Source organism: Homo sapiens, chromosome 2, assembly GCF_000001405.40.
Source record: "Homo sapiens chromosome 2, GRCh38.p14 Primary Assembly".
NCBI lineage: Eukaryota > Metazoa > Chordata > Mammalia > Primates > Hominidae > Homo > Homo sapiens.
In genome coordinates this window covers 94556925-94628861 of record NC_000002.12, presented here as the reverse complement: position 1 = coordinate 94628861, position 71937 = coordinate 94556925, and the positions used below count along the sequence as shown (strand labels likewise).

General features: G+C 42.7%; 1 protein-coding gene, 1 long non-coding RNA gene and 1 pseudogene across 9 annotated transcripts in view; 1 reads left to right on the top strand and 2 right to left on the bottom strand.

Moving 5' to 3' along the window:
- Positions 1-6246, bottom strand: part of LOC107985916 (uncharacterized) — a 12942-nt gene extending 6696 nt beyond the window's left edge. The window contains exons 1-2 of the long non-coding RNA XR_001739599.1: positions 6118-6246; positions 3235-3274 (exon numbers count right to left, since the gene is read on the bottom strand). This is a non-coding gene — a long non-coding RNA (uncharacterized LOC107985916). The remainder of the gene's footprint in view (positions 1-3234; positions 3275-6117) is intronic.
- Positions 6247-24233: 17987 nt separating this feature from the next.
- Positions 24234-41551, bottom strand: AQP7B (aquaporin 7B). 7 transcript variants are annotated; one of them, NM_001382497.1, is made up of 8 exons: positions 41453-41551; positions 40315-40365; positions 33989-34118; positions 26247-26370; positions 25688-25825; positions 25361-25479; positions 24933-25150; positions 24234-24574 (listed from the first exon to the last, which is right to left on the bottom strand). In NM_001382497.1, exons 2-8 carry the CDS (start codon positions 40338-40340, stop codon positions 24289-24291), a joined length of 1041 nt encoding a protein of 346 aa, NP_001369426.1. In that variant the 5' UTR covers positions 40341-40365; positions 41453-41551; the 3' UTR covers positions 24234-24288. The 7 variants fall into 7 exon arrangements, with proteins under 7 accessions (NP_001369426.1, XP_006712950.1, XP_005277022.1 ...); XM_006712887.4 differs by lacking the exon at positions 41453-41551 and having other exon boundaries at positions 40315-40531; XM_005276965.6 differs by lacking the exons at positions 25361-25479; positions 25688-25825; positions 26247-26370.
- A 127-nt stretch (positions 41552-41678) lies between these two features.
- LOC100133920 (methylenetetrahydrofolate dehydrogenase (NADP+ dependent) 1 like pseudogene) lies at positions 41679-52886 on the top strand (annotated as a pseudogene). Its single transcript, NR_024443.3, has 4 exons — positions 41679-41781; positions 43389-43496; positions 45837-45989; positions 51223-52886. The product of NR_024443.3 is annotated as a methylenetetrahydrofolate dehydrogenase (NADP+ dependent) 1 like pseudogene (transcript).
- The last annotated feature ends 19051 nt before the right edge of the window (positions 52887-71937 follow it).

The window sequence follows — 71937 nt, the reverse complement described above, 5'->3', positions numbered from 1 at the left end:
TTCAAAATGTATTACTTGAAAAAATGCTCATAATATTATTTTACCATACCCATTTTACCATTTAAATATTACCAGTAGTTTTTTTCCTCAATATCCATTGATAAGCTTATTCTTTAAAAACAGAAGAAGGGAAAGTGCTAGCTTTTTTGCTTCTTATTCACAGGAACTTGTGCACCTGATGTAGTATAGCACATTCTCAAACATCTAATAGGTCACTTCTGAATTTTTCTCTGAATTTTGAATGAGATAAAAGTAATTTGAATTTAGCTATCATTTCAAAGAAGAAAAAAGTTGCATTTGCAAATTATTTACACAAGCACAAATTTTTAGAGAAAGAAATACTAGAGAAAGAAAAACATAGAGGAAAATAGGTGGTGAAAAAATTCTTTGGAAGTGCAAAAGAAAGAAAACGTTTATTGGCAATGACACATGATTATTAATCCCCATGTCTAAGTAAATTTGGGGTCTTTACCCTTGCTATAGTTTGGACATGGGTTATTCTCTCCAAAATTCATGTCGAAATTTAATTTCCCATGTAAGGTGTTAGGAGATCTTGCTTTGAAGAGGTGATTAGGTCATTAAGACAAATTAATAACTTTCTGGTGAAACTGGGTTATTTTTCATGATAATGGATTAGTTCTCATAAGAGCCAGTCATTCTAAAGAAAGTTGCCTCTTTTATTAAGCAATGTTTTGCCTGATTTCCATTTTGTTTCTCTGCCTTGCTGTGACATAGCATGTGGCTCTCATCAGAAGCTCAACAGATGCCAATGCCATAGTCTTGGACTTTCCAGCCACCAGAACCATAAGCTAAATAAACCTTTTTTCTTTATAAATTACCCAGTCTCAGGTGTTCTGTTACAGCAACACAAAACAGACCGAGACAACACTACAGCTGTAATACGTAATATTTTGAAATTAGATTTTAGCTTAGGACCAATACATACCCAATAAAGTGGAACTCAGAAGGTATCACTTAAGAATTGTTAAATAAGTGCCATCTTTTTGTTTTTATACTGAAAAACAAATGTATCGATTCTCAATTATTTTCTCCCTAATGTAACAATAATAACATAATATTGTATTTTCCAAAACCATTCCTCCTTTCTCTCAATTGTATGTATTTTTCCTTTTTTCTTTCTCCTTTTTCTTTTTGGAGTATGATAAATAGTTTTAAATCTATCCTCCTGAAATTGCATCTAGGATTTGGATATATTTTGCTATAAATCTTTGCTTCCTTGGAATAAAAATATTCTCTACATTTTTATTATTCTAATATTGATTCAGCTTTGGAGTTAATTTATATGCAAAGCAAATAATTTACCCAAAGTTGTAAAGAATATGCATTATCAGAACACAACACCTGCAGGACAAAAGAGAGGTTAATTTCATTGTTGCTCCAAAGCAGAAGGAGATCATTATGGAGCCTGCAGTAACCAAGCTCTGTGAAATAGCTGCATTAGTCATTAACTTTCCAGCACTAAATTTCATATCAAACTCAATTAACTACTACATAGCTTTTAATGACAATATTTTTTCAGATGCAGCTCTTGTTTACTAATAAGTTTTCACATCACGACTATCTGTTCCATTACTTCCTCCATGTTAATGAATTCAAGTCTTGATTTTCTCCAAAGAAAATGGGGCAATGAAAATTGCATTTCCTAAAATTCTCCTTGAATTATGTTTTAACATTTCAAGTGTGTTAATGTAATGCTTTAAGAAGCTAAAGGGAACGATTATATAGGAAGCTAAAGTCATCTATGTCTATCCTCGGGATTGATTAAGTTTGCTATTTATACATGTTTCCCCCACAACATTGCTGTGTTGGAATTTATCAGGATAGGAACCATCTAAATTGAAAATGCCCCTTCGTATATTTTTGTCACAGTGAAAGTCAAAGCCTAGAATAACAAAAAGGCACTAAATTAATATCATCAGGAAACAATTTACTCAGCTAATTAGCATAACATTCTTATATAAAAAGACAGATGGATTAAGGGATCAGGTCATTCATAGCCTGCAGCAAACTGCTTCAGTCTTTAATCCCCTGCTGTTACCTATCAACTGGTACTCTTTTTATGGATTTGGACAGATCCCTGGGAAGATTTAGATTCTCCCATTGGACTGATTCACCTTGTTCCTTTAACTTTTTATTGACGATATATTTCATTATTTCCTGACTAAAACAACAGTAAGAACTCTAAATTAGTTAGCAGCTAAAGAATTGAACTAAAGGCGTATGTCCACATTTCTCATATAGTAGCTTCTACAACACACACACACACACACACACACACACACACACACACACGATGCCCTGCAGTGCTAACAAATAGGCTCCAGCTTGAAGACAACCATAGAAGAGTTATATGTGTATATCCTAGTTCAATAAAAATTGGGATTTCATGCTACATACACAACATTCAAGACAATTAGGAATAGCACAGCAACAGCCAGTAGTAACTATGAAAAATATCAAATTCTTTACATCGAAGTAGTCAATCAGCATAGATTATAGATTTCCATGAGTCCTTTGACAAATGTTTCCAAAAATAATGTCTAAGAAAACTATTAGTGAAGATGTTTGATCTATTGTATAGAAACCAAAACCAACAAATGAAAGAAAAGGCCTCTGGGAAAAAAAAATTATTTTAAAGTTTTGGGCTACAGGGAGATAATTTATTTCCTTTTGACTACTGTATTAGCTTTCTAGGGCTGCCATAACAAAGTATCACAATATAGGTGGCTTAAAAAAAAAAACAAACATTTATTGTCTCACAGCTCTGTAAGCTAGAAGCCTGAAATCAAGGTGTTGGCAAGATTGGTTCCTTCTGAAAAGTTCTGACTTAAAGTCCATTCCACGTGTGTCTTCTAGTTTCTGGTTGGTTGCCAGCAATTTTTGGTGTTCTTTGACTTGTGCATGCATCACCCCACTGTCTGCCTCCATCATTACATGGCCTTCTTCCCTATATTTCTTTATGTCTCTCTGTGTCCATATTTTCTTTCTTTATAAAGAAACCAGTCATTGAATTAGGGCCCATCCCATTTCAATATGACCCTGTTTCAAAATAACATCTGCAATAACCTATTTCCAAATAAGGTCACATTCACAAGTATTGGGATTAGTATTTCATTTTGGAGACCCGATTCAACACACAATGACTATAAACAATCAGAATGTTAGTTTATTAATTTATAACAAGAACTATGTTATATAAAATAAAATTCTTACTTCAGCATAAACAGTACATACTTTCCACCCAAACGCACACCTGTATGGGAAAACAAAATGTAGTCACATGATAGCTGGGTATGTATTAGATCAGAAAAATAAAGTTCAATGATTAGAATATTTAACACCATCAAGCTAATATAAATGTGCAGATGCATTTATTTTTATTGTAGGAAGGCTTACCAACTTAATTGGCAATTTCACTTGCCCAGACTTCCTACCTCAGGAATTGGACTTCCACTTAGGTGGAAAAGAGATTTATGCCTTAAAGATTCATCTGTAGCTCAGTTTCCATAGGCAACTAATTCTCCTTTCATTGACAGACTCTTTCTATAGCTATGTTAATAAATTCAGTCCCAACATAGTAAAATCCTCTGACTTTACCCCCCTTAGGTTAGTTTACAGTGCTTCAGAAGGCATTCTTTCTTCTCTTAGTTTTATATATTTATAAAGGGTTATATAAAACTAAGAGGGTTGTATTTTTGTAGCCACCTTTCTGATTATCCCCATGTACTGAGAATATATGTGTGTGTGTGTATTGATACATTTTATTTATATGTGTGTGTGTGTGTGTGTGTGTATATATATATATATATATATATATATATATATGCAAGACTATATGTATATAGTCTTGTCCTATTTGGAGGCCCATTAAAGTATTTTTTCTTCCTATTCTTTTACTTCAACTATGATATACAATTAATTCTGTTATACACACACACACATACACATACATATACACATACATATATGTACGTGTGTGTATACATATGTTTTAATAATCAAAGTTACAATTTATTTTGAACATATTATTTGCCAGAATTTATATGGCATACTTTCAATTCACTAACCTATTTTATCTTTAATATCTAAATGGGATAATTATTATTATTTATTTTTCAAAGATGGGGTAACAAAGGCTTCTGTTACCCCTCAATGTTGCCCATTCTCCACAGACTGTATAATAGAAGTTAAAATTATTTTTGCCCAACATCAAATATCTTGCATCATACTGCATTCCTTTCAGCAACCTGCAATTTCCCTATAACCTGGAAATTTTGAACCTCCATGCCTTCGTGTGTAATATTTTCTGCATGAAAAATGTGTCATTTCAACTTATCTAACTCTTGCTTACTATCTAAGGTAAGGTAGAAGTGCCAACTTTTACAAGGTTTTAGATAAAAGGTGAAAATAACAGTCTCTTGGTCCACACTCACATAGCCCTTTGTTTATATTAAACACCATATTATATTATGCTATTAATAGTCAGCTGTTTATTTATTCATCTCCTTCAGCAGACTCTAAAGGCCATTAGGGACTTGCTAATTCATTTACTAATTAATTAAAGAAATTTGAGGAGAATATCAAGAATAACCCTCTACTTGTTCCCAGCCACCATTCATCACTCACTTTCTTAATTGTTCATTCACAGTGTACATATACAGTGATGTCAGAAATGTTACGCCATACCTCCATGAGAAACAACTTTATTAACTGGAGCACTGTGCTTGTATACACTTCCTTTCACCTTTAATTTTACAGTCTCCTCTCATTTCTGAAGTTACTTATTTCAACGCATTTTTCCCCACCCATCTCAGTGAGGTTGTTTCATATATTTTCAATACAGTTATAATATTTTGTCACACTCTGCATTCCATCTTGCAATCCCTCTACTTCCTAAAGGATAGTTTTTTTTAAAGTTATATAAATTAATGTTTCCTCCTCAAGCTCAAAAACTCTTATGGATTCTGAGAAATGCATAATGTTATGTCCGCCATTACAATATCATATAAAATAGTTTCAGTACAGTAAAAAATTTGTTTTCATGCTTCACATATTTAACCCTACCTCCTCTCCCCTCACCTCTGGAAGCACTAATCTTTTATACTATATTGTTTTGCCTTTTTTACCATGTCATATATTTAGCAATATATAATACGAGTCATTTGCTGACTAATTTCTTTCACAGAGCAATAAATATTGAATATTCATGTATTTATTCCTGTAGATTTATATTTATTTCTTTTTTCTGGATGTACTAGTATATCAATTCACTTATTTAAGGTTTAAGGCCATGTAAATTGCTGTCCATTTTTGATAATTATAAAAAAGAGCTCTGATAAACACTCACATTTTTATGTGATATAAATTGTCACATCATTGGGATAAATACGTAGAAGAATGATAACTGAAGTGCGTGGTGAGACGATATTTAGATTTGTAAGAAACTGCCAATCTGTCTTCCAGTGTGCAGTACCATTTTTAAAATTCCCTTCAGCAAACAGCTACTATTGCTCTACATTTTCACCAGAATTTGTAATACTTCGGTTCATGGATTTAAGCCATTCTAACTAATGTGTGGTAGTATCACAATTGTTTTAATTTGTGTTTCTCTAAAGAAAAAAAATACTGTTGAGCATATTTTTATATGCCAGTTGCCATGGGTATTTCGGGGGCAGGGGTGAAGTGTCTTTTCAGATTCTATGCACATTTGTAATTGGCTTGTTTGCTTTCTTATTATTCAGTTTTCAGAGTTATTTGTATGTTTAGATACCAATACTTTATTAGATATATGGTTTACAGATATTTTCTTCTAGTTTGTGGCTTGTCTTTTAACTCTCTGGAGTCTTTCACAGAGCAGAAAATTCCATTTTAAATTTAACAAACTCTAACATCATTTTTTCTTTTGTAGCTAGAGCTTTTCGTATTAATATTATATCTAAAAATCCATTATCAAACCTAATGTCACTCATTACATGTAAAGCATACTTTCTTTTTCAACTATTCTAGTGGTTCCCCCAGAGTATCCAATACACATTTGTTACTAATCTAAGATCACCTTCAAATAGCACTCCACCAGTTGACATATAGTGCAGGTACCTTAATAAGAAGTGACAGCGTGCTGGCAGCCCTTGCTCGCTCTCCGTGTCTCCTCGGCCTGGACGTCCACTCTGGCCGCGCTTGAGGAGCCCTTCGCCCCACCGCTGCACTGTGGGAGCCCGTCTGTGGGCTGGCCAAGGCCGGAGCCTGCTCCCTCTGCTTGCGGGGAGGTGTGGAGGGAGAGGCACAGGCGGGAACTGAGGCTGCGCGCGGCACACGCAGGGCGGCCCTGCACTCAGAGCGGTCAGGCTGGCGCCACAGGCCCTGGGCAGTGACGGGCTTAGCACCCAGAGCCAGCCGCTGCGGAGTATGCGCCGAGTTCCGCATCACTGCCGGCCCACCCGCTCTAGGCTCGAATTCTTGCCGGGCCTCAGCCGCCTCGCTGTGGGGCAGGGCTCGGCACCTGCAGCCCCCCATGCCCGAGCCTTTCCCCGCCCGCGCCTTCCCCCGTGGGCTCCCCAGAGGCAGGCGGGAGTCTCCCCAACTGCACTGCCCCCTGCTTCGCGGCGCCTGGTCCCATCAACCACCCAAGGGCTGAGGAGTGCAGGCGCCTGGCGTAGGACTGGTGGGCAGCTCCCCCAGCGGCCCCAGCGCGGGATCCGCTAGGCAAGCCAGCTGGGCTCCCCGGTCAGGTGGGGTCTCGGAGAACTTTTGTATCTAGCTGGAGGATTGTATATGCGCCAATCAGCACTCTGTGTCTAGCTCAAGGTTTGTAAACACACCAATCAGCACCCTGTCAAAACAGGCCAATCAGCTCTCTGCAAAATGGACCAATCAGCAGGATGTGGGTGGGGTCAGGTGAGGGAGTAAAAGCAGGCTGCCAGAAGGGACAGTGATAACCGGCTTGGGTCCGTTTCCATGGTGTGGAAGGTTTGTGTTTTCGCTGTTTGCAGTAAATCTTGCTGCACACTCTTTGGGTCCACACTGCCTTTATGAGCTGTGACAACCACCGGGAAGGTCTGCAGCTTCACTCCTGAGGCCAATGAGACCAGGAACCCACCGAGAGGAATGAATAACTCCAGACACGCTGCCTTAAGAGCTGTAACACTCACCGCAAAGGTCTGCAGCTTCACTCCTGAAGCCAGCGAGACCACAAACCCACCAGAAGGAAGAAACTCCGAACACTTCCGAACATCAGAAAGAACAAACTCCAGACACACCATCTTTAAGAACTGTAACACTCACCACTAGGGTCTGCAGCTTCATGTTTGAAGTCAGTGAGACCAAGAACCCACCAATTCTGGACATGTTAATAGAATAGTCCCAGTTCATCCTTCATATCTTTTGTATCATAACCATCAGGCATTTCACTTACCCACATGCTGTAATTGCCCAAAACATTTACTAATATTACTTTCAACAAACATGTAGTTTAAATAGATTTACAATAAGAAAAATATAACATTTTTTTCCTTTTTCAACATACTTGCTTTCTTTTTGTAAATACAGGTTTCTGATCTATATCATTCTTCTCCTCCATGAATAACCTCTTTTAACACAGTTGCAGGAAAGTTTTCTGGCAATATATTCCATTAGTGTTTTATTGTCTAGTAAATTCTGATTTCCCCTCTGCTTTTGAAGTATAATTTTGCTAGATGTAGAATTCTAAGTTGGTGCATTTATTCCTTTAACACTTTAAACATTTCCCGCAACTCTCTCCTTTCTTGCCTGGTTTCTTACTGGAAGTGGGCTGAAATCCTTGGTCTTTTTTTCTCTACAAGGAATGTAGTTTTCATTCCAGATTCTGTCAAGATTTTCTCTGTGTCTATTTATTGATTTATTTTATTTTCTTTTATTCTACATGTAGGAAATGTTACGTCTGGTGCTGTATTTTTGTTGTTTGTCATGAATTGTATTCTCTGAGCTACCTGGACCAGTCGTTTGTTTCATGTTATTATGCTTTAAAATTTCTTGACCATTACTCATTTAGATAGATTCTCCTCATTTCTCTCTTTCTCATCTTTCTGCTATTCCAGCTTCCCATTTTGTACAACTTTAGAAACTGCCCAGCGGGTCTTTGATGTCCTTCACTTTTTTTTTCCATTTATTTTTTCTTGGCACTTTGTTTTAAAATGTATTTTTGACCTATCTTTAGTTTCACCAATTCTTTCCCCAAACATGTCTGGTCTACTAATGAAACCATTGAAAGCATTTTAAAAAAATCTATTGGAGTTATTTTAATTTCTAACCTTTTCTTTTGGTTCTTTGTTAGAATTTTCATCTGTCTGCTTATACTAATCATCTTTTATTGAATATTTTCTACATTTTCCACTAGTGTCCTTAACATCTTAATCATAGTTATGTAAAATTTCTTGATTGCTATTTCCAAAATATGCATCATCATCACTGAGTCTTGTTCTGATGATCATCCTGTCTCTTCAGATTGTTAATTTTTTTCTTGCCTTTTACCATGTTTTGTAATTTTGTTGCCATTGTTGAGAGCCAGACATGTGGTATCCATAATAGATACTGAGATAAATTGATGCTGAGATAAATTGATACTGAGATAAAGTTAATTGAGGATATATGTTAATCTGTCTTGGAGTTGAACTGCATTTAATATTTGTTATAGCTCAAGTTTCTGAAGGTTTCAAATTCCTCTAGTGTCCTTGTTTTTGTCTCCTCCCTTAACTTTGGGTTTCCTTAAGTACTCATCTTCAAACAGTGTCTGTTTCTTGTAGCTCTTTTGTCTGTCTCCTTATATTGGAGTCATGTTGGTTTAAATTTTATGGTATGAGCAGAGAAATATGTTCTGTAGTGCTCTGATTGAATATCCGCCTTTCAGTGGGCCTATGTCTTAGGTTATGACTTTTACGAGTGTTTTGCCAGTAGTTTATCTTTTGTCTCTATTACAGGACTGCCAGATTCATATGCCCACTGAGCAGCAATAGACCAATACACTGAGACATCATAATTTGCAGCAGAAAAAGAGTTTAATAATCACAATGCCATTGGGCAAAGAGATGAAGGAATCCTCAAGCTTCAAATCTGTCTGCTTGAGGGGTTCTGGGCCAGGGTTTTTAAGGGGATTGTGGCGGGTGAGGGTCTGGAGAATTGGGGTTGTCAATTGGTCAGGTCAAGGAAGATTAAATCATCACGATGTGAAAACTGCATTCTTCCGTGAGTCGGCTCCTTGCTGGGACCTTCAGATCAACTGGCATCAACAGTTTTATCAGTATGCGTAACATAAAGGAGAAACTCAAACAGAAAGCATATCATCTCATGTGCCTTAGATCTTATCTATAGAAAAGAAAAGGAACACAGTCTTGTGACAAGGGCTACACTATCTTGGGGGAGTAAGCAGTAACTAGCTACAAGGAAGTAGGCCAAATTGGGAAGTGGATTTCATGATTGCCACTGATTATTCTGCAAGCCTAGTTGAATTTTATTTTCTCCCTTAATTGGTTTATAAACTTTTCTTTGGGACAGTTTCATCCTTTATCCCCTTTAGATGAGAAAAGGAGGTTAAATGAGGAGGTGCCAAGATGGCCAATTAGAAGCAGCTGTGGTCTGTGACTCCCATCTAGAAGAACAAAAATGGCGAGTGAATTCTGCACCTTCATCTGAGGTATCCAGATTCTCTCGCTGGGACTGACAAGGTGATTGGCGTGACCCACAGGGAGCAAGGAAAAGCAGGGTGGAGCAGTGCCTCACTTGGGAGCTGCATGGGGCAAGGGGCACTCCCACCCCCAGTCAAGGGAGTCAGTGAGTGATTGTGCTACCTTTCCTGAGGAACCATGCTTTTTCCATGGATCTGTGCAACTCACAGATCAAGAGATCCCCTTGTGAGCCCACACCACCAGGGCCTTGGGTGCCAAGCACAGAATTGTGCAGACTCTCATCACCGCTCAGGCTGTGGCCAGTGACAGCAGACTGGAGACTGTCTAAGATGACTGAGTTCCCAGGGGAAGGGGTGGTTGCTATCACTGTGGCTTCAGTTGGCTGTTTTACCCTGGTGGTGCTGGGGAGACAGGGAGGTTTAGACGGGGAGCACAGCAGCTGTGGCAGATCATGGCCAGACTGCTTTTTTAGGCGGAACCTGGATCCATCCCTACTCACTGGGTGGGGCCCCCTTGTGGGAATTTCGCCAACTCCAGCCAGAGGTTTATGGACAGAACTGTGATCTTCCTGGGCAGAACTCCTGTGGGGAGGGGCAGCCACAGTCTCTGTGGTTCAGCAGACTTAGTCTTTCTTGCCTGCTGGCTCTGAAGGGTCTGGACATTCTGGACAAGGGAGATTCCCTCCACCGCAGTGCACTCTCTCTGCCAAGGGGCAGCCAGAGTGCTTTGTTAAGTGGTCCCTGATCCTGTACATACTCCCTAACTGATTGAGACCACCAACAGGGGTCTCCAGGCACCTTATACAGGAGTGTTCCTGATGGCATCACATCAGTGCCCCTCTGGGATGGAGCTCACAGAGGAAGGAGCAGGCAGCCATCCTTGCTGTTCTGCAGCCTCCACTGGTGACACCTCCAGGTAGGGGAGGGACCAAGTGAATAGGGTCTGGAGTGGACCCCCAGCAAACTGCGGCAGCCCTAAGGAAGAGGGGTCTGACTGTTGAAAGAAAAACAAACAGAAAACAACAACAACAAAAACATCCACAAAGATGACCCCACAAAAACCCCTTCCAAAGATCAGCAGCCTCAAAGATCGAAGATAAATAAGCTCATGAAGATGAGAAAGAATCAATGCAAAAATGCTGAAAACTCAAAAAGCCAGAGTGCCTCTTCTCCTCCAAATGATTGCAACACCTCTCCATCAAGGGCACAGAACTGGGTGGAGGCTTGAGATGGATGAACTGACAGAAGTATTCTTCAGAAGGTGGGTAATAACAAATTTTGCTGAGCTAAAGTATATTCTAAAACAATTCAAAGAAGCTAATAACTATGAAAACATTATAGGAACTGTAAACCAGAATAACCAGTTTATAGAGGAACATAAATGACCTGATGGACCTGAAAAGCACAACACGAGAACTTCACAATGCAACCACAAACATAAATAACTGAATAGACCAAGCAGAGGAAAGAATCTCAGAGCTCAAAGACTATCTTGCTGAAATAAGAAAGGCAGATAAGATTAGAGAAAAAACTGAAAAGGAATGAAAAATAATCAGAGAACTATGGAATTATGTAAAAAGACCAAACCTACAACTGATTGGGGTACCTGAAAGAAATGGGGAGAATGAAACCAAGTTGGAAAACATACTTCAGGAAATCATTCAGGAGAATTTCCCCAACCCAGCAAGACAGGCCAACATTCATATTCAGGAAATTCAGAGGACATCAGAAAGATCCATGAGAAGATCAACCCAAAACACATAATCGTCAGTATCTCCAAGGTCAAAATGAAGGAAAATTGTTAAGGGCCACGTCACCTAGAAAGGGAAGTCCATCAGAATAACAGTGGACTCCTCAGCAGAAAACCTATAAGCCGGAAGAAACTGGGGGCTAATATTCAACACTCTTAAAGAAAATAATTTTCAGCTCAGAATTTCATATCTGGCCAAACTAAGCTTCATGAGCAAAGGAGAAATAAAATCCTTCTCAGACCAGCAAATACTGAGGGAATTCATCACAACCTAGCCTGCCTTGCAAGAGCTCCTAAAGGAAGCACTGAATATGGAAAGGAAAAACCATTACCGGCCACTACAAAAACACAGTAAACTACACAGACCAATAATACTATGAAGCAACAACATTAACAAGTCTGCAAAATAACCAGATAGCATCATAATGACAGGACCAAATTCACACATAACAATATTAACCTTAAATGTAAATGGACTGAATGTCCCAATTAAAAGACATAGACTGGCAAACTGGATAGTCAAGACCCACCAGTGTGCTGTATTCAAGTGAACCATCTCATATGCAAAGACACACATAGCCTCAAAATACAGAGATAGAGGAAAATTTACCAAGCAAACAGGAAACAGGAAAAGGAGGGGTTGCAATTCTAGTGTTTGAGAAAACAGGCTTTAAATCAACAAAGATAAAAAAGACAAGGGAATTACATAATTGTTAAGTATTCAGTTCATCAAGAAGAGGTAACTATCCTAAATACACATGCACCCAATTCTAGAGGACCCAGATTCATAAAACAAGTTCCTAGAGACCTACAAAGAGATTTAGACTCTCACATAATAATAGTGGGAGACTTTAACACCCCACTGTCAATATTAGACAAATTATCAAGACAGAAAGTTAACAAGGATATTCAGGACTCAAACTCAGCTCTAGATCAAGTGGACCTGATAAATATCTACAGAACTCTCCATTCAAAAACAACAGAATATACATTCATCTTGGAGCTACATGGCACTTACTCTAAAATCGATCACACAATTGGAAGTAAAACACTCCTCTGCAAATGCGAAATAACTAAAATCTTGATAGTCTCTCAGACCACAGTACAATCAAATTAGAACTCAAAATTAAGAAACTCACTCAAAACCGCACAACTACATAGAAATGTAACATCCTGCTTCTGAATGACTACTGGGTAAAAAATGAAATTAAGGCAGAAGTCAAGAAGTTATTTGAAACTAATGAGAAGAAAGAGACAATGTCCCAGAATCTCTGGGATACAGCTAAAACAGCATTGAGGGAAATGTATAGCACTAAATATCCACATCAGAAATATCTCAAATCAACATCCTAACATCACAGTTTAAAGAACTAGAGAACCAAGAACAAACAAACCCCAAAGCTAGCAGAAGGCAAGAAATAAGTAAGATCAGAGCAAAACTAAAGGAGATAGAGACGGGAAAAACCCTTCAAAAAATCAACAAATCCAGTAACTGTTTTTTTGAAAAAAATTAACAAAATAGACCTTTAGCTAGACTAATAAGAAAAGAGAGAAGATCAAATAGACACAATAAAAAATGATAAAGGGGATATCAACACTGAGTTTACAGAAATACAAACAACCATCAGAGAATACTATAAACACCTCTATGCAAATAAATTAGAAAATCTAGAAGAAATGGATAAATTCCTGGACACATAAACCCTCCCAAGATTGAACCAGGAAGAAGTTGAATCCCTGAATAGACCAATAACAAGTTCTGAAATTAAGGCAGTAATATATAGCCTACCAACCAATGAAAGACCAGGCCCAGATGGAATTATGGTGGAATTCTACCAGATGTACAAAGAGGAGTCAGTGCTATTTCTTCTGAAACTATTCCAAATGATTGAAGAGGAGAGACTCCTCCCTAATTCATGTTATGAGGCCAGCATCATCCTGATACCAAAGCCTGGGAGAGATACAACAAAACAAGAAAACTTCAGGCCAATATCCCTGATGAACATCGATGCAAAAATCCTCAAGAAAATACTGGCAAGCCAAATCCAGCAGCACATCCAAAAGCTTATCCACCACAATCAAGTTGGCTTCATCCCCGGGATACAAGCCTGGTTCAACATACGCAAATCAATAAATGTAATCCATTACATAAACAGAACTAAAGATAAAAACCTCATAATTATCTCAATAGATGCAGAAAAGGCCTTTCAACAACACTTCATGTTAAAATTCAACATCCCTTCATTTTAAAAATTCTCAGTAAACTAGGTATTGAAGGACCATACCTCAAAATATTAAGAGCCATTTATGACAAACCAACAACCCATATCATACTGAATGGGAAAAAGCTGTGAGCATTTTCATTGAAAACAGGCACAGGACAAGGATGCCCTTTCTCACCACTCCTATTCAACATATTATTGGAAGGTCTGGCCAGGTCAATCAAGCAAGAGAAAGAAACAAATGATATTCAAATAGGAAGAGAGGAAGCCAAATTGTCTCTGCAGATGACATGATCCTTTATCTAGAAAACCCCATTGTCTCAACCCCATTGTCAGCAAAATCTCAGGATAAAAAATCAATGTGCGAAAATCACAAGGATTCCTACACACTAACAACAGACAAGCAGAGAGCCAAATCATGAAAGAACTCCAATTCCACAATTGTTACAGAGAATAAAATACCTAGGAATACAGCTAAGAAGGGAAGTGATAGAAAGAACCAATATGATTAAAATGGCCATACTACCCAAAGTAATTTACAGATTCAATGCTATTCCCCTTATACTAACATTGACATTTTTCACAGAATTAGAATAATCTGTTTTAAAATTCATATGGACAAAAAAGAGTCTGTAGAGCCAAGACAATATTAAGCAAAAATAGCAAAGCTGGGGGGATCATGCTACCTTACTTCAAACTACACTACAAGGCTACCAAACCAGCATTGTAAACAAAACAGCATAGTGGTGGTGCAAAAACAGACTCATAGACCAATAGAACAGAATTGAGAACTCAGAAATAAGACCACACAGCTACAACCATCTGATCTTCAACAAACCTGACAAACACAAGTAATGGGGAAAGGATTTTCTATTTAATTAATGGTGCTGGAAGAACTATGGAAGAACTTTAGCCATATGCAGAAAATTGAAACTGGACCCCCTTCCTTACACCTTATACAAAAATTAGCTCAAGATAGGTTAAAGACTTAAGTGTAAAATCCAAAACTATAAAAACCCTAGAAGAAAATCTAGGCAATACCATTCAGGACATAGGCATAGGCAAAGATTTCATGACAAAAATGCCAAAAACAATAGCAACAAAAGCAGAAATTAACAAATGGGGTCTAATTAAACTAAAGAGCTTCTGCTCAGCAAAAGAAACTATCATCACAGTGAACAGACAACCTACAGAATGGGAGAAAAATTTGCTATTTATCCATCCGACAAAGGTCTAATGTCCAGAATTTACAGGGAACTTAAACAAATTTACAAGAAAAAACCAGACAATCCTATTAAAAAGTGGGCAAAGGACATGAACAGGCACTTCTCAAAAGAAGACATTTATGTGGCCAACAAACATGCAAAAAAAAATTTCAACATCACTAATCATTAGAGAAATGCAAATCAAAACCACAATGAGACACCATCTCACACTAGTCAGAATGGTGATTATTAAAAAGTCAAGAAACAACTGATACTGTTGAGGCTGCAGAGAAATAGGAATGCTTTTACACTGTTGGTAGGAATGTAAATTAGTTCAACCATTGTGGAAGACTGTGGCAATTCCTCGAAGTCCTAGAGCCAGAAATATCATTTGACCCAGCAATCCCATTACTAGGTATGTACCCAAAGGAATATAAATCATTTTATTATAAAGATACATGCATGTGTATGTTCATTACAGCACTATTCACAATAGCTAATACAGGAAATCAACCCAAATGCCCATCAATGATAGACTGGGTAAATAAAATGTGGTACATATACAACATGGAATACTATGCAGCCATAAAAGGAAATGAGATCAAGTCCTTTGCAGGGACATGGATGGAGCTGAAAGCCATTATCCTCAGCAAACTAATGCAGGAACAGAAAACCTTGAAATATGAGCTAGAATGAGGGGCACTAGAAGTACTTGGCTTTAAAAAGACATAGGTGCAGTGACATGATGTTAGTTACATAGCCTTTGAAGCCATGTTGTGTGAAAGAGCAGTTGGATATTGACGTTGGCTACCAAAACCAATGGGTAGGCATTTAGATTTTGGTTCACTAGAAAACCTGAACTATCTATTGATTAAGCTCTCAAAAACTAAATAGACTGCTGCCTCCTAAATAAAATATGTCTCCCACTGTGGAAATGTCATTGATTTTCAATTTGTATAGCTTTTATTATTATTATAATTGTAAGGTCAGGAGTGACAACTTCTGAGCCCTTCACATGTTGGTGATAAATCCAAAAGTCCTGTAATGTGTTTGTTTTCTCATTTTTTAAAACCAAATATTTGAAGCTATTTTATTAAGGGTTTCCTTTTCCTCAAAAAGTAAATGCATTAAATATAATCTAGATATTCTACACTCATGAGAAAGATATTTCATTGTATATAACCAGAGCTATAGGCCTACAAACATTTGGACTTTATCAGAGGTAAATAATAAGAGATCATACTATTAGTTAAAATTAAAGTATAAATTTAGATAATTATTTTTAATTGGTTATTTTTTAAAGCTGACATAACTTTAATTTACAATGTAAACTCAGGAGTGAAAGAGCATTAAGTAACTCATGATCTGTAAAGAAAATTTCAAAATTTAAGGTAAGTAATGAGATTTCCCCATATTTCTGTGTTTAATTCATCAATGTTTTTAAAATACTTAAACCAGCTAAGAAGTGTGTTCAGGTTTCTATTTATTTTAAGAGTGACTTATGTATTTTTCTCACAAGGGAGGATGATTTTAGAGGAGTTTAGAGCCTGCATCGTGGTTCCAAGTTAGCATCACCGTTCCTGGTCCTTCCATCTTTCTGCTTAGTCATATTTAACTTGTGTTTATTTCTTCATGATCAGAATATGTGTCTTTCTCAACTATCATATGTATGTTCTAGGTAGAAAGGAGAAAAACAAGAGTTTATGTTGTTCTGTCAAATTATAGAAAGTTTATTTGATAATAAATCAACTGTTAAAAAGTACCCTTTAAAAGTATAATAAGTATACAATATTAAAAGAAAGCATGGGACTTTGCACAATTGTGAAATCTATTGAGAATTTTGTAAGTTTTTAAATTTTGATCTGTGCTGTCATTTATTAATTCAGTCAAAATTTGCTTCAAAAACACGTAGTTGTCAGAATATGTAAGTGCCTTAGAAGAGTGCAATCTATAAGTAAAATAATTCTGAATATTCATCTGAAATAGTTTGAAAAGGTTTTGAAAATCTACCGTCTCTCTTATTTCTTGTAATCAACATATTTTTCAATAGGAAAATTCACCATTTGCCATCAAAATGTATCATCTGAAACTTCCACTGGAACCTTCATATGGCAAAATATTTAGGCATTCTGAGGAGATGCAAAGTTTGGTAAGCAGAATAAATATGTTTTAATATTTAATAATTATAAATGATATTTGGAAAATTATAAAGATGTTCTTAGTTCAATTAATAGAGTAAGATTTATGTATCTATTAAGGCTGCTGGGCCAGACAGGGTGGCTCACACCTGTAACCCCAGCACTTTGGAAGCCCGAGGCAGGAGGATCACCTGAGGTCAGGAGTTCGAGACCAGCCTGGCCAACATGGTGAAACCCCATCTCTAATAAAAATACAAAAATTAGCAAGGCATGGTGGTGCTTGCCTGTAATCCCAGCTACTGAGGAGGCTAAGGCAGGAGAGTTGCTTAAACTCGGGACATTTCAATGAGCTGAGATCTAGCCACTGCATTCCAGCCTGGGCAACACAGTGAAACTCCGTCTCAAAACAAAACAAAACAAAAAAAGTGCAGGCAACACATTATAATCAATATTAAAAGTTTTTATGTTGAAAGATGGATAAGAATTAAAACTTTGATTTTTCAACTGAGAAATTTAGTTGAGATATTTGAAATTACTGGAAAGCAAAAGGAAATTTTAATGTACTGCGGAGTAGCCTAGGGTAGTATGTGTATGTATTTCTACTAAATGCAAAAGAAAGTACCAGATAAAAATGCAATAGGCTTCTACTTCTAGTTCAGGATGGGAAAAGATGGGGAAGACCAAAAAAGATCTGCATAATGCACAAATCCATGTGATTTCTGAAGGGAGTGGACACGATCAGTCTTGATAAACTGATAACCAGTTAGTGGATCTGCAGGTTTCATCTGTGGTATTTTCTTTTAGATGATTTGTGTAGTGACTAAAAAACAGTCAATACATTTAAATAAACTGCACATGGTGCACATGTACTCTAAAACTTAAAGTATAATAAAAAAATAAATAATAAAATAAATAAATAAACTTTCTTTCTGGTTTAGTAATTGAGGTTGGCCAATGTCTATTATTAATTGTTAACTATTTCCTAATCAATAATCTGTCTTATATTAAACTGTACATACACATTACAAGAAATTTGAGTTACACTCACACATAACTGAATAACATATTTAATGCTTATATAGGCATGCATATAATGTTAAAATCTAGATATAAAAATAAGAAAATGAAACCATGATTTTTAAGTAATGGAACTTGTTCCAAAAAATCAAATGTGGTTATGCATTGGTATGACAATTCTGAATCCTGCCCTCAGGCAGCATCTGAACACTGTTTTATTAGCTATCAATAAATTGTCTGCACTGCAGGCCGATGATGGTTTAAGGACAGCAGTGTTAATAATAATGTTCAAAGTGTCAGTCTGGAGGGGAGGCAATAATTGACTGTATGAGACTATTAAGCTATAAAAACAATGTTTTATTTTGAGCATCAAAATATGATAGAGCTTCAAATGCTCTTGGTGAAGTCATTATTAACACACACAAAACTGATTTTCATTCAACGTTTACTGTAGAGAAAATTATATTCCATCAGGCTTTAAAATTGAGAAGAAAACAGAAAGAGTAAGTCTTAAATGCCTTTCTTCCTCACCTTCCTCCTTCACCTAGTTTGCCTGCGGACCTACACAGTTACATTCCCACATACCTCCTGTGTTTATTTCTTTGCAGATCATTTACCTTACATTTCTACATTTCCCCTTAATTTTTTCCTCATCAATAGATGAGAAAAAAATTTGTTAAATCATGGTAGATGAATATGGACCAGATCATCCCATGAACTACGTTCAATCGTTGGTTTTACCTTTCAAAAAATTCTGAATGAAATATGTAATAATTTAATATTCTAAAACTTTATTTTTTCAGGAATATTTACATATATTCACCCTTCCTTCTAAAACAGTGGCCAGAGCAGTTAGAAAACAAAAGCATGAGAAACAGTAACTCCTACAGTTGTATTATGTCTGTATGCCTCCCCAGTTCTGCAAAGATTATGAGGATTTTTTTTAGGTCTGTACATAGTTTTAAAATATCCTAAAACAATCCACATAAATAAACTCATTACCATAATAATCTGCAAGATAGACATGGTCATCCTCAAGTAATATCAAATAAATCTTATTTGCCTGCGAGATCTGAATCTGAAAATCCAAAAGCTCAAGTTTACCTAGCTAATAGGTAGTAAGACTGGGGCCTCAATCTGGTTTATCTAATTCTGAAAACTGTTTTGCTATAAAAGCACTATAGGAAATAAAACATTAGACTGTATACCTTTAGATAATAAGAATATTTATGTCATTGAACCTGAAAAGATACTGTTTAACTTTCATGTTCTACTTGTCATTTTTCTTTTCTGCTTTTATATGTAATTTAGGTAATAGATACCCAGGAATCAACTTAAATTCCCATCAGTGGTAGACTGGAAAAAGAAAGTACGGTATATATACATCATGAATTACTATGCAGCCATAAAAAAGAATGAGATCTGTCCTTTGCAGCAACATGGATGGAGCTTGGAGGCCATTATCCTTAGCAAAGTAACACAGGATCAGAAAACCCAATACTCCCTATTTTCACTTATCAATGGGAGCTAAATAATAAGAACACATTGACAGAAAGAGCAGCACAATAGACACTGGGGTGTGCTTGAGGGAGGAGGATGAGAGATGGGTGAGGTTCAGGGGAAAAAAATTGTTGGGTACTATGCTTACTATTCAGGTGACAAAATAATCTGTACATCAAACCCCTGAGTCACGAATTTACCTAAAGAACAAACCTGCACATGTTCCCATGAACCTAAAATAAAAGTTAAAATATTTAAAATAATAATAATAATTTAAAAATGTGAAATGTTGTGATAATTACTAAAATGTCAAATAGAGACACCAGGTGAGCACATGTTGTTGGAAAAATAGAATGAATAGACTTGCTTGATGCAAGATTGCCACAAACCTTCAATTTGTGAAAAATGTGTTATTTGTGAAGAGCTATAAAGTGAAGCACACACAAAAAAAGTGAGTTTGATTAATGCAATTCATTGTTGCTGAAAGATACCTTGAAATATGAGCTATAATGAGGGGCACTAGAGGTACTTGGCTTTAAAAAGACATAGGTGCAGTGACATGATGTTAGTTACATAGCCTTTGAAGCCATGTTGTGTGAAAGAGCAGTTGGATATTGACGTTGGCTACCAAAACCAATGGGTAGGCATTTAGATTTTGGTTCAGTAGAAAACCTGAACCATCTATCGATTAAGCTCTCAAAAACTAAATAGACTTCTGCCTCCTAAATAAAATATGTCTCCCACCATGGAAATGTCAAGCTAGGGTCACAATTCAAGTAATGTAAATATGGATCTAATGACTTCCAAGATGCTTTTCCAACTTAAAGTATTAGACAAGTACCTTTTAAAACAGTATACCATTTGAATTACCTGTAACCATTTTAATATTTCTGAGAGGGTTTTTTTTGTGTGTGCTCCCTCTGTCATCACATGGAGAGTTATTTTGCCTTTTAGGGTAAAATATAAAAACAAATGCACGTCACAATATGATGCGGCAAACGTCACCCAGAAGCCTTAGTGATGTTGTTGCGATGGTATTAGCATGCACAGAGTATGCAACTCGCAGCTCTGCTGTGTGCGCTTGTTCTTTTGCTTTCTCTCATGTGTTCTGCTCCACATATTTTAAGAGAGTTTAATGTGGGTGTTCCAATTCAATCCCATTAGAGTGCTATGTATATTATTGTTACTAAACCTTGCCTTCATAATCATTCCTAATTATGTGGTCTATTGGAAAGCAATCATTTATATCTTTAGGAGGATGAATGGGAAGTCACAGATCTAGAACAATAATCAACTTGAACTCATGCTGCTAGCCCAGGTATGGATTTTTAATATAATCTCAGGCAGGGAAGTGCTTGCAGGCATGTTTTCTCAGTCAACAGTTGAGAGCATATGCACGATGGCGGACACAAGGTAACTAGCCTTTGGCTGGTTGAAAGATGTAGTCATTATAAAGCTGGATTTTAAACCAAATGTAGTGCTGGCTGCTGTCTGGACTTACCTAAAACATACACTATATTTTAAAAAGAAGGCTGAGAGTCACAGAAGTAAAACAAATAAATTCCAAAGTTGGTGTTTTACATTATCATTTATCTGCAATAAGTGATAATTGATATTCCAAAAATATACTTTGCTTTGAATTCAAATTGTTTATTTTGAACAATTAGTGAGTTCATCTCTGCACATGCCTAAAGAAGATAAATCAATAAATAAAAGAATAAAAATTAAAACTCTATATAATAAACACTTGATTTCTTAGTCCTGATTTCTCTTTTATTATGAAGACCAGAAGCAGAATGTTATTCTATTTTACCTAAAAATATATATATTATCTTTAGAAACTCCTTGTCAGCAATCATCTACATGTATGTGTGCGTGTGTGTGTGTATATATATATATATCTCATACAAACAATATGTATCACATTTTTATGTTAACAAGCACAATCATATAATAAACCCACAAATGTCCAACTCCAAAACTAGGAAATTATTAATAGCTTGTACTACTCCTGTGTTCTTCCCATCTGCCTGTAGGAATTATTTCTTTTTCTAAAATAGTTTTCTTACATACATATATATAGCAAAGAATGTATTTTTGCTTATTTTTCAGCTACAAGACTGTGTCACACTGTATATAGTCTACTGTATTACTTTTTTTTTTTTTGAGAAACAGTCTCACTCTGTCACCCAGGCTGGAGTGCAGTGGCACAATCTCCATTCATTGCAACCTCCGCCTCCCAGGTTCAAGGGATTCTCTCCTGCCTCAGTCTTTTGAGCAGCTGGGATTACAGGTGCCCAACTACACCAGGCTTTTTTTTTTTTTTTTTATGACCGAGTCTTGCTCTGTCACCAGGCTGGAATGCAGTGATGCGATCTTGGCTCACTGCAACCTCCGCCTCCCAGGTTCAAGCAGTTCTCCCGCCTCAACCTCCCGAATAGCTGGGACTACAGTTGTGTGCCATAACACCCAGCTAATTATTGTATTTTTAGTAGAGACAGGGTTTCACCATGTTGGCCAGGATGGTCTCGATCTCTTGACCTCGTGATCCACCCACCTTGGCCTCCCAAAGTGCTGGGATTACAGGTGTGAACCACCACGCCCAGCTACTGTATTACTTTTTATGCCTCCAGAATTTTTCTGTGTTGTTGCAGGTGTCTGTTGTGCCTTAATTTTTGCTATTGTAGAGGATTCTACTATGTGCAATTGCACAGCAGTGTATGTATCTGTTCCCCTGTGGATGGACATTTGGGTTGTGTCCAGTGTCTCTTGACCACCTACCTTGTGCCGTGCCCCCGACCCTCCTGTCATTACTCCACACTCTAGCTACATCCACAAAGCCATGACTTCACAAAACCCTGTCTTCCACTTCTGAGCTCCAGACCATATAAAAGGCATAACTGTGTTTATTGAGCACTTACTCTGAGCTAGAAACGATTCTCAACATTTTACATGTGGTAGCGCACTTAATATTCACAGCAACACAAATGGGAAGTAATATTCTTATCATCATTTTACAAATGAGAAGACCAAGGCCCAGAAGAGTTGAATATCTTGCTCAAGATCACACACCTTTTTCCACCCCCCATTCCAAGTCCCATAGGCAACTCAGACTCAGCACATCCATGATGTAACTTATCATCTTTCTCTCCAAACCATTTCCTCACTTGTGCCCTACTCTCAGTGGGGACATCTCTAATCCCCAGGCCCAAGCTGGAAACTGGAAGCCATTTCTGACTCCTCCCTCTCCCTCACCCACTCCATCCAAATGGAACCCAAGTCCTGTACATTGTACTTCTCGGGTATTGATCAATCCCGGCCCTCGTCTCCACGCCCATGGTGCTGACCCATTGTTAGGTGCCTGGCTGCTGCTCCTGGGTCATCACTTCCCAGCACTCTCTTTGCAGGCCCATCTCCACCATTTCCAGCATCCTACACACTGTGGCTCAGGTGTGCTTTCTAAACCTCACCTTACCATGTCCCCACCTCCAGAACGAAGCCCAGCCTCCTCTGCCCATCCCCTCAAACTGTAAAGTGCAGCTCCCAGCCCCAAAAAGGACACCCCCCACCACAATACCCTGCTCTGTCTCCTCCTCTGGGAAGCCTCCTGGCCTTGGCTCAGAGGCTGGATGTGAGCTCTCCCACCCCAAGCCCCACTGCCTCCAAGCCTCCCACTCTGCACTCACCTTCTTCCTTATAATTACCTGTCGCCCATTAAACTGCAGCCCTCAAAGGCAGAGCCCAGTGCATCCACTGCGCATCCCCAGTGTCCAGACAGGGCCTGCACACAGTAGGTGCACAATAATTGTTGAAAGGCAAAATGCATGAGCAATGACAGGAACCATGGGTGATGCTGCCTTCTGAGCCCCAGGCAATAGAGTGTTTCCTGCCTGGCCCCAGGGTCAGTGGATCCTGGCCCCCCACCCCACCCAACCTCTGCAGCTGCTTCCCTGGAGCCCTTGGAGGCCTATGAGGCCTCTTCCTGTGTCTTCATGTGTTCGAAGGATTTCCCTCTTTGCATCTTCCTTTCCTATTCCTTCATGTGGGAGCACTCTGGCACCAGGAAGAAGAAAGAGGAGCCCAACCCCTTACCAGCCTTCAATCTATAACAAGCATTCTCAATGGAATTAAAACTGATTCTTAAAAGGGGAGGTGAAAAAAAATCTTACTCTTTTTTACGTATAAAGCACAGAACATATACAGAACATAAACAGATATATAGTATATCTGTGGTATTAAAATTTCATGTGATTAAGAAAAAAAAAATCTAGAAGAATACTAGGGAAGGCACTAATGAAAAAAGGCTAAAAAATTCTGATCTACCTTCTTGGGCCTTGCCTTGTCTGGTCCAAGAACCGGCCAGAACTCGGGGAAGGGAAGAACCAGGGGAGAGTCTAGAGTCCAATCTCAGGATCCCCTCAAATTATTTCCAAAGCCAGCCCCCCACCAGTCAGCTACGGTCCTTTCACCAAAACCGCCCTTCCTTCCCCCTTGCCTGAAAATCCCTCATTCTGTTTCTGTCATTCTTTCATCTCACCTTGTTCCTACTGAGGGCGCAGGTCAGCTCTTCCCCATTCTCCCCCTGGGGCACCCCAGTTCCCAGGGCATGAAAGACTTGAGGCACCTCACCTCTACACCTTGGGCTAAGACATAGCCCTAGAGCTCCTGGAAGAACCCAGGAGGGAAGCCCAACCACAGGAGGCCCCCAGGAAGTGGGGGTACTGCTGTGGGACAAGCTTTGCTTTATTGGGGAAGGGATGGGATCACAAATAATCTCTGCTTAGAAGTGCTCTAGGGCCATGGATTCATGTAAGGGTGGGGCAGAGTGGACTGAAGATCTGTTGGCAAGGCTCACGGAGATGAGGGTGAGGGGAGAGATCATGGGTTCATGAGATCCCATCTTGGGCAATACGGTTATCCCGTGGTCTTCATACGCCACAGAGTCCTCCAATTTCAGGGGCTCCCGTGGGATGGTGGAGCCAATGAAGACCAGGTAGATGATGCCACCTAGAGAGGCACCCAGAAGTGGTGCCACCACTGGCACCCACCACCAGTTCTCCCCATCGCTGCAGGCAAGAGGCAGAGGCCTGCTGAGGGGGCTGATGCCCAGGACAGCACCCTCATCCACCTTGGGCGAAGACTGGTTGAGCAGAGGAGTCATCCCCAGGCTACCCCAGGAAACACCCCCAACCCAGGGCCCTGGTCAGCCTCAGCCCGATTCAGGGACAGGGTTGATACTCAGTGCAGGTGCAGGATCTGTATCTGTACTGGCCTGGGGAAATGTTGGGACTCACTCCTGCTCCCCAGGCCACCTGGGGGCTCTGCAGGACCCTCCTGTGCTGCCCCTCACATCACCCCCCACCCCTCAACACACAGGAGCTCCACAGAAAAACTCAAAGGAATGGGCCTGGGCAGGGGCAGTACCTGAAGACCTGTTTGCCCCAGCCAGCAATGAAGGTGAAGATGCTGGGGGGCGGGTCCCGGGATGGATTGATGGCATATCCTGTGTTTATGCCATGGGACACCCTGATGATGACCACGAGGATGCTTATCACCAGCGCGTGTGTTCCTGGCAGTGCTGGGTTGTTCTCCTGGTCCGTGATGGTGAAGAGACACAGCTGGAGCATCCTGGTCAGCCACTCCTGAGGAGCAGATGCTGTGGCAGCTCACCTGGGCCCCTCCCCAAGCCACAGGACATCGGCAGTGGCCCAGACCCAAGCCCACCAGCAGAGAGACGTCTCAGTACAGTCTCCATCCAGAGTTCTTGTCCTGTCTATCTGGAGGGACTCCCTGCTGGCTCTGTCCTGAGGGGTGGAGGGCAGGGGGAGGGGTACTCATCCTGGACCACTGACCTCATTCAGGAAGCCCCGCCACAATGTCATGTGATCAGGAAGGTAGGTGGCAAAAATGCCAGCTGTAGCAAAGGGACCGGTCACCATCAGCTCTCCACCCGAAAAGTGGAGAATGGCCGCTGCGGAGACACAGACTATCATGCGAACCTGCCCCCAACTAAGCCCCACTGGGGTCCCAGAAATGAGGTTATAGGTTAGAGGGTGGGGGAGCTCCAAGGCTTTTTTCTCCCAGCTATTTTTTACAAATCAGGACACTGAGGTCCAATCTGCCCATATTTCATAGGAGGCGGCTGAGGCCAGAGGTGGACACCCAGGCAGCACACTTGCTGTAGAAGAGACTGTAGATGGTGGCAGCTGCCAGGAAGGAGCCCAGGAACTGCCCCAGCACATGGACTGGAAACTTCCTCCAGGGCACGCGGCCCAGCGCACAGTTAGTGAAGGTCACAGCTGCATTCATGTGGGCTCCTGCGGGCAGCAGGCAAGTGTGTCAGGGAGTGAGAGCAGAACAAACAACAGTGACAAACAGTATGAGAACAACGATGGCTAGTGTGTATGACAGCATGCTCTGTGACAGAGCTCTCTCCTTGAGCCCTCACAACCACCCCGTGAGGCAGGGGCCACCTTCACTCTTAAGGAAACTGAGGAACACAGAAGGCGATGGCTTGCCTAAGATGACCCAGCCAGTGAAAATGGTAGGTCAGGGGGGCCCAGAAAGAATCTGGGGCAGACAAGTCATAGGCACGGGGTTCAGAGGAGACTTCCTCCTGCCCGGTGGCCAGGCTGAGGCACTGGCTGTGCTGGGAAAGGAGCTGGCTGAGGTGGGCAGGAAAGAGCCTGTTGGGGACACCTGGTCTTGCCCAGTCTGGTAGGCCCTGGGCTCACTCACCAGAGATGCGGCCTGCCACGTGGACTCCCATGGTGACCCCGAAGCCAAAACCCAAGTTGACACCAAGGTAGCTCCCATATGTTTTATTTAGAACCATATGGGCCACAGAACCAAGGCCGAATACCTACAAGGGAGGGCCTCTAAGGGGGCTGCCTGCCCAGAAGCCCCAACCTCAGAGGAGGGCTCAGAGCTCAGTTCTAGCTCCTCACCCCCATGCCCTGGGCCTCCCTGGCATTGCCTGGAAGACCCTCTGCCACGCCCTCTTCCTCCAGAGCCTTCCCTCCTCACTGCCTCCTCTCCTTGCCCCTGCTGAGGCCTCTCAGTCCTGAGCCACTGAGAGCCGGGTGGAGCAGCAGAGTTAGAAGCTCTTACGACAAACATCCAAGCACCTCAGCCCCAGGCCCACCTGAAGTTTTGGGGTGAGGCAGGGCTGCAAGGAGGGGATGGCTGGCATGCATTGCACCCCCTCAGAGTCCCTCACACTTCAGGCTGACCTGAAGGAAGTTTCTTCAAGGGACCTCCAAATCCATCCACACCTGACTCTGCCAGGAACCCTTCCCTGCACACACACACACACACACACACACACACACACACTCCGCCGCAATTCCCACAATGCTGGAACAGTGGGGCCCTAACTGTCTTGCCCTCAGCTTCATTTCCACTGACCTCAGGCGGCATTCCCAAGCTGTTGCTGCCCATCCCTCACGGCTCCTCAGATAATGCCGCCTTCACAGGGGAAGGGGCCTACCTTCAGGCCCATTACCCTCAGTCTAGAGCCACTGTTCCCTTCAGTCCTGGCTCCTGTGCTATCCTCTCCCTCTGCAGAGGCCTCCGTCTCCCCCATACCTTCCATTCTCCCATTGATCAGCTCCCACACACTGGAGTCTCATCCTTCCCAGCAAACTGTCCCACCCCTGCCCAGCGTCCTTCTCCAGCTGTGGGTTCCTGGTTGCCCCCTCCCTGTTTCAGTCATGCTGCAGGAGAGAACACACTGGCCAGCTGCTTCACCCCTTCCCTCGCACCCCCTCCTCAATCTGGCTTCCACTTCCACATGTCACAGACACCAAAGCTCTCTCCAAGGGCTCCAGCAACCTCCTGATTTTCCAAAGGTCTTTTCAGGCATGGTTTTACCACGTAGACAGTTTCAGCTATGCCTGATGCGCTAAAATTCCCGTCACCTCTGTGGGGGAGCCAGATGCCTATTTGCAAATCCCCATTGGAACTCTCCTGGTGTTCCGTGGGCGTCTCAGGCTCTGTTGAAGGTTTGCCATCTCACAGCACACCTGCTCCTCACTCTATGTTCCCCATCCCCGTTGGCCGAGCCAGAAACTCAGATGTTGCAAATGATAGTTAAGCACTATTATTCTCCCCTACTTGACAGATGGGTAATCTGAAGCTTAGAGAACTTGAATGGCTTGTCCAAGGTCACACAGCCTGTACATGGTGAGCCAGGATTAAATCCAGGCAGTTACCTGTGCCAGATGGCCTCAAACCAAACGACTGCGCTGCTCCATGCATGCCTTGCTTTCTTGTGCCTCTGTTTTATTTGTTTGTTTGTTTGATGCTTGAGATAGGGTTTTGCTCTATCACCCAGGCTGGAGTGCAGTGCCATGATCAGGGCTCATTGCAGCCTCCATCTCCTTGGCTCAAGTGATCCTCCCACCTCAGCCTCTCAAGTAGTTGGGACTATGGGCATGTGCCTCGGCACGCAGCCAATTTTTTTTTTTTTTTTTTTTGAGACAGTCTTGCTCTGTTGCCCAAGCCGGAGTGCAATGGTGCAATCTCGGCTCACCGCAACCTCCAACTCCCGGGTTCAAGTGATTCTCCTGCCTTAGCCTCCCGAGTAGTTGAGATTGTAGGTGCACGCCACCATGCCCAACTATTTTTTTGTATTTTTAGTAGAGACAGGGTTTCACGATGTTGGCCAGACTGGTCTCAAACACCTGACCTCATATGATCAGCCTGCCTTGGCCTCCCAAAGTGCTGGGATTACAGGCATGAGCCATTGAGCCCTATCCCAGCTAATTTTTTCAATTTATTTTGTGTAGAGATGAGGTTTCACTATGTTGCCCGGGCTGGTCTTGAGCTCCTGGCCTTAAGCAATCCTCTCACCTCAGCCTCCCAGAGTGCTGGGATTACAGGTGTGAGCCACCATGCCTGGCCAGAATATCCTAATAATTTTACATTGACTGCATCTTGAAATAGGATTTTGGATATATGGGTTAATTATTAAAATTAATTTCACCTGTTGCTTTTTACCTTTTTAATGTGGATACTAGAAAAATTTAAATTATACAGATGGTTTGCATTGTATTTCCCCTGGAGAACTCTGTTCTAGAGTTGATAAAGGAAAAAACCTGAAGAATTGTAGACATAAGGGCCGAAGTCAAAGCCGTCAGAGGAGAAGGCCCCAGGAGAGGGTACAGGGTAAGAAGGCAGACCAGGCTGGGTGCGGTGGCTCATGCCTGTAATCCCAGCACTTTGGGAGGCCGAGGTGGATGGATCACTTTAGGTCAGGAGTTCAAGACCAGCATGACAAAACCCCGTCTCTACTAATAATACAAAAATTAGCCAGGCGTGGTGGTGCTTGCCTGTAATCCCAGCTACTCAGGAGGCTGAGACAGGAGAATTGCTTGAACCCAGGAGGCGGAGCTTGCAGTGATCCGAGATCACGCCACTGCACTCCAGCCTGGGCGACAGAGCAAGACTCCATCTCAAAAAAAAGAAAAAAAAAAGAAAAAAAAAAGAGTTGAAAGGCACCAGTGTAGACTCCTCTTCGAGAACTTGCCTGAGGAGCGGGGAAGAGAGAACATGATCCCGTGAAGGGGCTGACAGGGTGAAGGGAGGGATGTTTCATTTTGTGTTGTTTTCAGTGGAGAAACTTCAGTATGTTTATACGCTGAGAGAGGGACGGGCTGAAGATAAAGGACAGAGAAAAAGGACAGAGTAAAGTACCTGAATAGGCTGGACAGCTGGATTGGTGCAGAAGTGGAGGGGTCCTCCAGGAAGGAGAGGACCCCGCCCCAGCCAAGGGGTGATATGTGGATACACGGGTGGTTAATGGGTCTGGTGGCAAGAGGGACAAGAGGGTGAGCTGAACATATGAAGTGTTGATTATTTTACCTATCAAGCAGCAGATCAAGCCATTTGCTGATTTAAAAAAAAAAAGTCAGAGTACAGAGCAGCTTTGGGGATGTCTGAGAAAATGTGAAATAGCCCAGATATGGTGGGGGAGAGGCAGCTGAGCAGGGCCCACTGGGTCCCTCAGAAGCCCCAGGACAGAAGCAGGGGAGCCCAGAGCTGGGCTGGCTTTGGATCCAGGATAAGATACAGCAGGAGAGGACAGGAACAGATGGGGGTGCCGGGGGGAGTGAGGTCAGGACAGGTTGACAGGCTAGCAGGGTCAAGAGGTAGAGGGACTGGAGGAGGCATGGAGGGTCTGAAAACAGAGGGGCCCCCATGGCCTTTCCCGCATTCCAATACCATGTGCTAAAAATACTGGATGAGCATAGGCCAGGTGTGTTGGCTCACGCCTGTAATCCCAGCACTTTGGGAGACCGAGGCAGGCCAATCATGAGGTCAGGAGTTCGAGACCTGCCTAGCCAACATGGTGAAACCCCGTCTCTACTAAAGATACAAAAAATTAGCCAGGTGTGGTGGCACATGCCTGTAATCCCAGCTACTCGGGAGGCTGAGGCAGGAGAATCACTTGAACCTGGGAGGCAGAGCAGTGAGCTGAGATCACACCACTGCACTCCAGCCTGGGCAACAGGGTCAGACTCTGTCTCAAAATAAATAAATAAATAAAATAAAATACTGGGTGAGTGAATGAACCCCACATGATTCCCTGTGTCAGGGCTGCCAACTGGCAACTCATGCACGTAATTCATCCAGGGCACAGGTTTTGTTTAGATAACTTGGTTTTGAAGAACAGAAGTTTCCGTCTCTCTTGAAAAATGAGCAGCTCAGGCAACACTGGCCTGCATTCCACCCTCCATGACAACAGTCAGCTGGAGTGGCGGCAGCTATACAGCTTTGCACAGATTGGCACTCTGCAGCCAGCCAAAGTCCCCACCGCCCAGAGTTGCTGCTCTCTTGGCCCCCATAGCATGTGATCTACAACCCTTGCCCCGTGTCTCACGTGTATGGCTGGTTTTCCAGGGCCCGGATGGCTCCAGCCCCTCCTCTCCCTGATCAGTGAATGTGGCCCAGCCCATCCAACTCTCCCCCACAGCCAGGAGGCCAGCTCCAAGGGCAACACCCCTGGAAGCTGCAACACGGATCAATCCACTTCCCTCGTCCTGGCTGCAATAAATGGGGCCAAGGTCACACTAGCTTTTTTGGCAAAACCTTCACCCTGGTGACTCACTGAGATTCCTATATATATATTTTTAAAAAAAAGCCCTCACTTCTTGGCACAGCCTGGCAACTAAAAATAACAACAACACAATATCCGATATAGGCTTACACCTCACAAAGTTCTTTTACAAGTGCTACTGTCTTCAATCCTCACAACAAATCTGCACAGCAAGAATTTTTCTCCCACTCTATAAATGGGGAAACTGAGGCTGAGAGAGGCAACTTGAACTACCTGAAAGTGAGGACCTTACCCTGGCTGGGGGAGCATTAACAAGCCAGTCTTTAAAAGCTGTCAATATTTAAGCTAAGGTACAGAGCATAGAGGTTAAGGGTCAAGACTGTGATATTGGGCTGGGCACGGTGACTCATGCCTGTAATCCCAGCACTTTGGGAGGCCGAGGTGGGAGGATCACTTGAAGTCAGGAGTTCAAGACCAGCCTTGACAACATGGTGAAACCTTGTATTTCCTAAAAATACAAAAATTGGCTGGGCATGGTGGCATGCACCTGTAATTCCAGCTACTCCAGAGGCTGAGATGCAAGAATCGCTTGAACCCGGGAGGTGGAGGTTGCAGTGAGCCGAGATTGCACCACTGCGACAAAGGAAGACTGTATCTCAAAAAAAAAACAAAAAAAAAAAAACAAAAAAGACTGTGATATTAGACTGCACTGGATTTAATCTTGACTTAAAGTGTGACCTTGGGCAAAAGGCTTAGTCTCAAGGAGCCTCAGTTTTCCCATCTGTGAAACTTGGATAATAATAGTACCTACTTCACAGGGCTATTGCATGGATTTGGGAAGATGCTGCACATAAGGGGCTTAGCATCACAGAGCCCGGGATGCATTAGGTGCTCAATGAAAATCTCAACAAAAGGAAGAGAAACACAGATGTGGGCAGGTATCAAGCATGTGGGCAGTGCCTATTTCCCTAACAGCTCTCAGAGGATGCACCCTCCTGCTTCTGAGGTTCCAAGGGTTAACAGCCCTCATGGGGCTGGAATGTCTTGTGGTAAGTGAATTACTTTGCCCTGGATTAAGGAGGGACAGGATCCAACTGCTGTCCTCACAGCTCAGGAGCCAAAGCAGGTGGGGAGGTAAGAGAGGAGTAGGGGAGGGCCAGAGGCAGAGAGGAGACAGCAGCTAGAGCACCCGTCCTAATAACAAGGGAGCAATACATGGGTACCACACTGGGTGCTGAGACTTGGCCTTCTTCACACAAGTCCTCCTGTTAACCAATAAGGAAGCTAAAGTTGTGGGCCAGGCGAGGTGACTCACGCCAGCAATCCCAGCACTTTGGGAGGCCGAGGCAGGAAGGTCACCTGAATTCGGGAGTTCGAGACCAGTCTGGCCAACACGGTGAAACCCCATCTCTACTAAAAATAGAAAAATTAGCTGAGCACAGTGGCACGTGCCTGTAGTCCCAGCTACTCAAGAGGCTGAGGCAAGAGAGTCACTTGAGTATGGGAGGTGGGGGCTGCAGTGAGCTGAGATCGTACCACTGCAATCCATCCTAGGAGACAGAGTGAGACCCTGTCTCAAAAACAAGAAAGCTAAATTTGTGAACAGTTAAGATACTTGTGGATAGTCGCACAGCTAGAAGATAACAGAGCTAGGATTCAAACACAGCTCCAAAGCCCACGAAGGTCTAATTCTACACAATATAAGTGAGAAGTCAGGCTTTAAGCCAGGGAGAGACCTGCCCAAGGCCAACTGGTCACTCAGTGGCAGGGTCAGGCTAAGAACCCTGGTGTTCCGATTTCCTCTCTCCCTTGAGCTCCATGGGCCCCACCACACACACAAACAGCCTCTGTCACCCCACCTTCCTCTAGCCATGCACCTGGCTGCCTTTGCCTCCCTTCCCAGAGGCTGCCCCTTCTTTTTCTAGACCCTGGACCCTGCATAAGATGCAATAAACATGGCTACAGTCATGTTAAGGGCAGAGGCTCACTGGGGTAAGTGGCAGGGCTGAAGCAGGTGGAGAGGGAGCAACCTCACATCCTGCCTGCAGTCTGGATACTGTCCCAATCACACACTAAAGAAGAACCCTTGTCAAGGTTACCAGCAACCTCCACGTTGCCAAACCCTAAGGCCTCTTGCCAGTGCTCACCTTGCGTGGCCCATCTGCCGCTGCCCATGCCGCTGACGGCTTCTTCCTGGTGGAACCACTGCCCCCCTCTGTCATGCAGTCAGCTCTGGTTCTCCTCACACCTCTCTGACCGTTCCTTCTCAGGCTCCTTTGCATGCCCCTCTTCATTCCTCAGGGCTCTGTCCTCAAACCATCCTTTTCTCTTTCTGTACACTCCTTCTAGAGAGTGTTGACAACCACCACCTGTGTTGTGATGAACTTCAACTTTTTCCTTCCAGACCAAGCCTCTCCTGAGCTCCAGCCCCTTGCCTGTGTTTAACTATCTCCTGGATTTCCCCACAGGCATCTTGCCTCTCACCCTGTGCTGGGCCCCGTGCTCCAGAACAGCTCATCGGCGCTTTGCCCACATCTTCTGCTGGCAGAGTCTCCCCGATTCCATCTTCCACAGCCCTCTCAAACATGTGCTTTCTTCTCCAACCCCAGATCAGTCATCACCCTCTCTCTGTCCCAGATCAAAAACAGCCTCTTAACTTGTTCCCTCTTGCCAGCCTTGCCTGTCCTGCTTATGCTCCACACTGCACCCAAAATTACCTTTAAAATCCAAATCTGATCATGTCACTCCCCTGCTTGCCAGCCTTCAACATCACCCATTGCCCTCCAGATTCATTATCAGAGCCCAATCATCAAGTTTCTCTTCAATCTCTCTCTCTTTTTTTTTCTTTTTTTTCTTTTTGAGACAGAGTTTCGCTCCTGTCACCCAGGCTGGAGTGCAATGGTGTGATCTCAGCTCACTGCAACCTCCACCTCCTGGGCTCAAGTGATTCTCCTGCCTCAGCCTCCTGAATAACTGAGATTACAGGAGTCCGCCACCATGCCCAGCTAATTTTTGTATTTTTAGTAGAGATGGGGTTTCACCATGTTGGCCAGGCTGGTTTCGAACTCCTGACTTCAGGTGATCCACCTGCCTAAGCCTCCCAAAGTGCTGGAATTACAGGCATGAGCCATTGCACCTGGGCCTCTTCAATATCTTTACTCTGGGTTTCCCTTCTCCCCATTTCCAGCCGTGCCCCGGATACCCCAGTGCATGGTTTCATTTGACCCCCACATATTATGAGCCCTTTCTGTCCAAAAAGACTTGATGAGAAAGCCCCCACTCCTTACTTTCCTCACTGCTTCCCCAGGCTCCCAGCTCAGAGGCAAGGAATGGACAATGTGACCCATGGGGTCAGCATGGGGAGGGGGTCATGGACAGCCCTGGTGGAGCCCCACCCACTTCGTGCTGCCCACCCACTCACCATCATGACATATGTGCTCATGAACTCGGCCAAGAACTCTCGCACCATCTTCCTCTCATCTTCCTCGCACCATATTTCCTGGATCTTTGCTATCACGGACCAGGAGACCATTTTGGAGCCACGGGTGGACCTGAGACAGTGGCCCGAGCCCAGGGACAGAAAGGAGACTCAAGTTTGCCTGCTGCCCATCGGCTCTTCAACTCACAGCTGAGTTAATAGGTAACCCAGCAGCCTCGCCACACACGCCTCCTCTTGCCCGGGGCAGCTGGGACAGCTGGAATTGGAGACACTTGAGAGCCATGGGGACATGGAGAGGAACTGGGGTAGATGGCCAGGCCATGCCCCTTCTAGTTGGGACTAGACCAGTAAAAATGGCACACCAATGAGGCCACTTTGCAGACGGGCAAGTGGGGAGCTGAAAGTGCAATCCACGGTGCCAACAAGCCTCTGGGAAAAAGCAGGGTGGGAGAGAGCAGGCTGGAAAGTAGAGCTCAGTTGTCTATGTCTGTCCATCTGTCTGTCTGCCTATCTGCTAGAGCCAGAACTTTGGGGTCACAGGCCAGGGCCTGGCAACAGTGAGGCACTCTACAAACAGCATGAGGTGTGACAAAGTCTGCTGCCGAGCTCTGTAAACAGCACTGAGTGCTGAAACATGTGCCAGGTTCTGTCAAAAATGAAGGGGTCAGCAAAATGCATGAGGCTGTGCAACCAGGTCAGTGCAAACAGAGGTTTGTGAGAGAGTGAGTGAATGAATGAATGACCAAGAGAGAGGGAGGGAGAAAAGGAAGGACTGGATCTACTTCCTGGTGTATCTTCAGTGCCCAGCACCATGCCAGGCACATAGTAGATGTGAATAAATATTTGTTGAATGAGTGAAAACTGGGGAATCTGTCTTACTCTCAACTAGATCCTCAGAGCTTCCCAAAGGGCCTGGCACTTGATTTATATTTAGTTAAGTGCATGGTTAGATGGAAAGGTAGATGAAACAGGTGAGTAACAGGGCCCAAATCTGCATATAGGGAGACGTATAGGACTGGAGTTTGGGGAAGGTGGCGGGGTGGGACTGGAGGATAAAGAGGAAGAAGAGGGGCTGGGCCCGGTAGCTCACGCCTATAATCCCAGCACTTTGGGAGGCCAAGGTGGGCAGATCACCTGAGGTTGGGAGTTCGAGACCAGCCTGAACAACATAGAGAAACTCCATCTCTACTAAAAAATACAAAATTAGCCAGGCGTGGTGGCACATGCCTGTAATCCCAGCTACTTCGGAGGCTGAGGCAGGAGAATCACTTGAACATGGGAGATGGAGGTTGCAGTGAGCCGAGATCTTGCCACTGCACTCCAGCCTGGGCAACAAGAGCGAGACTCCATCTCAAAAAAAAAAAAAAAAAAAAAAGAGGAAGAGGAGGGATACAGATACCTCTAAGTGTGGCCTTAGTCACTCTGCTATCTCACTGTCTGCATGCCCGGAAGCTGACACCAGCCCCTCAACTCCTCTGGCCAGCCCATCCTTGCACATCACGTACTGCCTTAGCTGCAGGCCTTTGCACATGCCAGTCCTACACCGAGAATGGTCTCCTGCCTCCCCAGAGGCTCCTTTACCCGCCAGCCTTCTTTTCTTGACCTAAATTTCCCTTTCTCTGGGAGAGCCTCCTACCCTCTCCTCTAGGCCATTCACTTCTTCCACATGCCCCATGGTGCCCACTCTTTCAGCTGGGGCAATGCTCATCACAATGCATAGTAATTGCTCAGTTAGGCCAGGCACAGTGGCTCACGCCTGTAATCCCAGCACTTGCCGAGGCGAGCTGATCGCTTGAGCCCAGGAGTTCAAGACCAGCCTGGGCAGTATGACAAAACCTCATCTCTACGAAAAAAAAATACAAAAATTAGTCAGGTGTTGTGGTGTATGCCTGTGGTTCCAGCTAATGGGGAGGCTGATGTGAGAGGATTGCCTGAGCCCAGAAGGCAGAGGTTGCAGTGAGCTGAGATCACACCACTGCACTCCAGCGTGGGTGACAGAGCGAAACCCTGTCTCAAAAAAAAAAAAAAAAAAAAAAAAAAAAAGCTTAATTAATTAACAGTTTTTCTTCCTAAGGGCTGGGATCATACCAGTTTGCTTCACTGCAGTGCCTGAACATAGTAAGCATAGTAGATTCAATAAATCTTTGGTTCCTTGGCTGGTTGTTGCCTGCTCTGTGCTGATGAGAAAGGAGCCAGGCTTCCAGGATTCCCTTGGTGTTCTTGGCTCCCTGCTCTGTCTACCTCTCCCCTGCCTCTATGGTACCTTCCCAGGACTGTCTTTGGGCTGCTGCTTGCATTGGTAGGGTCTCTTCTTCAGGGCTGAGGAGGCTGGTCATGGGATAATGAGATCCCTATACGATGCTGCATGGGAGCTGGAGTTGGATGGGGGCCAGTGGAATATCCACGCAACTCTGCATCCCCCTCAATCTACTCATCCCTGGTTTTGTTTCTCTGGGGTAAGGAATACAGCAAGGACTGGGATGGGTGAGCTATGAACAGAGGGTCTCAGCTGAAAAGTGGAAGATGTTTTGTTCCATGCCTGGACGTCTCTCATTCCCTCTGCTTACTTTTTGCTGCTGCGAGGTCAGGGGAATTTAGGAGCCCTGAGGAATGCTGCTGCTCTCCCTAGCAGGGCGAGGTGACCCTCCACTGGCTCCCATCCAACCCCACCTCCCATGCTGGAGGTAACCACAGAAGAGGAGAGAGAAGTGGACAGAGCAGAAAGACAAGAACACCAAGAGAGTCCTGGAAGCCTGGCTCCTTCCTCATCACCACACAGCAGGCAAGACACAGTAAGCAACAGATAACCACCAACCAGCCAATGAACTCAAGATTTCTTGAATCCACTATGCCTAGAATGTTCAGTCACTGCAGTAAAGGACACTGGTACAATCCAGCCCGTGGGAAGAAAAGCAATCAATTGAGCAATTACTATGCAGTGTGATGAGCATTGCCCCAGCTGAAAGAGTGGGCACTGTGGGGCATGTGGAGGAAGTGAATGGCCTAGAGGAGGGGGTAGGAGGCTCCCAGAGAAAGAGAAATTTAGGTCAAGAAAAGAAGGCTGGAGGGTAAAGGAGCCTCCAGGGAGGCAGGGATCACTCTGGGCGTAGGACTGACATGTGCAAAGGCCTGCAACTAAGGCAGTATCCAATGTGCAGGAATGGGCTGGCCACGGAGGAGTGGAGGTGGCATGAGATGGGCAGAGAGGGGCCAGAGCCAGGTGGCAGAAGGCCTCATGGCCCACATTAGGGAGTCTGAACTCTACCAGAGGGCCATGGGCCAAGTGGAGGATTTCAGCAGGAGAGCTGCCTCCCCTGCGGAGGCCAGGATGGAGGAAGTGGAGTGGAGGCAGGGTGAGCATCAGCTTCTCCACAGATGGGTGGAGAAGTGGTGGCAGCCTGAGCCACAGAGATGGCAGTGCCAATGGCCACAAGAGCACAGTCAAGCTGACAGGCTTGGTGTTCGGTTAGAGAGGGAAGGGAGCGGGGCAGCTCAGCGATGCCCTCAGGTCCTGGCTAGGGCAGCGGAATGACTAGCGTGGGGCACAGCAGAGAAGCTGTGGGAGAATGGACAAGGAGGCCCTTTCTGGACATGTTGAGTGTGAGGAGCCCGCTAGACACTTGGGTGGGATGGCCAGTGAGGAGGCAGCTGGTCATGTGGTCTCACTTACAGACACATTTGGAGGACAGCAAATCACAGATTGTCATCTGAGCCATGGGCATAGATGAGAGAGCTCAAGGAGAGGGTACAGACTAAGAAGAGGGGCCCAAGAAAGCCAGCCTACAAAGCAAGAAACTGACAGCCAACCAGATCCCCTAAGTAATCTGCTAACCAAGGAACTAAATAGCTAACAACTCACTAACGCCTGTTTCTTTTCTTTTTCTTTCTTTTTTTTTTTTTTTTTTTTTTTTGAGACAGGGTCTCACTCTGTCACCCAGGCTGAAGTGCAGTGGCACAGTCAAAGCTCACTGAAGCCTAGACTTCCCAGGGTTCAAGTGATCCTCCCACCTCAGCCTCCCAAGTAGTTGGGACTACAGGAGCATGCCACCATGACCGGCTATTTTTTCTTATTTTTTGTAGAGATGGGGTTTTGCCATGTTACCCAAGCTGGTCCCAAACTCCTGGACTCAAGCAATCCTCCAGCCTCAGCCTCCCAAGGTGCAGGGATTTCAGGCGTGAGCCACCATGCCCGGTGGCTTACTAACCCTTTGACTAACCTATCAAAAACCAACTAACTGATTCTCCTGTTAACCAGCTATTAACTCATTGAATTATCTAATCAACCAGTCAACCATAAACTATCCAACTAACCACGAGCCAACAATTCAACCTGCTAACCAACATTTCTTCATTCAACAAACATTTGTTGGCCAGGCATGGTGACTCATGCCTGTAATCCCAACACTTTAGGAGGCCGAGGCAGGTGGATCACTTGAGGTCAGGAGTTCAAGACCAGCCTGGCCAACATGGCAGAACCCCATTTCCACTAAAAATAAAAAAAAAAAATTAGCTGGGCGTGGTGGTAGGTGCCTGTAATCCCAGCTGGGGTGGGGGCTGAGACGTGAGAATCACTTGAGCCCAAGAAGCAGAAGTTGCAGTGAGCCGAGATCATGCCACTGCACTTCAGCATGGGCAACAGAACAAGACTCCATCTCAAAAAAAGAAAAAATTTTTGTTGAGCACCTACTTATGAGTCAAGCACCAGGGATACAAAGTCAAAACCCACTCTCCACTCTTGGGTCACTCTGTTTAATAGAAGAGATGGGTAATGGCAACACCACCAGAGAGAAGCAGCCTGGGACTGGGGGAGCTCAGGGGAGGCATGGGAGGTGAGGACTGAAGGGAGTTTTGAAGAATGGGCGGGTGGTGGCCTGACATGGCCATGGGGGAGTAGGGTGGTGGTAGAAAGAATGGTGGAAGCTGTGCACATTCTAGATATTTTAGGAGATTGGTGACTGGATGTGAGGCATGGGGGAGAGGGAAGTATCAAGGACATGACCTTGACTTCTGGCTTGAGCAACTGAAGAGAAGGGGACCCCTGACTGAGCCAAGAGCACAGGAGGAGTGGACTTGTGGGGGGCGGAGGAGGCTGTTTCCATCTAGGAGCTGAGTTGCCTGTGAGACACCAGTGGGTCTCTAGAAACAGGATCTAAAGCCCTGGAAAGAGACGTAGGCTAGAGGCAATGATGTCAACAGAGGGGCACTATTCATTCTCTCCGTCCAAGTATACAACAGGCAAATATCCCTGCTTGTGTGGAGCTGACAGCAATGAAATGTAATAAGTAAGTTCATTTGTATAAGCGAAGGTACCAGCTCCTATGGAAAAAAACAGAGCAAGGAGAGGGGAATTGGGAGTGCAGGGGCTGGAGATGGGGTGTGATTTCAAATAGGGCAGTCAGAGTAATCCTTGTTGAGAAGGTGGCCTTGGAGCAAAGCCATGAAGATGAGAGTGGGCTGTATGTTAACTGCAGAAAGCCTCTCAGATGGAGGGAATAGTCACCAGAGGACTCTCAGCTTGTTTGAAGAAAGCAAAGAAAGTCAGTGTGAGGCCAGGTGCAGTGGCTCACACCTGTAATCCCAACCTTTTGGGAGGCCGAGGCGGGTGGATCACCTGAGGTCAGGAGTTCAAGAACAGCCTGGCGAACATGGCGAAACCCCATTTCTACTAAAAATACAAAAAAAAAAAAACAACAACTAATTAGCTGGGCATGGTAGTGTGTGCCTGTAATCCTGTAATCCCAGCTACTCAGGAGGCTAAGGCAAGAGAATCACTTGAACCCAGGAGAAGGAGGTTGCAGTGACCCAAGATCGTGCTATTGCACTCCAGCCTGGGTGACAGAACTGAATTCCATCTCAAAAAAAAAAAAAAAAAGAAAAAAAAACAGAAAAGAAACTCAGTGTGGCTGGAGGAGGGAGAGCAGGGGGCTGGAGTGGGGAGGTCAGAAAGCTAACAAGGACTACATAGGCAGGGCCTTGGCCATTGCAAGGACTGGCTCTTTTTCACCCCAAAGACAGCTGAGCCTGAGAGGGTGAGAGGTGCTGAGTGCAGTTGAGTTGAAGGCCACCTGCATGCCTTGACCCTCATCCAAGTATTTCTGAGCCTCCCCTCACCCCAGGACCCAGCCCAGGCAACAGGTGGAAGATGCTTTTCTTCTGGGACCTCAGAGGTGAGTGGGTGGGTGGGGAGGAGGAGGTCAAGGGGGGACAGCTGCCCCAAGGGAGAGGCTGAGGATGGAGCAGGGAGGGCACTGAAGTGGGCTGGGTGGAGGACAGGGGGCTGGAGGGTGAGAAGAGGGTGGGGTACTTACCGCCTGTGCCCAGATGCTTGAACCATGTTTTGTCCTTCAGATTTGTAGATGCTGAGGAGCCAAAGAGAGGTCACTAGGGCTGGAGGACACAGAACTTGGCCCCACACTTCCATCAGACCTTGGTCCCCAGGGGAGAAGCCCTGGGGCAGCTCCTGCTAGTGCCACTCCCTTAGCCCAGCCAAGCAACAGGGAGGGAGGAGTGGTGCTCAGCCAATGAGGTGACGTCCTGGAGCCCCACCCCACCCATGCTGGCCCCAGGACCCCAACCCCAGGCCAGACCCTCCAGTGCTCCTCCTGACCTTCCCTGTCTGCAGCCCAGCTTTGGACTGTGGAGATGCCCTCAGCCTCTACTCAGTGGCTCCAGCCTCATATTTGCGTGCTACACCTTTAACCTCAATCCCTCTTGCTGCTAACTTAAGCTGCGACTGTCCAGGACCTGCACACACACATACATGCACACATGCACACACACACACACACACACAGAAGGTGAACACACAGGATGAGGCCCTGAAAACTCATTTCACCCGTGTACCTCACCCAAAAATTCCCCTTTGTACTCCTATCTTTATCTCTGACAGCATGAAGGTAGCCCGAAGTCCCCTCACCCTGTCTGTCCTCCTGATTATCTAGCCCAGTTCCCTCTAGCTCCAGCACAGACTCTTATCTCCAGCCCTGACTGCTGAAACCCTCCAGCCCCAGCTCCAGCCCCTCAGGAGGGGACTGCATGGGAGGAATGACTCCAGCAAGCCGGCAGCTGACCCGTCTCCTGCCTGCACGCCTCCCCCTGTGGTCCACTGCTGGTGGTCTTCAGCTCTCTCTTCGTCCCACCCCCATGGTCTGCTGATAGTCCAGCCCAGTGCATCCCTGCCATCTCTGCTCTACTGCTGGTCCTCCCAACAACCAACTTACAGGTAAGGAAACTGAGGCCCAGAGAGAAGGTGTATGTGCCTGTGTCACACAGCAACACAGGACTGCACCATAACAAGAAAGCCGGGACTTCCACTCCCAGCCAGGGCTCCTTCCCCAAACAATCCCTCAGTCACCTCCTCACTGTATGGTACCCAGGGAATGGCCCTTCCAGATCTGGGCACTGAGGAGGCTGCCCCATCCCCACCCTGCCTGGAGCCCCACTCACTCTCCTGAAATGTCTTCTGATTCTCAGCCTCTGCCTTGGGGGCTTCTCAGTTAAAGCGCATCTTGATCTTCTTCCTCCGTGACTGTCCCTGGCTCAGCTTCCACCCCCAGCTGGGGCTCAGCTATCCCTGTGTCCCCAGTCCAGAGCCTGCCTCTCAGCCCTCCCAGGGCGGCCTCGAGCGCTCCTCCTGCTCCTCCAGGGGAGAGGTCAGTAAGGCAGGGGTTTGGCTGGTGCCACTTGAACCAAGTTCAGATGCACTGCCCAAAATAACATCCCTCGTCCGGCCAGCAGTGCCGTGGAGACCGAGTTCTGAAGCAGGCCTTTGTGAGGTCAGAGGTGGAGTTCTGGGTGGGCACTCTGGGCCTCACAGTCCCAGAGGAAAGGCCTGTCCTCCAAGCCAATGTGCAGGCTGACTCTGGGGCCAGGGCCTGAGGAAGCCCTCCCTGAGCCCCAGCCCTGGGGAAGGCTGAAGAGGCCTCTGAGCCCCCAGCGCTGGGGAGAGCTGTGCAGAATAGGACTGGAGGTGGAAGTGTTGGAGATTAACAGCCAGATGGAGGGGACGGGGGGAAGCCCTGGGTCAGTCCTCAGGGAACCCCCATTCTGAAGGGGGAGAGGGGAACTCAGGCCCAGTCCTCAGGGGTCCCCAGTCTGAGAGGAAGGAGGACACACGAGCCATATTTGCAGAGAAACACCAGCCTGCGAGAGGAGGTAGAAGCCCAGGCCTGGCCCTCCAAGGGCCCCTAGTCTGAGGAGCAGTCCACCTGCCCTCGGGAAAACACCTCCCTTAGGAAAGGCCAGCAAAGCCCCCATAAAGGAGCCACAGCTGGATCGGGGCATGGGGCTCGGGGCCCAGCGGCGTGGGAGCTCTGGGACCGAGGTGCAGTCAGGAGAGACCCTGGGGGCCAGCGGCAGTCCAAGAGGACTTTTGGAGCCAAGGCCTGACTGGGTCTCAAACAATGGGGCAGGCAGTTTGGGGTTTCAGCAGGTGGCCAAGTGCTGAGACACAAGGGAGTTGTTTCTGGTCTGCAGACACTGAGGACACTTGCTATGTGGCGTGGTGGACAGTGGGTAAGTCCTGGGAATTTCTGGCACCAGGTTCCATGGATGGGAAGGGGCATAGGATTCAGTTGCCCAAAGCTCAGGTGTGGGAATGGAACTGTCCTGTAGAGGGTGCCAAAGACCAGGTCTGGAAACTGCATAGCCCCAGTCCCCACCCCTACACACACCGTCCCACCCCTTCCAGCTTTTTCTGCAGATCTTTCTGCAGGGGTGAGGCAGGGAGAGGAAGGGGTCAGCCGCAGTCCTGGGGCTTCCTAGTCAGAAGCCCTCTGTAAGGCACTAACTTCCCTCTTCCCTCTGCAGATTTTTTTTTTTTTTGAGACGGAGTCCCACTCCACCCAGGCTGGAGTGCAGTGGCACAATCTTGTCTCACCACAGTCTCTGCCTCCCAGTTCAAGTGATTCTCCTGCCTCAGCCTCCCAAGTAGCTGGGATTACAGGCATGCACCACCAAGCCCAGCTAGTTTTTTTGGATTTTTAGTAAAGACAGGGTGTCACCATATTGGTCAGGCTGGTTTCGAACTCCTGACCTCAGGTAATCCACCCGCCTCCGCCTCCCAAAGTACTGGGATTATAGGTGTGAGCCACTGTGCCCGGCCTCCCTCTGCAGATTCTACGTGGGCTCTAAGCAGCCTCTAAATTGCCTGAACACCTAAGGCTTATTTGCTATTTGACATCTGATCTATTCTGACACTGAAAATTTCAGTGCTTTAGGGTGCTAAAAGGAAAAAAGAGGGTTTGCAAGGAATCCTGCAGTTGCTGAGGGGGTACCCTGATAAGGGAATTTTAAGCAATTACAGTAAGTGTCACTAAACTTTTTAAAAAATCTTTAACCAGATTAAACTTACACAATTTTGTTATAATTTGTGTTTCTGCAGCTTCCAATTGTGGACAAGATAAGGACCATTGCCCAGGCTGTCTGTGGAGCCAAAGATATCGAACTCTGTCCTGAGGCACAAGTCAAAATAGATCGTTACACTCAGCAGGTAAAAGTTGTACTTTTAAGGGAAAAGAAAAAATTCACCTTAGGCTCTCAGAATACTCAGCTTGACTTGAGGATTTGTACATGTCTCACCAGCTAACCTTTGCTTAATCTATTTTCTGGTTAACAAAGATGAAAGTAATATCCTCGGGTAGAGTGCAGACTATATTTAGAACTTTATGGTGAGGCATGTATCCTCTGATCCATGCATCATTTACTTCTGTGACTATAAATGTGTCTGATATGGGTGGTATCCCTGTTTGTAGGTGATGTGTGATCTTTCATCCCTCCCACTCAGCCCAGAATGTTGAAACTATCCTTTGGAGTAGAGCTGCGGAGTCAGATTTAGATGAATTGCAATGCTTCCTCTTCCTTACAGGCCTCTTACTACCTTAAAAATGCTAGCAAGGTGCCAGGGTAGGCAGATAGGAGTGCAGCCTATAAAGATGGGAATGTTTGCTGTTCTTATGCAAGCGGTTCATTGGCTTTTTACTGAGCTGGTCCACTGAGGTTGAAGGCTCCATTATCTTCTACCTCTAGCCACTGAGAAAGGCAAGTAGGCAAACAGCTGGGAAGGTGGCTATGATCTGACAGCATGTGTCATCACCTAGTCCAGTGACAGTCATGATGAATCAACTCCATTACAGGAGGCTCAGCCAACTTTTACCAAAAGGACCATGTGCCTCCAGTGTCCCTCCTACTTTGGTGTAATCAGATAGATAGAAGTCAGAACATTTTAAGAGCCTGCTGGCTAAAGAGCTTCATGATTGGTAGTGTTGACCTTATCTTTAAAAACAATCTCCAACTCCTTACTCTTTTTTGTAAACCCATTTGAAATTTTGTTAAATGCTACCATTGCCAGCCAGGGTATTTGTTCTCCTAGGTTTGGTAAAATAGGAACTCAGAAAGTTCTAAATTCTTAGAATTTTCCCTGATGTTCTTGGCTTACCCTTTACAAAAAGGATTCCCAAGCACTGCTCTGTGCCTAGGCATTGTGGTGAAGTTTTCATTCATGTGCAATGAACCAAGTAAAATAAGGTCATTCTCATGAGATTGCTTTGTTTGTTTTTCCCCTGAGTTTTTAATAATGATATTTAAGACTATCATTTATTGTAATATTAAGTCTTTTCTCCTTTCAGTGTTAAAATGTTATTTCTTTTATGAAGTAATCTGGTGACAGTATATAGCATACTGGTTGGTTTCTGTTTCTTTTTAATATGCCTACTGACAAAATTTTTACATTAGCAAACCTATAGAAATTACTTTAATATTTAACCATGTCTGAAATTCAAAATTCTGGCATCATTCTGAAAGGCAGTTGTGATTCTCACTCAGCAAAATTCTTATCAGTATAGAAGAGTGGAGATTTCAAAAAGAAAATGGCCCCAAGCCCAAGTCCTCCCTAAGTTAAGACTCTAAGATCTTCCAAATAGTTTTAGGCTAAGTCTTATGAAAATTTGACTAAAGATTTCATTCCCTTTATCTCTATCAAGGAAATACTCCTTAAAAGTCGTGTCAACCAGGCACGGTGCTCACACCTCTAATCCCAGCACTTTGTGGGGGCAAGGCAGAGGATCAGTTGAAGCCAGGAGTTTGAGACCACTCTGAGCAACATAGCAAAACCTCCATCTCTATTTTTATTTTTTTTAAAGTTAGTGCCAAGTATGTGGTTGCAATGAATTAGCAAAGCCTCTAAAGGAACACTATGTGCCATTTAATCAGAAACAGGCTTCGAGGACACTGTGCTTTTTGTGAGACACCACGTGTGACTTCCTGCTCTTTCACCTTTGGAACTCTGGGTCAGACATAGACTTTGGTCCTTAAAAACAAGAAGCTTAAATAGTGACCTCATCTTAGTTCTTGTAATGTAGTTGCAGATCAAATAACCATGATTCATGAACCAACACAAAGGAACCCTTTGCTTCTTGACTGACTCCAGAATGAGTGAACAACATGACTAAGAGCCTAGTCGCAGAGCCTTTCTCCAGACTACCTTGCTGGGTCCCGGATATTAATAGTCTTGGAAAGCGGTTTCTACAGCTGCTGCTTTGCCTGAAAATAGCAATGTTTTTCCCAAACATGCACATAACACTGCCTTCTCTTAACGAGAACCTCCAAAATAAACAAAAGTCACCCTTGACCTACTAAACAGTCATCACATGGAGATGAGTTTTTATCCTCACCTTCTTGCTTGTTCAGTGAACAAGTAGTAACAAGCAGCTCCTGCGTGTGCCTAGATCTGAGCTGGCATACCATTGCTGCCGAGACTGTATAAAGTGCAAATTGAAAAACATAGGAGACTCACATCTATATCAGTGAACACATTTTCTTTCCTTTCTTACAGGGTTTTGGAAATTTGCCCATCTGCATGGCAAAGACCGACCTTTCTCTGTCTCACCAACCTGACAAAAAAGGTGTGCCAAGGGACTTCATCTTACCTATCAGTGATGTCCGGGTCAGCACAGACGCTGGGTTCATTTACCCTTTGGTCGGAACGGTGAATGAGTCACATTTTCCAAAAACCCTCCCCATTCTGCATTGTCGCAGTGCCTCAAATCGTTATGCTCCACCCGCTCTTTAAAAATCATGGATTAGGGAGAATTGGGAGTAATTAATAGTACAGTATTCGCTATTTTTCTAAACACTCTGTCTCACCTACCTTTGCCATTGTGGTTTGGGTTTTTCTTTTTTTAGATCATGTGTTCAGGATCCTTAGAGTCATAATACTAATTTCCTTCCTAAGGCAAGTAAGAACATAACTTGGGAGAATTCAGTCTGTTATTTAAATGGTAGAATGGCTTAGGACAGTGGTTGTCAACCTTTATCACACATAGCACCCAAAATGATGTAATCAGTAGGGTTGACTGCTCACACCAGACAGGATCTGCCCAGTCACCCCAAGGGCTGGGGAAAGCAGTCCTCACCCTCTCACTTCCCCAGCACATCAGGTGGGAAGTTCTGGCTTAGGAAATTACTGAATCATATGAATTCTCATTTTTGATGTTGTTGTGATGGGATTACGTTGCTATTGGTTGATTATTCTGTTATTTTGTGTTGTCTATGGAGGTAAAGGAGATGAACAGAGATATAAAAGCTTATCAAAGTGCTTAAAATCCATGAAGATTGGCTTCATTTTGTATAGCTACACAGTGATAGCCTTCCGTTGGTACCATCAGTGGCCTAAATTTGATTTCTTGTCTTTGGGAGTGCTCCTGAATTTGGTTTAGAATAAAAAAGAATTCTTAAAACCTGGCAGATCCCATGGCAAGAAAAGAAAAAAAATTCTAACTCATCATTATCATCATCATTAGTGCAAAGTGATCTGAGCTTAAACAGCATACATTATAATAATTTTTTATAATAAACCATGTGGCTCTATTGTGCAAACAAGCAATAGACAGACAAAAAGTGCAGATTCTTGCCTTGATATTTACATACTTCATCTAATATTGGACACAATGTTTTTTCAATCAGCATCATTTGAATTCTTCCTGCATGTGAGGCACAGAGATTTTAAGATGAGCAGGTGTGAGATGCATGGATTTGAATAGCATAGAGGTATCTGGAGAGCATTGTGTTGGTATTCTGAATGCCCTCAGATCCCAGGGGGATAACAGCTCATTATGCCTGGGGTAGAACTTACCTGGGCTGTGGAAGAAGAGGGGATTCTTCAAAAAGGGCTCAACCTCTGAACTGGCAAAACAGTGAGTTTTGACTCAAAGGCACCAGAGTACTAATACATGACATCCTCTCCTGGGGTGATCCAATGTGGCTGGAGTTGGATGAGGTGGGGAGGCTGGGGATGGGAATGGGAATGGGATTGGGATAGCAGGACGGGGTCACATGGCCAAGGATCTTGAAGACCATCTCATGGAACTTGAATCTGATCTCTACACACTGAGGAGCCACGGTAGGGTGGGTTTTTTGTTTGTTTCTTGGTTTTTTATTTTTTTTATTTTTTGTTTTTAAATAAGGAGGAGAAGAATGTGGTCTGACGTGTATTTTAGAAAAATAGCTCTGGCAGCAATGTGGAGAATGTTTAGTGAAAAGAGAACCAGGCCCAGAGAGGTGGGTTAATTCAGCTGGGGCCAGAGGAAATCAAGGTCCACACTTTGGCCACAGAAGTAGATACGGAGAGTGGGGGTGAATTGCAGACACACTCTAAAAGTATCCTCCTACAGTAGGGGCCGGGTGAAGGGACTGTTCTAGCTTGGTGACTGGCTGGTGATGCCATCACCGTGTCATGGAAAGGACACGGGAGGAGGCAGATTGGCCAAGCCAGAAATGAGCCTGGCTTGAAGAGAGAGAGCTCGGAGGGTTAATAGGATCTAAGGAACAGTCTGTGTCTCCACTGGAAATACAGATACAGCGCTCCAAAGAAAGGGGCAGGAAGGTCGCCCTGGTGGGTTTAAGGATATGGGTGAAGGCACTCATTAAACAAGAGACACAGGGATAGCTGGAAATCAGTGAGAAGAGAGTAAAGGAAGACACCCCTGAAACACCCACTTTAATGCAGCCGACTCCTGGCAGGGGTGCCTTCCAGAAGGCAGGAAGGAAGGAGCAGGGGCATGGCAGAGAACGTCCAGAAAAATCCCACAGACACCGCTCACAGCAATGTTGACACAGAGAGAAGGGTCCAGATGAAATGGGTTCTGAAAGACATTTTCAGGTCTACAGTTCAGATCAGCAGTTGCCAGGAGTTGGGGGAGGGAAGTGTTTGACTGCAGAGGGGCAGGAGGGAACTTGTTGGGATAATGGAAATACCCTATGTTTTGACATGGTAGTGATTCCATGGCTATATACATTCTTCCAGACTCATAGACCTATACACGTGTGTTGCCCAGGCTGGACTCAAACTCCTGATCTCAAGCAATCCTCCCACCTCAGCTTCCCAAGTTGCTGTGACTATAGGTTCATGCCACTGTGCCGGGCCTGTGTATCATTTAGTTATACCTCAGTTAACAAAAATGGGTACTGAAGAGCTTGCTGTATATTCCTTAGAATGGCCTCAGTCAGCCGGGTGCGGTGGCTCACGCCTGTAATCCCAGCACTTTGGGAGGCCAAGGTGGGGGGATCACAAGGTCAGGAGTTCGAGACCTGCCTGGCCAAAAGGGTGAAACCCCATCTCTACTAAAAATACAAAAATTTGCTGGGCATGATGGCGGGCACCTATAATCCCAGCTACTCGGGAGGCTGAGGCAGGAGAATTGCTTGAACCTGGGAGGCAGAGGTTGCAGTAAGCCAAGACTGTGCCATTGTGCTTCAGCCCGGGTGACAGAGCAAGACTCCATCTCTAAATACATACATACATACATACATACATACATACATACATACATAGAATGGCCTCAGTGATGGCCACTTTACTCCTGAGCTTTAGTTGGCAAAGGCCTTGGCTTAGGGATAAGAGGGCAGCTGGACAGTGCAGGCCCAGAGAGACTGGACCATCAGGGGAAGTGAGGGGTGATGGAGGTGCCCAAACAGAGCATGAAATGGTAGAGTAGATGAGAAGGTTAGCCTCGATCACGATCTGTCCTGTCCTATCCTCTGCGGACTCTAAACCCCGAAGCAGTTCACCCAACAAATTCATTCACTCGGCCAATGCTGCATAAGGCACTCAGCTCAGGGCTACAGGAAGCCCCAACCTAAAGAAGCTTTCTCTGCTTCAGGTAGTTTACAGCTGGTAGACGCAGATAGAAGTGAATTAGCAAAGAAAATAGTTTGATATAAAAACTGTGCATTTAACTGCAACCTTAATTCACTTCTGAGCATTTAATAGCCATTAAACAAAAACTAGATCAAATTACTACGTTGGGCGTATATCACTTTTATAACATGAAAATACAGTAAATAGGGCAATGATAAACTGCAAGTGCTTGGGGAGAAGGCTTAACTCAGGCCAGTTGCAAGAGAGTGAGAACACAGACGCAGCCTGTGGGAGCGGGCTCTGTGCCATCACCTGGCCGGTCCTGGCTGTGTTGCTGTGTTTTCGCACCTCAAAAGTTGGGACAGCAAGGAAAGGCCATCAGAGCTAGAATGTTTCTATAAGAAGTGTATTCAGTATGATTTGTCTAGCTCTGACTAATGTGTGCAAACCCCAGATTCCACTAAGCAAATGCAAGATTGTTTTTCCCTGTTAATTTGTTCCTGGGCCCTTCTTGCTTACTGTGTTGGGCATTGGAGAGGGGGTGATTGACTTCTTTCTTCTCACAGTGTTTTCTCTCTCTCTCTCTTTTTTTTTTTTTTTTTTTTTTTGAGACAGAGTATTGCTCTGTCACCCAGGCTGGAGTGCAGTAGCATGATCTCGGCTCATGCAACCTCCGCCTTCCAGGTTCAAGTGATACTCCTGCCTCAGCCTCCCAAGTAGCGTGGACTACAAGTGCATGCCACCACATCTGGCTCATTTTTTATATTTTTCATAGAGACTGGGGTCTCACCATATTGGCCGGGCTGTTCTCAAACTCCTGAACTCAAGTAAGCCACCACGCCCAGCCATCTCTCACAGTGTTTTTTAAAACAACAACGCATTTTCACAACAGTTGGCCTGGAGAGGTGTCCAACCAAGTTGGAATTCATAGCAGATATCCATTTGAAGTTAATTTTTGGTGTATTTGACTGTTTTCCATTGACTTCAAAATTGAGGCAGTGAGAGAGACTTGAAGAACTTAGAATATGAACCCTTTTCTCACTGGCAAACATGGGACATAGAGGCATGTCTTGACAGCAATTTATGGCAACACTCTGGGCTGGAATCTAGGGGTTAAGCAGCCTGGCCGGTTTTGTAAATTAGCCAGGCCACCCTCAGAGTCAGTTTGAGGGTTTAGTGGGAAGCCTGAATAAAAAGAGAAGTTAAACTTTTAAGAAAAGGGTCAAGCTTTAAAACTGGAATTGGCTTTTCAAATTTAATGAGTAAAAAGAAACCCCAAAACTGGAATTGTAATTGTGGAGAAGTACAAATTATAATATTTGGAATATCACCTACAAGGAATGAAACTATCCAGAAGCATTTAGATGGTAGTCATTGATTGTAGGGCATCTCTGGGGGCAGGGTGGCTCCTGGCACTGTAGAGAAAGACCGTCGGTGCTTCCGTCTCCCAGTTGGAGGAAAGGGATACACTGTGGAGGTCCCAGCAGCTTAGGGCCTGCCCCCATGTGGTTATCTCTGCACGGTTTCCTTCCCTCTGTCTTCCTGTAACTCTTTCACCCTGGCCCCTGTGCCCTTTCTGGGCAGAGGGTGACAGGAGGCACTGCATGGGTGCATTCTTTTTTTTTTTTTTTTTTTTTTTGAGACAGAGTCTTACTCTGTTGCGTGGGCTGGAGTGCAGTGGTGTGATCTCGGCTCACTGCAACCTCCATCTCCCGGGTTCAAGTGATTCTCCTGCCTCAGCTTCCCGAGTAGCTGGGATTACAGGCGGCCACCACTACGCCCAGCTAATTTTTTCCAATTTTAGTAGAGACGGGGTTTCACCACATTGTTCAGGCTGGTCTCAAACTCCTGACCTCGTGATTCACCTGCCTCAGCCTCCCAACGTGCTGGGATTACAGGTGTGAGCCACCGCCCCCAGCCAAGTACATGCTTTTTTTCCTCTTGTTGGGATTGGCCTGGGCTATACCTATCTCATGGTGGAAGCCTGCCTAGGGACCAGGCCCTAGAAGACCAGCAGTTTATTTAACTGGGTTGGCCTTTGTCCCCACTCCCTGTGACCCGGCCCTGCCATATCTTTACCCAGGTGCACCACTGACATCATTGCTCGGCTGGACTCTGGAAAGCAGGAAATTGCTGGAGCATGTTTGGGGCATCAGTGATGTCACCCGCTACGAATGCCGGGTGGGGTTACTGGACTGAGGGCCATGAAAAAAGAAAGCTGCGGCCCTGCCCCGTGGACTCACTGCCATTCTGTTCTTTCTCACGTTTCAGTTCAGCTCACTTTGTTTTCCGTCCCCCTCCCCCTACTGTAAAATTATGTACTCAGTGTTTCATTTCCTGCTGGATCTGATTCAGGTCAGTGATGAAGTTCTTTGTGAGCTCAGTGGGGAGGCGTTTCCTCCCCTTCATACCGGCCCTGCTTAGGGATGCATGGTTGGTTATATACTTGCTTCACTCGGTTAGGCATGGAGGAGAATTCATTCAGACCTCATAGGTTTAAATCAAATGCATGACCCTTCAGATTTTCCAGAGATTTAGACAGTTACAGTGAGACAATTAAACATTCACCCCCCAAGCTGCACTTGGAGATGTGTAAGCAGTAATGTAGTCATGCGCTCCCCATGATATGAGAGTGTGCAGAATGCCACTCCCCACAGCAGGTCCACCAGGACCTCCTCAGGGAGCATCTTGCCTACAAAATCACCCATCCCTTTTTCCCCACTCTCTTCACTTTCCCTACGTTTCCACTCCCACACCCACAAATAAACAAAGAAGCTTTGAGCTTATTTTACAAAAGTGTTTGAAATGGCCCTCCTCTCTCTGATGCTCCTGGGCCCTGGTTTGGCCCCATCTGTGCAGTCTCTCTGATGAGTGTGAAATAAGCCAGGTTTGGCTCATGCTCTCCCTGTGAGCTTGCTCTCCCCGTGAGACTGCCCTCTCCATCTGGCCTCACTTTGTTTGTGTCCCTGTGTCCTTTATCTCTGATCCTGGGATCCTGGTGGTTTCCTCCTCCCCGCCCAGCTTGGGTACTTTTCCCCAGGGTTCTTCCCTATCTCTACATCAGAATTTCCTGCTTTCTCCCAGATATGCATTTCCCTGGCCCAGGCATCCATTACTTCCTCTCATCGTGAGGTCCCTGCAGCAGGCTGCCGATGGTGTTGTGGCCATGCCTTCCTCCACAACCCAAGGAAAGCTACATGTGTGTCTGTCCCATAGGGAAGGAGTCATCCCTGTCTCTTCAGTGTGGCATGTTCAGGAGGAAGGAAAGTAACCAGCGTCATTCTCAATTTCCGGAAACTGTTTATCATATTGACAAGAAGAAGAAAGCTTTGTGACTCATGAGAATGATGTTTTCCTCTCTGGTACATAAGGTTATGTAGGTACAATCCATTTGTGTAGAGGATCTTTTCTCCCTTAATGTGATGTACACATTTTTAGCACAAGTATAAAACTACTTTAAATGAAATCAGCCTCAGCCAGGGAAATATGCTGAGTAATAATGTTGCCAGGTACTATACCACTGAGTTGAGTTTGCAATTCACTGCTATTAATCCCTGTGTGTTAGTTCTGAATTTTTACTCTTTGCATACGTAGAAAAATGGTGTTTCTCTTCAGAGTCAAGGAGGGAAAAAAGAAAAGATAAAAGACGCTTATAACACCTTTGTGTCCACCCCTAAAATCAGCATATTGATCTATTACTTTTCTAGGTATTGATGGAATATTGACTCATATACTTTCATAAAACTGGTAATATATATATAGACTCATTTTTCTTCTTCCACTTTCATCTACAGCCTACTTGTTTTTTCCCCCCCGTTTTTCGTTTGGATTCATAGCATAAATTGACAACAAAGATACATCTCAATCTAGAGCTTCCAAAAGGCATCCATAAAAGTATCTGGTTCTCATGGAATTTCTCTTTCTTCTGTGTCTCTTAGTTACACTTTTCTCTTATTACACTTTTATATGCAGCCGTGGCTAAGAGGCATATAATCAGAAGCAGCTAAGCAATGTATGCAAGGGAAATAAAATGAACGCAAACCAAGATAACCGGTTTTGTAAGTTAGATAGCAAGGCCACCCTCAGAGTCAGTTTGAGGGTTTCATGAAGCCTAAGAAATATAACTGATATAACTGATATATTATCAGTTATAAAAAAAGTTATAAGAAAAGGGTCAAGCTTTAAAACTGGAATTGGCTTTTCAAATTTAATGAGCAAAAAGAAACCCCAAAACTGGAATTGTAATTATGGAGAAATAGAACTGATAATATCTGGAACTTGCAGCAGTTTACAGGTTTAACTATGTACGTGTTCCTTAAATTATCCACCCGCAGATATCAGATTACAATAAGTCCTCACTTAATGTCATTGATAGGTTCTTGGAAACTACCACTTTAAGCAAAAGGACATAATGCATACGAAACCAGTTTTCCCATAGTCTAATTGATAGGAAAAAGAGTTGAGTTATGAAGCCACACAGTACCTCGTTTGGCTTAAAGTCACTGTTTCCAAGAACATATCCACAATGTTAAGTAAGGACTTACTGTAAATGAAAATATTTGCAGTAAATCGCTTTTGAGAGAATTGGTTATCACACTCTTCTCTGGGTATCATCAAAAATTCAGAATGTTTAGTTACATCAGGTTATACTCACTGGTATGAAATCAGGGAGCAAGTATAAAGTAGGTGTAGGGAAATAATTTATTTTGGATTAAATGATCCAATGAAGGAATTTTATTAAGCCCCTAGAAATCCCAGAATGAAAATGTATAACTGCATGACTAACCCCTGTAAGAATTTGCTGGGGTTTCTGCATTAAGTACGCTTCCCAGGCCATTTGTAATGAAGGTACCGTGATCTGTTAAGGAAGAGACCTACACCTGGGAACATAAACAGCCAAATCCATCCTGGACATCAGTCTCCTGTTTGACTCATTCCAACCCCAAGAATATGTTGTAGAGTGTAGGACCCATGAAAGTTACCTACTGTGCTTCCCCGTACCTTCCATCATCCAGTTCCCAAACATACCTGTGTTTCTTCTCTGAATGCATAGTTACTTGGGATCCCATGCTGTATTAGTCTGTTCTCACACTGCTGTAAAGAACTACTTGAGAGTGGATAGTTTATAAAGAAACAAGGTTTAATTGACTCAGTTTTGCAGGCTATACAGGAGGCATGGCTGGGGAGGCCTCAGGAAACTTACAATCATGGTGGAAGGCAAAGGGGAAGCAAGTACATATTCACATGGCGGCAGGAAAGAGATAGAGTGAAGGGGCAGTGCCACACACTTTTAAACAACCAGATCTCATGAGAACTCACTAGCACGAGAACAACAAGGGGGAAATTCACCCCCATGATCCAGTCACCTCCCACCAGGCCCCTCCTCCAACACTGAAGCTCATAATTCATTATGAGATTTGGCTGGGGACACAGTGCCAAACCATATCATATGCCTTTCCCAGGACTGGTGTTGGAGGAACAGTGCCTTTGTCACACCTACCAGAATATACTCACCCACCTCCAGACACTTCATTTCTCTTTCAAGCACACCTCCTCACTTGTGCCGCCAGCTAAGGTTTACTGCAGTTACTTCCTTTGTGTGTCCTCTTACCTTACCAAGTCGCCTCACCCACCATCTACTGTTAATTAAATTACCACCTCCCCCACTTCCCCACCTCCAGAGTAGAGACTGTGTCTTCAGTTCTCTTGGCCTTCCTACAATGGGAAGTCTGGTGTAGAACATACCCTAGGAGCCAACTAAATGTGGTAGTGGCCTGCCAACCCTGCAGAGAGCTAGCGAATCTTCAGGGAGTCTGCTGCCGGTGGAAACTCACCAGTACTAGAATCCCAGGCTCCAAAGAAGTCTAGAAAAGTACGTCTTTTAAGGAGCTAATAAGAGGTTCAAGTTGCCACAAATCCTATCTGCTCTTGGCCTAGTTCTTTTGGGATCAGTGTGCTAGTCTCTCTTGTCAAACTAGTTACTGACCAGCAAGACTAAAAAACCAGGCCCAAACACATTCTATTCATGTGCTTAGATATAGACCTATGGATCAAATATCCCACTGTAAAGCAAAAAAGCAAACTGTTTTTCCCTTGTACTTTCACACTCAACAATAGCACACTTCTGTGGCTGGCTGTGTGGGGGCTTTTCCTTACACACCAAACATTTCTCACAGAGACCAACTGGGTGTCCTCTTATTCAATTCAATCCTGACACTGTCTACCTGCAGATAGTGTCCAATCCCACAGATTGACGGCTCGATCCCATGAGACCAGCCCCACTTCAGGCACTAATTCCAAGTCCAGGCGACACATACTTCTGACTGCCTGGCTAAAAACTACATCCACGGCCGGTCATGGTGGTTCACGCCTGTAATCCCAGCACTTTGGGAGACCAAGGCGGGTGGATCACTTGAGATCAGGGGTTTGAGACCAGCCTGGCCAACATGGTGAAACCCCGTCTCTATTAAAAATACAAAAATTAAGCTGGGCACGGTGGCTCACACCAGTAATCCCAGCACTTTGGGAGGCCAAGGCAGGCGGATCACGAGGTCAGGAGATCAAGACCATCCTGGCTAACACGGTGAAACCCCATCTCTACTAAAAATACAAAAAAAAAAATTAGCCAGGCATGGTGGTGGACGCCTGTAGTCCCACCTACTTGGAAGGCTGAGGCAGGAGAATGGCCTGAACCCGTGAGGTGGAGCTTGCAGTGAGCAGAGATCATGTCACTGCACTCCAGCCTGGGTGAGAGAGCGAGGCTCCATCTCAAAAAAATAAATAAATGAAATAAAATACAAAAATTAGCTGGGTGTGGTGGCGGGCTCCTATAAGCCCAGCTACCAGGGAGGCTGAGGCAGGAGAATCGCTTGAACCCGGGAGGCAGAGGTTGCAGTGAGTTGAGATCCTGCAACTGTACTCCAGCCTGGGAGACAGAATGAGACTCCATCTCAAAAAAAAAAAAAAAAAAAAGGGTTCGCATGAGCCCCCTCCCTGGGTTCAATTAAGTTCCTAGGATGGCTCACAGAACTCAGAGAAACATTTACAGAGCTGTTATGATATATATTGATTTTCGTTGATGAACATTGATGCAAAAATCCTCAATAAAATACTGGCAAAACGAATCCAGCAGCACATCAAAAAGCTTATCCACCATGATCAAGTGGGCTTCATCCCTGGGATGCAAGGCTGGTTCAGTATATGCAAATCAATAAATGTAATCCAGCATATAAACAGAACCAAAGACAAAAACCACATGATTATCTCAATAGATGCAGAAAAGGCCTTTGACAAAATTCAACAACCCTTCATGCTAAAAACTCTCAATAAATTAGGTATTGATGGGACGTATTTCAAAATAATAAGAGCTATCTATGACAAACCCACAGCCAATATCATACTGAATGGGCAAAAACTGGAAGCATTCCCTTTGAAAACTGGCACAAGACAGGGATGCCCTCTCTCACCACTCCTATTCAACATAGTGATGGATGTTCTGGCCAGGGCAATCAGGCAGGAGAAGGAAATAAAGGGTATTCAATTAGGAAAAGAGGAAGTCAAATTGTCCCTGTTTGCAGATGACATGATTGTATATCTAGAAAATCCCATTGTCTCAGCCCAAAATCTCCTTAAGCTGATAAGCAACTTCAGCAAAGTCTCAGGATACAAAATCAATGTACAAAAATCACAAGCATTCTTATACACCACCAACAAACAAACAGAGAGCCAAATCATGAGTGAACTCCCATTCACAATTGCTTCAAAGAGAATAAAATACCTAGGAATCCAACTTACAAGGGATGTGAAGGACCTCTTCAAGGAGAACTACAAACCACTGCTCAAGGAAATAAAAGAGGATACAAACAAATGGAAGAACATTCCATGCTCATGGGTAGGAAGAATCAATATCATGAAAAAGGCCATACTGCCCAAGGTAATTTACAGATTCAATGCCATCCCCATCAAGCTACCAATGACTTTCTTCACAGAATTGGAAAAAACTACTTTGAAGTTCATATGGAACCAAAAAATAGCCCACATTGCCAAGTCAATCCTAAGCCAAAAGAACAAAGCTGGAGGCATCACACTACCTGACTTCAAACTATACTACAAGGCTACAGTAAACAAAACAGCATGGTACTGGTACCAAAACAGAGATATAGATCAATGGAACAGAACAGAGCCCTCAGAAATAATGCCACATATCTACAACTATCTGATCTTTGACAAACCTGACAAAAACAAGCAATGGGGAAAGGATTCCCTATTTAATAAATGGTTCTGGGAAAACTGGCTAGCCATATGTACAAAGCTGAAACTGGATCCCTTCCTTACACCTTACACAAAAATCAATTCAAGATGGATTAAAGACTTAAACGTTTGACCTAAAAGCATAAAAACCCTAGCAGAAAACCTAGTCATTACCATTCAGAACATAGGCATGGGCAAGGACTTCATGTCTAAAACACCAAAAGCAATGGCAACAAAAGCCAACATTGACAAATGGGATCTAATTAAACTAAAGAGCTTCTGCACAGCAAAAGAAACTAACATCAGAGTGAACAGGCAACCTACAAAATGGGAGAAAAGTTTCCCAAGCTACTCATCTGACAAAGGGCTAATATCCAGAATCTACAATGAACTCAAACAAATTTACAAGAAAAGAACAAACAACCCCATCAAAAAGTGGGTGAAGGACATGAACAGACATCGAGCAGTTTTGAAAAACTCTTTTTGTAATATCTGCAAGTGGACATTTGGAGCGCTTTTTGGCCTATGGTGGAAAAGGAATTATCTTCATTTAAGAACTAGATGGAAGCATTCTGTGAAACTGCTTTGTGATGTGCGCATTCCTCTCACAGAGCTGAAACTTGATTTTAATTGAGCAGTTTTGAGAACTCTCATTTTGTAGAATCTGCAAGTGGACATTTGGAGCGCTTTACGGCCTATGGTGGAAAAGGAAATATCTTCACATTAAAACTAGGCAGAAGCATTCTGACAAGCTTATTTGTCATTTATCTCACGGAGTTGCCATTTATCTCATGGAGTTGAACTTAACTTTCGATAGAGCAGTTTTGAAACATTCTTTTTGTAGAATCAGCAAGTGGACATTTGGAGAGCTTTAAGGCCTGTGGTGGAAAAGGAAATATCTTCACACAAAACTAGACAGAAGCAATCTGACAAAGTTTTTGTGATGTGTGCATTCATCTCGCAGAGTGGAACCTTAATTTCGATTGAGCAGTTATGAAACACTCCTTTTGTAGAATCTGTAAGTGGACATTTGGAGCGCTTTGATGCCTATGGTGGAAAACGAAATATCTTCACATAATAACTAGACAGAAGCATTCTGAGAAACTTCTATGTGATGTGTGCATTCATCTCATAGAGTTGAAACTTTCTTTTGATTGAGCCACTTTGAAACACTCTTTCTGTAGTATCTGCAAGTGGACATTTTTGGCGCTTTGAGGCAATGGTGGAAAATGTAATATCTTCACATAAAAACTAGACAGAAGAATTCTGAGAAACTACTTTGAGATGTGTGCCTTCACATTACAGAGTTGAACCTTTCTTTTGATTGAGCAGTTTGGAAACACACTTTTTGAAGAATCTTCAGGTGGACAATTGGAGCACTTAGTGGCCTATGGTAGAAAAGGAAATATGTTCACATAAAATCTAGACAGAAGCAATCGGACAAGAGCAACTTTGAAACACTCTTTCTGTAGTATCTGCAAGTGGACATTTTTGGCGCTTTGAGGCAATGGTGGAAAAAGAAATATCTTCACACAAGAACTATACAGAAACATTCTGAAAAACTTCATTGAGATGTGTGGATTCATCTCACAGAGTTGAACCTTTCTTTTGATTGAGCAGTTTTGAAAGACTCTATTTGTAGAATCTGAATTTGGACATTTGGTGCACTTTGTGGCCCATGGTGGAAAAGGAAATATCTTCACATAAAAACTAGACAGAAGCATTCTGACAAACTTCTTTGTGACTTGTGCATTCATGTCACAGAGTTGAACCTTTCTTTTGAATGAGCAGTTTTGAAACACTCTTTTTGTAGAATCTGCATGTGGACATTTGGAGCTCTTCGAGGCCTATGGTGGAAAAGCAAATACCTTAATATAAAAACTCTACAGAAATATTCTGACAAAATTCTTTGTTATGTGTACATTCTTCACACAGATTAAAACCTTTCTTTTCATTGAGCAGTTTTGAAAAACTCTTTTTGTGGAATCTGCAAGTGTACATTTGAAGCGCTTTGAGGCCTATGGTTTAAAAGGAAATATGTCCACATAAAAACTAGACAGAATCATTCATAGAAAATCCTTTGTGTTGTGTGCATTTATCTCACCGGGTTGAACATTTCTTTTGATTGAGCAGGTTTAAACACTCTTTTTGTAGAATCTGCAAGTGGACATTTGGAGCGCTTTGAGGCTTATGGTAGAAAAGGAAATATCTTCACATAAAATCTAGACAAAAGCAATCTGAGAAACTTCTTTGTGATGTGTGCATTCATCTCACAGAGTTAAAATTTTTTTTGATTGAGCAGTTTTGAAACTCTCTTTTTGTAGAATCTGCAAGTGGACATTTGGAGCCCTTTTGGGCCTTTGGTGGAAAAAGAAATATCTTCACATAAAAACTAGATAGAAGAATTCTGAGAAACTTCTTGGTGATGTGTGCGTTCATCTCACAGAGGTGAAACTTTCTTTTGATTGAGCAGTTTGGAAACTCTCTTTTTGTAGAATCTGCAAGTGGACATTTGGAGCGCTTTGCGGCCTATGGTAGAAAAGGAAATATCTTCACATAAAACCTACACAGAAGCAATCTGAGAAACTTCTTTGTGATGTGTGCTTTCATCTCACAGAGTTAAACCTTTCTTTTGATTGAGGAATTTTGAAACTCTCTTTTTGTAGAATCTACAAGTGGACAATTGGAGCACTTTGAGGCCTTTGGTGGAAAAGAAAATATCTCCACATAAAAATAGACAGAAGATTTCTGAGAAACTTCTTTGTGATGTGTGCATTCATGTCACAGACTTGAACATTTCTGTTGATTGAGTAGTTTGGAAACACTCTTTTTTAGAATCTGCAAGTGGACATTTGGAGCGCTTTGCGGCCTATGGTAGAAAAGGAATTATCTTCACATAATATCTAGACAGAAGCAATCTGAGAAACTTCTTTGTGATATGTGCATTCATCTCACAGAGTTAAGCCATTCTTTTGATTGAGCAGTTTTGAACCTCTCTTTTCGTAGACTCTGCAAGTGGACATTTCGAGTGCTTTGAGGCTTACGGTGAAAAAGGAAATATCTTCCCATAAAAAGTAGACAGAAGAATTCTGAAAAACTTTGTGATGGGCACGTTCATCTCACAGAGTTGAAACTTTCTTTTGATTGAGCAGTTTGGAAACCCTCTTTTTATAGACTCTGCAAGTGGACATTTGGAGCACTTTGCGGCCTATGGTAGACTAGGAAATATGTTCACATAAAATCTAGACAGAAGTAATCTGAGAAACAACTTTGTGATGTGTGCATTCATCTCACAGAGATAAACATTTCTTTTGATTGAGCAGTTTTGAAACTGTCTTTTTGTAGAATCTGCAAGTGGACATTTGGAGCGCTTTGAGGCCTATGGTGGAAAAGGAAATATCTTCACATAAAAACTACATAGAAGCATTCTGAGAAAGATTTTGTGATGTGCGCATTCATCACCCAGAGTTGAATCTTTCTTTTGAAGGACCAGTTTTGAAATACTCTGTTTGTAGAATCTTCAAGTGGACATTTCGAGCGCCTTGAGGCCTATGGTTTAAAAGGAAATATCTTCACATAAAAACAAGACAGAAGAATTCTGAGAAAGTTCTTTGTGATATGTGCGTTCATCTCGCAGAATTGAGCCTTTCTTTTGATTGAGCAGTGTTGAAACCCTCTTTTTGTAGAATCTGCAAATGGTCATTTGGAGCACTTTGAAGCCTACGGTGGAAAAGGAATTTATCTTCACATAAAAACTAGAGAGAATAATTCTGACAAACTTCTTTGTGATGTGTGCGTTCATCTCACAGAGTTGAAACTTTCTTTTGATTGAGCTGTTTGGAAACACCCTTTTTGTAGAATCTGCAAGTGGACATTTGGAGCACTTTGTGGCCTATGATAGAAAAAGAAATATCTTCACATAAAATTCAGACAGAGCCAATCTGAGAAACTACTTTGTGATGTGTGCATTCATTTCACAGAGTTAAAACTTTAGTTTGGTTGAGCAGTTTTGAAACTCTCTTTTTGTAGAATCTGCAAGTGGACATTTGGAGCGCTTTTAGGCCTATAGTGGAAAAGGAAATATCTTCACATAAATACTAGACAGAAGAATTCTCAGAAACTTCTTTGTGATGTGTGCATTCATCTCACTGAGTTGAACCTTCATTTTGATTGAGCATTTTGGAAGCACTCCTTTTGCAGAATCTGCAAGTGGAGATTTGGAGCGCTTTGCGGCCAGTGGTAGAAAAGGAAATACCTGCACATAAAATCTAGACAGAAGCAATATGAGAAAATTCTTTGTGATGTGTGCATTCATCTCAGAGACTTAAACATTTCTTTTGACGGAGCATTTTTTAAACTCTGTTTTTGTAGAATCTGGAAGTGTACATTTGGAGCGGTTTGAGGACAATGTGGAAAAGAAAATATCTTCACATAAAAACCAGATTGAAGAATACTGAGAAACTTCTTTGTGATGTGTGCTTTCATCTCACAGAGTTAAAACTTTTTTTTTGATTGAGCAGTTTTGAAGCTCTCTTTTTGTAGAATCTGCAAGTGAAAATTTGGAGCGCTTTTAGGCCTATGGTGGAAAAGGAAATATCTTCCCATAAAAACTAGATAGAAGAATTCTGAGAAACTTCTTTGTGACGTGTGCGTTCATCTCACAGAGTTGAAACTTCCTTTTGATTGAGCAGTTTGGAAACACTCTTTTTGTAAAATCTACAAGTGGACACTTGGAGTGCTTTGGGGCCTAAGGTAGAAAAGGAAATATCTTCACATAAAACCTAGACAGAAGCAATCTGAGAAACTTCTTTGTGATGTGTGCATTCATCTCACAGAGTTGAACCTTCCTTTTCATTGAGCAGTTTGGAATCACTCTTTTTGTAGAATGTGCAAGTGGACATTTGGAGCGCTTTGTGGACTATGGTAGAAAAGGGAATATCTTCACATTAAATCTAGACAGAAGCAATCTGAGAAATTTCTTTGTGATGTGTGCATTCATCTCACAGAGTTAAACCTTCCTTTTGATAGAGCAGTATTGAAACTCTCTTTTTGTAGAATCTGCAAGTGGACATTTGGAGTACTTTCAGGCCTACGGTGGAAAAGGAAATATCTTCACATAAAAACTAGACAGAAGAATTCAGACAAACTTCTTTGTGATGTGTGCGTTCATCTCACAGAATTGAGCCTTTCTTTTGATTGAGCAGTGTTGAAACTCTCTTTTTGTAGAATCTGCAAATTGTCATTTGGAGCGCTTTGAGGCCTACGGTGGAAAAGGAATTTATCTTCACATAAAAACTAGAGAGAATAATTCTGACAAACTTCTTTGTGATGTGTGCGTTCATCTCACAGAGTTGTAACTTTCTTTTGATTGAGCAGCTTGGAAACAGTCTTTTTGTAGAATCTGCAAGTGGACATTCGGAGTGCTTTTTGGCCTACGGAAGAAAACGAAATATCTTCATATAAAATCTAGACAGTAGCAATCTGAGAAACTTCTTTGTAATGTGTGCATTCAACTCACAGAGTTAAAACTTCATTTGATTGAGCAGTTTTGAAACTCTCTTTTTGTAGAATCTGCAAGTGGACATTTGGAGCGCTTTGAGGTCTATGGTGGAAAAGGAAATATCTTCACATAAAAACTAGACAGAAGATTTCTGACAAACTTCTTTGTGATGTGTGTGTTCATCTCACAGAGTTGAAACTTTATTTTGATTGAGTAGTTTGGAAACACTCTTTTTGTAGAATCTGCAAGTAGAGATTTAGAGCACTTTGCGGCCTATGGTAGAAAAGGAAATACCTTCACATAAAATGTCGACAGAAGCAATATGAGAAAATTCTTTGTGATATGTGCATTCTTCTCACAGTGTTAAATATTGCTTTTGATTGAGCATTTTTGAAACTCTGTTTTGTAGAATCTGGAAGTGTACATTTGGAGTGGTTTGAGGCCAATGTGGAAATGGAAATATCTTCACATAAAACCTAGAAAGAATACTGAGAAACTTCTTTGTGATGTGTGCATTCATCTCACAGAGTTAAAACTTTTTTTTGATTGAGCAGTTTTGAAACTCTCTTTTTGTAGAATCTGCAAGTGGACATTTGGAGCGCTTTTAGGCCTATAGTGGAAAAGGAAATATCTTCACATAAAAACTAGATAGAAGAATTCTGAGAAACTTCTTGGTGATGTGTGCGTTCATCTCACAGAGTTGAAACTTTCTTTTGATTGAGCAGTTCGGAAACACTCTTTTTCCAGAATCTGCAAGGGGACATTTGGAGTGCTTTGTGTCCTATGGTAGAAAAGGAAACATCTTTACATAATATCTAGACAGAAGCAGTCTGAGATACTTCTTTGTGATGTGTACATTCATCTCACAGAGTTAAACGTTTCTTTTGATAGAGCAGTTTAGAAACTCTCTTTTTGTGGAATATGCAAGTGGACATTTGGAGTGCTTTGAGGCCTACTGTGGAAAAGGTAATATCTTCAGATAAAAACTAGACAGAGAAATTCTGAAAAGCTATTGTGATGTGTGCGTTCATCTCACAGAGTTTAACATTTCTTTTGATTCAGCAGTTTAGAAACACTCTTTTTGTAGAATCTGCAAGTGGACATTTGGAGCACTTTGTTGTCTATGGTAGAAAAGGAAATATCTTCACATTAAATCTAGATGAAGCAATCTGATAAACTTCTTTGTGATGTATGCATTCATCTCACAGAGTTAAATTTTTCTTTTCATTGAGCAGTTTTGAAACTCTCTTTTTGTAGAATCTGCAAGTGGACATTTGGAGCACTTTGAGGACTATGGTGGAAAAGGAAATATCTTCACATGAAAACTAGACAGAAGAATTCTGAGAAACTTCTTTCATCTCACAGAGTTGAACCTTTCTTTTGATTGAGCAGTATGAAAACACTGTTTTTGTAGAATCTGCAAGGGGACATTTGTAGTGCTTTGCGGCTTACGGTTGAAAAGGAAATATATTCACAAAAAATCTAGACAGAAGCAATCAGAGAAACTTCCTTGTGATGTGTGCATTCAACTCACAGAGTTAAACCTTCCTTCTGATTGTGCAGTTTTGAAACTCTCTTTTTATATAATCTGCAGGTGGACATTTGTAGCGCTTTGACTCCTATGGTGGAAAAGGAAATATCTTCACATAAAAACTAGATAGAAGCATTCTGAGAAACTTCTTTGTTGTGTGTGCATTCATCTCCCAGAGATAAACCATTCTTTTGTTGGAGCAGTTTTGAAATCCTCTTTTCATAGAATCTTCAAGTGGACATTTCAAGTTCCTTGAGGCCAATGATGGAAAATGAAATATCTTCACATAAAAATTAGACAGAAGTATTCTGAGAAACTTCTTTGTGATGCTTGCGTTCATCTCACAGAGTTGAACCTTTCTTTTAATTCAGCAGTTTGGAAACACTCTTTTTGTAGAAACTACAAGTGGACATTTGGAGTGCTTTGCGGCCTATGGTAGAAAAGGAAATATCTTCACATAAAATCTACACAGAAGCAATCTGTGAAACTTCTTTGTGATATGTGCATTCATCTCACAGAGTTAAACCTTTCTTTTGAATGAGCAGTTTTGAAACTCTCTTTTTGTAAAATCTGCAAGTGGACATTTGCAGCACTTTGAGGCCTGTGTTGGAAAAGGAAATATATTCACATAAAAACTAGACAGAAGAATTCTGAGAAACTTCTTTTTTATGCATGGGATCATCTCACAGAGTTAAATCTTTCTTTTGATTGAATAATTTGAAACCACTCTTTTTGTAGAATCTGCAAGTGGACATTTGGAGCCCTTTGCAGCCTATGGTAGAAAAGGAAATATCTTCACATAAAATCTAGACAGAAACAATCTCAGAATGTTCTGTGTGATGTGCGCATTCATCTCCTAGAGTTGAATGTTTCTTTTGAAGGATCAGTTTTGAAATACGCTTTTTGTAGAATCTACAAGTGGACATTTCGAGTGCCATGAGGCCTAAGGTGGAAAAGGAAATATCTTCGTATAAAAACTAGACCGAAAAATTTTGAGAAACTTCATTGTGATGCGGGCATACATCTCACAGAGCTGAAACTTTCTTTTGATTGAGCAGTTTTGAAACAATCTTTTTGTAGAATCTTCAAGTGGACATTTGGATCGCTTTGCTGCCAATGCTAGGAAAGGAAATACCTTCACATAAAATCTAGACAGAAGCAATCTGAGAATCATCTTTGTGATGTGTGCATTCATCTCGCAGTGTTGAACCTTTCTTTTGATTGAGCAGTTTTGAAACTCTCTTTTTGTAGCATCTTCAAGTGGACTTTTGGAGCACTTTGGGGCCTATGGTGGAAAAGGAAATATCTTCACATAAAAACTAGATAGAAGCATTCTTAGAAACTTCTTTGTGATGTATGCATTCATCTCAAGAGTTGAGGCTTTCTTTTGATGGACCAGTTTTGAAATACTCTTTTTGTAGAATCTGCAAGTGGTCATTTCAAGCGCCTTGAGGCCAATGGTGGAAAAAGAAATATCTGCACATAAAAACTAGATAGAAGCACTCTGAGAAACTTCTCTGTGATGTATGCATTCATCTCACAAAGTTGAAATTTTCTTTTGATGGACCAGTTTTGAAATGTCGTTTTTGTAGAATCTGGAAGTGGACATTTCGAGTGCCTTGAGGCCTATGCTGGAAAATGAAATAACTTCACATAAAAACTAGACAGAAGAACTTTGAGCAACTTCTTTCTGATGTGTGTATTCATCTCACAAAATTGAAACTATCTTTTGATTGAGCATTATGGAAACACTTTTTGTAGAATCTGCAAATGGACATTTGGAGTGCTTTGTGGCCTATGGCAGGAAAGGAAATATCTTCACATAAAATCTAGACAGAAGCAATCTTCAGAAACTCCTTTGTGATGTGTGCATTCACCTCAAAGAGTTACACCTTTCTTTTGATTGAGGAGTTTTGAAACACTCTTTTTGGAGAATCTGTAAGTGGACATTTGGAGCGCTTTGAGGCCTACAGTGGAAAAGGAAATATCTTCACATAAAAAGTAGACGGAAGAATTCTGAGAAACTTCTTTGTGATGTGTGCGTTCATCTCACAGAGTTGAACCTTTCTTTTGATTGAGCAGTTAGGAAACACTCTTTTTGTAGAATCTGCAAGTAGACATTTGGAGCGCCTTAGCGGCCTATGGTGGAAAAGGAAATACGTTCACATAATAACTAGACAGAAGAATTCTGAGAAACTTCTTTGTGATGCACGTGTTCATCTCACCGAGTTGAACCTTTGTTTTGATTGAGCAGTTTGGAAACAATCTTTTTGTAGAATCTGCAAGGGGACATTTTGAGCACTTTGCGGCCTTTGGTAGAAAAGGAAACATCTTCACATAAAATCTAGACAGAAGCAATTTGAGAAACTTCTTTGTGTTTCGTGCATTCATCTCACAGAGTTAAACCTTTCTTTTGATTGATCAGTTTTCAAACTCTCTTTTTGTAGAATGTGGTAGTGGAAATTTGGAGCGCTTAGAGGCTTATGGTGGAAAAGGAAATAACTCCACATAAAAACTAGACAAGAATTCTGAGAAACTTCTTCGTGATGTGTGTGTTTATCTCACAGATTTGAACCTTTCTTTTGCTTCAGCAGTTTAGAAACACTCTTTTTGTAGAATCTTCAAATGGACATTTGGAGCGCTTTGCGGCCAATGGTAGAAAAGGAAATATCTTCACATAAAATCTACTCAGAAGCAATCTAAGAAACTTCTTTGTGATGTGTGTATTCATCTCACAGAGTTAAAACTTTCTTTTGATTGAGAAGTTTTGAAACTTTCTTTTTGTAGAATCTGCAAGTGGACATTTGTAGCGCTTTTGGGCCTATAGTTGAAATATCTGCACAGAAAAACTAGACAGAAGAATTCTGAGAAACTTCTTTGTGATGTGTGCCTTCATCTCAAAGAGTTGAAACTTTCTTTTGATACATCAGTTTGGAAACACTCTTTTTGGAGATTCTGCAAGTGGACATTTGCAGCGCTATGCAGACTATGGTAGAAAAGGTAATATCTTCACAAAAAATCTAGACAGAAGGAATCTGAGAAACTTCTTTGGCATGTGTGCATTCATCTCACAGATTTCAACCTTTCTTTTGACTGAGCAGTTTTGAAACACTCTTTTTGTAGAATTTGCAAGTGGACATTTGGATCTTTTTGAGGCCTATGGTGGAAAAGGAAATATCTTCACATAAACACTAGACAGAAGAATTCTGAGAATCTCCTTTGTGATGTATGCGTTTATCTCACAAAGTTGAACCTTCCTTTTGATTGAGCAATTTAGAAACGTTCTTTTTGTAGAATCTGCAAGTGGACTTTTGGAGTGCTTTGGTGCCTCTGGTAGAAAAGGAAATACCGTCACATAAAATCTAGACAGAAGCAATCTCAGAAACTTCTTTGTGATATGTGCATTCATCTCACAGAGTTAAACCTTTCTTTTGGTTGAGTAGTTTTGAAGTTCTCTTTTTGTAGAATCTGCAAGTGGATATTTTGAGTGCTTTGAGGCCTACAGTAGGAAAGGAAATATTTTCACATAAAAACTAGACAGAAGAATTCTAAGAAACTTCTTTGTGATGCACACGTTCATCTTACCAAGTTTAAATTTTGTTTTGATTGAGCAGTTTGGAAACAATCTTTTTGTAGAATCTGCAAGGGGACATTTTGATCGCTTTGCGGCCTTTGGTAGAAAAGGAAATATCTTCACATAAAATCTAGACAGAACCAATGTGAGAAACTTCTTTGTGATGTGTGCATTCATCTCACAGAGTTAAAGCATTCTTTTGATTGAGCAGTTTTGAAACTCTTTTTTTGTAGAATCTGCAGATGGACATTTGGAGTGCTTTGAGGCCTATGGTGGAAAAAGAAATATCTTCACATAAAAACTAGACAGAAGAACTCTGAGAAACTTCTTTGTGATGTGTGCATTCATCTCACAGAGTTGAACATTTCTTTTGATTGAGAATTTTTGAAACACTCTTTTTGTAGATTCTCTAAGTGAGCATTTGGAGCACTTTGCAGCCTATGTTAGAAAAGGAAATAGCTCCACATAAAATCTAGACAGAAGCAATCTGAGAAACTTCTTTGGGATGTGTGTATTCATCTCACAGGGTTAACTCTTACTTTTGATTGAGCAGTTTTGAAACTCTCTTTTTGTTGAATGTGCAAGTGGACATTTGGAGTGCTTTGAGGCCTACGGTGGAAAACGAAATATCTTCACATAAAAACTAGACAGAAGCATTTTTAGAAACTTCTTTGTGATGTGTGCACTGATCTCAAAGAGTTAAGCGTTTGCTTTGATTGAGCAGTTTTGAATCTCTCTTTTTGTAGAATCTGCATGTTAACATTTGGAGCGCTTTGAGGCCTGTGGAGGAAAAGGAAATATTTTCACATCAAAACTACACAGAAGAATTTGGAGAAACTTCTTTGTGATGCATGCGTTTATCTCACAGAGTTGAACCTTTCTTTTGATTAAGCAGTTTGGAAACACTCTTTTTGTGGAATCTGCAAGTGGACATTTGGAGCGCTTTGCAGCCTATGTTAGAAAAGGAAATATATTCCCATAAAATCTAGATAGAATGAATCTGAGAAACTTCTTTGTGATGTGTGCATTCATCTCACAGAGTTAAAACTTTCTTTTGATTGAGCTGTCTTGAAACTCTCTTTTTGTAAAATCTGCAAGTGGACATTTGGAGCGCTTTGAGGCCTACAGTGGAAAAGTAAATATTTTCACATAGAAACTAGACAGAAAAATTCTGAGAAACTTCTTTGTGATTTGTGCGTACATCTCAAAGAGTTGAACCTTTCTTTTGATTGAGCAGTTTGGAAGCACTCTTTTTGTAGAATATGCAAGTGGACATTTGGAGCGCTTTGTGACCTCTGGTAGAAAAGGAAATATCTTCACAGAAAATCTAGATAAAAGCAGTCTGACAAAGTACTTTATGATGTGTGCATTCATCTCACAGAGTTAAACATTTCTTTTGATTGAGCAGTTTTGAAACTCTCTTTTTGTAGAATCTGCAAGTGTACATTTGGAGCAGTTTGAGGTCTATGGTGGAAAAGGAAATATCTTCAGATAAAAACTAGACAGAAGAATTCTGAGAAATTTCTTTGTGACGTGCGAATTCAACTCACAGAGTTGAACCTGTCTTTTGATAGGGCAGGTTTGAAACACACTTTTTGCAGAATCTGCAAGTGGACATTTGAAGCGCTTTGAGGCCTATGGTGGAAAAATAAATATCTTCCCATAAAAAATAGAAAGAAGCATTCTCAGAAACTTCTTTGTGATGTTTGCCTTCAACGCACAGAGTTGAACATACCTTATCATAGAGCAGTTTTGAAACACTCTTTTAGTAGAATCTGCAAGTGGATATATGGAAAGCCTTGAGGCCTTCGTTGGAAACGGGAATATCTTCACATAAAAACTAGAGAGAAGCATTCTCAGAAACTTCTTTGTGAGGTGTACATTCAACTCACAGAGTTGAACCTTTCTTTTGATAGAGCAGTTTTGAAACTCTCTTCTTGTAGAATCTGCAACTGCATATTTGGACTGCTTCGAGGCATTCGTTGGAAATGGGATATCTTCACATAATCACTAGACAGAAGCATTCTCAGAAACTTCTTTGTGACGTGCGAATTCAACTCACAGAGTTGAACCTTTCTTTTGATAGGGCAGGTTTGAAACACTCTTTTTGCCTAATCTGCAAGTGGACATTTGAAGCGCTTTGAGGCCTATGGTGGAAAAGGAAATATCTTCACATAAAAACTAGACAGAAGCATTCTCAGAAACTTTTTTGTGATGTTAGCATTCCACTCACAGAGTTGGACACACTTTATCATAGAGCAGTTTTGAAACACTCTTTTAGTAGAATCTGTGAGTGGATATTTGGACCGCTTTGAGGTTTTCGTTGGAAACGGGAATATCTTCACATAATCTCTAGAGAGAAGTTTTCTCAGAAACTTCTTTGTGCTGTGTGCATTCAACTCACAGAATTGAACCTTTCTTTTGATAGAGCAGTTTTGAAACACTGTTTTTGTAGAATCTGCAAGTGGACATTAGGAGAGCTTTGAGACCTATGGTCAAAAAGGAAATATCCTCACATAAAATATAGACAGAATCATTCTCAGAAACTTCTTTGTGATGTTTGCATTCAACTCACAGAGTTGAAGATACTTTATCATAGAGCAGTTTTGACACACTCTTTTAGTAGAATCTGCAAGTGGATATTTGGACCGCTTTGAGGCATTTGTTGGAAATGGGAATATCTTCAGATAATCACTAGATAGAAGCTTTCTCAGAAACTACTTTGTGAAGTGTACATTCATGTCACAGAGTTGAACCTTTCTTTTTATAGAGCAGTTTAAGAAACCCCTTTTTGTAGAATCTGCATGTGGATATTTCGACCAGTTTGAGGTCTTCGTTGGAAATGGGTATATCTTCACATAAACTCTAGACAGAAGCATTCTCAGAAACTTTTTTGTGATGTGTGCATTCAACTCACAGAGTTGAACATTTCTTTTGATAGAGAAGCTTTGAAACACTCTTTTTGTAGAATTTGCAATTGGATATTTGGTCTGCTTTGAGGCCTTCTTTGGAAACGGGAATATCTTTATATAAACACTAGACAGAATCATTCCCAGAAACTTCTTTGTGAGGTGTGCATTCAACTCACAGAGTTGAACATACCTTATCATAGAGCAGCTTTCAAACACTCTTTTTGTAGAATCTGCGAGCGGATATTTAGAGAGCTTTGAGGCCTATGGTGGAAAAGGTAATATCTTTATATAAAAACCAGACAGAAAAATTCTCAGTAACTTCTTTGTGATGTATGCATTCAACTCACAGAGTTGAAAATTTCTTTTGATAGAGCAGGTTTGAAACACTCTTTTGGTATAATCTGCAAGTGGACATTTGGAGCGCTTTAAGCTCTACGGTGGAAAAGGAAATATCTTCCAATAAAAACTAGACAGAAACATTCTCAGAAACTTCTTAATTATGTTTGCCTTCAACTCACAGAGTTGAACATACCTTATGATAGAGCAGTTTTGAAACAATCTATTAGTTGAATCTGGAAGTGGATATTTGGAACTTTTTGAGGCCTTCATTAGAAACAGGAGTATCTTCACATACAAATTAGCAGCATTCTCAGAAACTTCTTTGTGATGTGTACATTCAACTCACAGAGTTGAAACTTTCTTTTGATAGGGCAGCTTTGAAACACTCTTTTTGTAGAATCTGTCAGTGGACTTTTGGAGAGCTTTGTGGCCTATGGTGGAAAACGAAATATCTTCACATAAAAACTAGACAGAAGCATTCTCAGAAACTTCTTTGTGATGTGTGCATTCAACTCACAGAGTTGAACCTTTCTTTTGATAAAGCAGACATTAAACACTCTTTTCGTAGTATCTGCAAGAGGATATTTGGACCCCTTTAAGTCCTTCATTGGAAACAGGAATATCTCACATAAACACTAAACAGAAGCATTCTCAGAAACTTCTTTGTGATGTGTGCATTCAACTCACAGAGA

Excerpts from the sequence above, each read along its gene's own strand:
- AQP7B (XM_006712887.4), bottom strand. The coding sequence starts at position 40,427 with ATGGAAGTGTGGGGCCAAGTTCTGTGTCCTCCAGCCCTAGTGACCTCT. Across the intron at positions 25,151-25,360 it reads GGCGGGGCTTCCTGAATGAG|GAGTGGCTGACCAGGATGCT; the intron begins GTCAGTGGTCCA and ends TCTGCTCCTCAG. Across the intron at positions 24,575-24,932 it reads TGGGGCAAACAGGTCTTCAG|CGATGGGGAGAACTGGTGGT; the intron begins GTACTGCCCCTG and ends TCTTGCCTGCAG.